General features: G+C 36.6%; 1 protein-coding gene and 1 pseudogene across 1 annotated transcript; one reads left to right on the top strand and one right to left on the bottom strand.

Moving 5' to 3' along the window:
- The first annotated feature begins 41,916 nt into the window (after positions 1–41,916).
- On the top strand, positions 41,917–45,152 carry LOC114353990 (uncharacterized). The gene is made up of 2 exons (XM_028306204.1): positions 41,917–42,354; positions 44,887–45,152. Exon 1 carries the CDS (start codon positions 41,921–41,923, stop codon positions 42,347–42,349), a length of 429 nt encoding a protein of 142 aa, XP_028162005.1. The 5' UTR covers positions 41,917–41,920; the 3' UTR covers positions 42,350–42,354; positions 44,887–45,152.
- Positions 45,153–64,149: 18,997 nt separating this feature from the next.
- Positions 64,150–64,887, bottom strand: LOC114353991 (piggyBac transposable element-derived protein 4-like; annotated as a pseudogene).
- Positions 64,888–72,089: the final 7,202 nt, after the last annotated feature.

Raw genomic sequence — 72,089 nt, 5'->3', positions numbered from 1 at the left:
ACCTAATTCTAGAGGAGATCGCGTTATAGCCACAATAAAGTGTGTACTATTTTGCCTCCTGAAACAAAACGAATATCCACATTTGAGAAATATTTGTCATGCAAGATTATCTACTCGTACGTATGTTTAGACTTTTATACGTGTTCTTTTTACATTCTCTAAATTCAAGTGTATGTGTACCTACCAAGTGTATCTACATTCAACGAACATGGTCACCCTGGTCGGTAACTTGTCACTTCATTATGGACCTGCAATTGCGTGATGAACCGATGATTGTTTTATAATGTACATTTTTGTGCAATTTGTAATGCGCAAGCTGACGTCTTGTTTTCGGTTATGAATATTATTATAAAGATATTCTCTTGTTTACCAAAAAGTCATCTAGGCTGAGTTGCACCATCTTACTTTAACTTTAACAAACGTCAGAAATCTGTCAAACTCCATACAAAAAACACCGTTTATCGTTATAATTTCGGTCAAAGTTACGAATAGATGGTGCAGTTAAGTAAGTGAACTAGATACTCTGACAAACAGTATAAATTTGGATCAGTCAACTATTTATTATAACAAAATTAAATAATGTAGGAATGTATAAAGAGATAATCACTTCCTTTCAACCTTTTTTATTTTAGATAATTACTAGTCGGCGTCTAATAAAGATTCCCATAAACCTCGCAGTTCAATGTCATCGGTTTCCTTGACCGTTTCCTGTCAATCCCCTTTTTTCGTCAAACCTGCAATAACTAGTTGATTTATTGCGACGTTTGTCCTCGGAAACTGTAAATTGGCCAATTTGTGAGAAAATTGCCCAATTTTTAAGGCAATAGACTAAACAAGCTGGCCATGTAATTTTAAATAGTTGTGGCGAATTTAAAAGACCATTTTTTAGGTTTCAGAAGGTCGATGTCTCGGGGTATTCTTGATTGAAACTTTTAAATATCGTATTATCAATATTAAAGTTTATAAAATGTTTTACACATTAATTTACAGAATTCTTAAACTGGATACAAACTCAAACATTGATTCTGTTGGTTGGAATTAATTTTCCTTTAACTTTTTGCCAATTCCTTCAAACCCATTTTGTAGTGAAGAATAATTCTTGAGTGTTTCTAATAATACGGGTCCAAACTCTAGCACATACATATCGCAATAAACCCGCATAACTACCACCCCAATTAAAAACGGACAGCTGAAAATAGAATTAAAAACATCACAATCAGCCGTTTCGTTGCGAAAATGCAAAAATACGTTAAAAGCCAGACGAATCAATCATGGAGATAGCTCTAAAAAATTAAAAAAACAATCGTTTTGAAATCCGATTAGCGTCTAGGACAAAGCTTTCATAAAAGCTTTTCGAAAAAGCTTCGCCCGCGGCGAGGCAGATGCACCATGATATATTGTCAGCTTTTTAATGGATTTTCAAAACATATTTCCGTATTTTTTCGTTAAAAATGACAAAACATGTGTGGGACGGGGATGCTCGTGTCAAACTGTCGCGTAACGCTATTAGTGAGTTAAGAGGAATAAATAGTTTTGATACTTGAGGACAATAAATACAATGAAAAAAAAAACATTCCTATTGTTCATGCAAAAGTTTTTGCTGTACGAGTTATCATACAATAATTAATCCTATTGATTGCTTACGTTGTGAAAACCTGGATCTTTATATTAATTTACATAATGTATAAAATGTATAAAAGGCAAATATCACAAAAAATACACATACCTACTTGATTAAATAAATCATATTCAAGTATCAGTTCAAGACGATCCAGCTATACAGAATGATATTAAGTTCCCAATTTTCGCTACTGTTTTAATTTATAGTGTTTATTAATAGATACGCACTGCGTTCTAATTGATTTATCACGCATTTTTCTAATTTGATTTTAATATTAACGCTTTTCACACATACGAATATAAGTTCTGAGCGCGACTAAACATATATTTGAATAAGTATCATACAAGCAAAGAAATAAACTATTGATGCCTACTACCTATAAAAGACGACCTTTGCAAATGATTTCTTTTTGATTTCACAAACGAAACAGCGTGAAAACAATCAAAACCGGACATACCTTTTAATTCAACATTCATTCATTCAAGATCCAATTATCCAGCATATCCTGGCCTGTCAGATCACATACAATTATGGCAAGTTGGTGTAATTTGAGTAAGAGGAAAGGGGTGGGAAAGCTCACAATAAGACGGTGGATAGCCAAGCGGAGGCGGGCTGTAGAGTGGATTCCATTGAGTTATATCCGATTCTTCCTTTTGAAAAGTAAAAAAGAGGTACTTTTTAATGCACATGTGCTACGGAACTGAGAACACGTGCTGACTGAATACTTGCCTTTTTCTAACTCAGATTTCTTTATGGGTTTTACTATTATTAATTTGATGATATTAAAGTGGATATGCTTGAAATTAAATGCGAAGAGACTATATTTTTTATGGCTCTGTAACAACTACGTGCAAGTTGTAAAGCAAAGAAATTATTATTCAGTAAAAGTAAAATTGTATCGGCGCTGTAGATAATTACGTTGTTCTTAAACCTATAAAATGGTGTCATCAATACGTAATAGCATGGAATGAAAATGCCGATAGACAGACGAAGCATTGAATAATTAATATATGCCTTCGTTTATGTAAGAACTAAGAAGTGTTGTTATGTTAAAACTTGAGATCAAAGAATTCGAAACTTGTTTTCACGAGTCATCAAAAACTTTGGTATTGTTAAACTGATTGACTTTGTTTTCTTTTGCCAATCATCTATCAACTTCATTCGAAATAAAATACAACTGTTCTTCAAATAAGTTTTCAATAGATTTTTGCGGATGGATAATCGCTGCATTACATGATGTTCTGTAATATCTTATAGGCTTCTAATATTTTTATAAAAAGGGTTCATGTCACGGCAGTCCATGATGTTCCATAATATTTGATGGATTTAAAAAGGAATATCCACGTTAGTCCCAACCACAGATCCAACTTGTTCTAATCACCGAATTACCGCTGCACTTTACAAAAACGTCGCAGCGCTTCCTCGTTTTTGTGAGCAGCTGCGCTCGCGCACGTGCTATGCTACGGGCTAGACCACACATATGCTGTTGGTAGTGATAACAGCTGATAAGAAGGAAAGAAATAGTGAAAGAAGGAAAGATGTTTATAACCAAATAACAAATTCCCATGAACACCTTAAGAGACTTAATGCGAGGTTTAGACTAGCAATAAAACTTGCAGAAGTTGACTTTCGCAAGCTGTTTACCACTGAAGAGCTGTGGCAAGCCAACTTCTGCAAGATTTACACAGTGGCGACAGCTTGCGGAAGTCATCTTCTGAAAATTGTATTGCTAATCTAAACCTCGCTTTACGGGGATGTTAGATTAGATTGTTTTTAACTGTGACGAAGACAATCCGTCTGGCCAGCGTGAGGAATGTAGGCTAAATCCTCCATTTGCCTTTGTTCTGGTGTGCCCTGCTCCCACAGAGGGTAATATTAATAATAATTAATTAATTTTTATTTCAGAAAAAATATTTTCCATAGTGGGTTAGTAGTTGTAAGCTAGTGTTAGTAATTAAAACAAAGAGAATGGATAAAGAAAACCTAACCTACTTTACATTTACCCGAGCAGGTCTCGAGCCGACATGGACGCTGTTCCAGTGTCTCAATATAGGACAGCAATAGCGACTCCCTATCGCCGCCAGGAGGCTGTTGGAGCTGTCTCGGACGCGGCGCCACGCGGAGGCAACCCGCTTGCGCATGACGACTGGGAAACTGTCTATGCGAGCCTCAGTGATATTGACTTGATGATGATGATAATACCTTGGCGTCAAGTTCGAATATAGGAATTCAAATCCAGCGCCACATTATTGCAATGAAAGTGGGACAAGATTATGTAACACGTACAAAAGTTTTAAAGATAGATTGATAGCTAGATAAATCGTTAATTTACAAACAGATTAACCATCACCTATATTTTTGTTAAACAATATTATTATGTTTATTACGTTTTGCATTGAATTAAAGAAAACAGTTTTTATTTGTAATAATAACGTCAATAAAGTGTACTTATTTGTTTCCAGGTCGCATCACATAGACAAGGAAGGTTCATGTAACTTCATCTGCGATTGAAGACAATAATACCATGCATTTAAATGACATTCAACATGACGTGACATTACAAATGAAATTCAAACAATTGACTCACATTTACATTACAAAACCCCGCAAATCATACAAAGGCAGAGATGCTATCGCGAGATCCTAATCAAACATCCCCAGAATAAGTCTCCTAATACAAAACAAATAGGAAGAGAAGGCTCACCTTTGTGTAAGGCCCAGAACAGACGGTGAAACGCAACTGCAACGAAACTGCAACTTTCTGATGATTCTTATGAATGAAACTGAAACTGAAAGTTTCAAACTGGTCGCGTCATGTGTGGTCTCTCAACGGACGCTATGGCAGAAACTTAGATGCAACTCAAAAGTAACTAGCAGTTGCAGTTTCGTTGCAGTTGCGTTTCACCGTCTGTTCTGGGCCTAAGTATTTATAGTCTTACAGTTACGACCTTCACCAGGGCCATTACTATGGGTTTTCATTAAACGTCATCGCTAGCGAGTGCGTCAAAAAATCTATGAAGATTTTAGTTCTTGACAGTAACCGCTAGGGGCGCTGTACAATCTGTCATACATTTCATGACGTTTTTAGTCACTAGCGAGCGCATCTAATGTAAGCGCACAGATCATAGGTCCACCTAGTGGGAGGCCTGTACACACTATGTCTTTTGGCTCGTGGTCGCCACTCGAGAACTTTTCCGCCCTAGCTCTAAGAAAAGTATCTAGATGCGGGCAGTGCAGGACCGATTGTTGTGCAAATCCTTGCAGTGAACGTTTGGCCTAAACGACAGGTACAGACGACTGCACATTAACTTAAACACTGCAGCATCTTATGTGGATCTAATAGGTGCGATTCTAACCACTTTTCAAAATAAGAATGTTGTACTAAAATAACTTCGAATCTCGTAAACATGTAAGGGCACTTAATAACAAACCACTATTTTACTGCGCCTACTGCACCTTCCCCCCAGTGTACCCAGACTGTGGGTCAGGTCAAAGTGCGAACCGAACACTTTCTCCCACTGGTCCATTAGGCCATCGGGCAGACAGCGCATCTCTCTTACTTAAATTAGCCGTAAACACGATTTTTTACTTTTAAACAACCTGTCCGACTGTAGATTTCTTTTATTAGACATGAATCATCCACAATGACTAAGATACCAATAAATACCAAACAAAAAATAAATCTATAAATCTTCCCAGAGCTATTCTCGAGTCTACGTAAATTGAAACGTCACGGTCTATAATTGGATCAAGCTGCTTCGACAGTTAGACAAAACATTACCCCTTTAATAATCAAAAATAAAGGAGTGACATCACCGTCTGTCGCAAATGGTGTTGAGCACATGCTAACCTAAAAATAACCAACAATCTGCCATATGCAAGCCAAAAAACGCTGAAACAGGCAAAAACCTAATGCAGATACCATCGCTGCACAAAGAAAACTTCGCGAAGACCTTCCAAATTCAAAAATAGAAGGGTTCGTAATTATTAAAACCTCTCCGCCCGAAACGGAGCGCACCAGAGCATAGACAAGGAATTAAAATGGCGGCTGCGATGTAAAAAAAAACAAATGAAAAGGGGTAAAAGAGCTCTTCCCTCGAATTGGAAGGGTTAATATGGAACAAAAAGTGGAGTCTTTTAAGTTGTTTTCGGCCAGGTGTTTTTGAATTCGGAACGTCTTACCGGAAATCTGTGGCGCATATGTCTGCAACCCGTCCAGCGGAAACAGCGTCGAACATCCCTCACCTTCGTGCTCCACATTATTAAAAAGCATCCCCCATGTATCTTTTTATCTGTGGTCTGATATTCCGACTTCCTTGGAGTCGCCTCTTTTTAGTGTACGTTTCTTTTCGGATGGCAAATGTTAACAAGTATATTTTTGTTTAGTTTTGAACTGTATTAAGTTAATGCTGCTCATAAGTTTAAAGTTAATAGTGCCATCCAGCAGGGATGTGACTTCAGCTATCATTACAAGCTACATTTCTACTACATGACCGATGAAGAAGACAAAGGTTCTTATTTATCTTGACACTGATAAAGAGAGAGAGAGAGAGAGATAATTAGTTCTATTCATTTAGTTATGTTCTAGTTATGATTTTATTGACTTTACTTACAATGTCTTTTGATAAAGTAGGTAGATTACATTCTTGAGAGATTCAATTTTATGCTACGTTTCATTCGATACAAATGAAATTTTACAACTCATTAATTGTCTTCACATGCACCGTTATGTATTCACTCTCTATAACTCCAAATGCTTATGAAACATTATCTAATAATATCCGAATTAATTTTAAATCAGAATAACTTTCGCTGGCACAAAAACAGGCACCATTTCAATCAATTATAACGAATCTAAATATTATCTTTAGCGAACCGATGATCCATCAATATTTTGAATTTGAACTTTTACTCAGTGAACGGAGCGGATGTAAAAATGTGTATGCAAATCGTGATGGACGAAGGCAGATCAAGCTAAATATTGTAGTATCTTAAATACTTCTGATAAGTGTGAATTTGCAACAAAAATTCGTAGGCTGTTGTGTCCACTGAGGTATGTAACACTCAGAGTTATCTGCTAGACACGCAATTACTCGTGATAAACAAAATCACTACTCAAACAATAAACACAAAACTACACTAATATTATAAAGAGGAAAGATTTTATTGTTTGCTGAAATTGAATAAACTCCGATACTACTGGACCGATTGAAAAATTATTTCACTCTTAGGCTGGCCATCTTACTTTGACAAACGTCAAAAATCTGTCAAACTCCATACAAAAAACACCGGTTATCGTTATAGTTACGGTCAAAGTTAGGTGGTGCAACTCAGCCTTAGAATTCTAATTTATCCCTATGAACATAGGTAAAGCATATGGTGACAGACAGAAATTAACACGAGTTGCGAACAAAACAAGTAAATGAAAAAAAATCTCGAGAAATGGGAGCCGAGATCAATCAGTTACTATTAAGTATACAATACTCCTAATCCATTGTTCAGTAACATATGTAGTAGGTACATTTACTATCTGAGCTACGAGTTTTTCACCAAAATGTTGCCTCCATACTAAAGAAAGAAGCTCCAACCATTCCTTCGTCCAAATCTGGTCAGCAACAGGTGGCGAGGGTAGCATTATTTACGCCAAATGCCGTGGGGGATCGCAAAAAGACCGGGTTAACACGTAATGTATGCGAGGGGATTGGGGATACTGGATTTGCATTTAGTGATTTGTTGATGATATCGTTGAAGGGTTGAGTTAAAGTGATTTAATTTTTTCAGCAGTTATGTCGTAAGAATTCAGCTGTTGATCTTTTACATAACTAGGTATCTGGATGCGGGTAGCGCTGGACCGGTCGTTATGGAGGCCTTTATCCAGCAGTGATTCGTTTCAGCTCAGTTTCAGACGTGATGAGGCGAGTCAACACAACGCAAACGGCGTGCACAGTGGGCGAGAAATCGACCTCCCCTTTCATAGGATTTAAAAAAAAATAGGTGGTCCCTGACAAGACAGAAATTTAGTAAAATGGTCCCTCGTGACTTAAAGGTTAAGAACCATTGTTCTAGAGGAATCTGAGCCCAATGCTCCCATGGTGATGTATTTCTATTTCTCAAACTTAGAAATCCTAAGTGAAGTCTAGGCTAGCTAATGTTGATTGCTAACTTGAAATTGTAGTGAACTTGAGATATAGTTTCGATTAATAAATTAAAGTGAACAGAAGTTAATTTAGAACCCCAGATTAAAAAATGGGAAGTCAGATGTTTCTTTAACTCTATTTTAAGCCGCTGACAAACTTATATCCCGATCTGTTCTTAAAGGCCCATACATCATCCAGTTAGTTATGGAACCCACCCCCTTTTTACACGTCTTTATGATTTACCCCTTTACTAATCATAGTTTCAATTTGCCATTGTATTTGGGTGTTAAGTCTAGGGCATAAGGTTGAAAATATGATTGTTACGAAGGGTTAGTCCCACCTTGGATATTTTTAATCTCCAGTTCATCTGGGCACGATAAACGTGTAGCTTGTTAGTATCATTGTCGTTAACTGTAAGTTGTTTATTTAGATATTGGCGTGTATGATAGCTATACAGGGTGTTTAAAAACAACACTGCAAAGCAAAGACAATTTACGTAGGTATCGACTTTGTTTCTATCAATTTACATTCTCTACGTGTTTCACATTGTGTAAAAAAATGACTCTCCGTCCCTGATTATTACGCAATAAAGTATATATTTTTTATAAAAAGTGCCATCATCATCATCATCTCAGCTATAGGACGTCCACTGCTGAACATAGCTCTCCCCCAATGCTTTCCATGCTGCCCGGTTGGTAGCAGCCTGCGTCCAGCGCCTTCCTGTTACCTTAATGATGTCGTCGGTCCACCTTGTGGGTGGACGTCTCATGCTGCGTTTTTCCAGTCCAGAACCTTGCTGCCCCAAACTAGAAAAAGCTAGAAAAAGTGTACAGACGTTTAATACTCCAGAAATAAAGACGAGCCTTTATTTCTTTCATTATTTCATTAAATAACATTTGCTTTGCCCTATGACATTTGAAACTGCATCTGGCATTGTAGTCCTCTGACCACAAGGTAGATGTACCAAGTTTCTCGATTTCATTAATTTAAAAGTCAATTTTAATCACCTAGGTGATCTTATCCATAGGTGATCAAAGGACACCAAAGTGTCGCCTGGAGTCCACTTTGATCACCTGGGCGATCAAATCCAGGTGATCAAAGTGGAATAGACTTAGTACACCCTTTATGTATATGTAGATATTCCTCTGACTAAATAAAAGTTCTAGCTCGACTAGATCTTATCCACTGATGTATCAATTTTAATAAACACATAAATCAATGGGCCTTGGACCTAACTTGCATTTCAATTTAACTTTTATGTATTCATTTCCTTTATTTCTCACACCTAGATAACTGAACGTTGGCAAATATTTTTTATTTATAGTCAATTAGTTTGAGGATATATAAAGTGGAAATTAGGAGATTAAGCAGTTATAAACAGGCTACATCTAGCACTTATTATTTTTTAATTAGGTACAAGTCGGACAACTCAATATTTTATTGAGAAAATGCTTCTATTCTAGAGCATTATAAGATGGCGCTGGATGCAGGCCGCTAGCAACAGATCATTATGGAAATCATTGGATGCCTATGTTCAACAGAGGACGTCCTACGGCTGATATGATGATGATGATGATGATGATGATGATGATGATGATGATGATGATGATGATATGCCTCAAATTAGTTTAGTTTAGTTTCGCTTAACTAACAAACTTTTAGCATGATGTTCTGCGGGCAATTGCTAATTGAAATTACTTAGGCTGAGTTGCACCACCTAACTTTAACGGGAACTAGTATAACGATAGTCGGTGATTTTTGTTTGGAGATTGACAGATTTTTGACAAGTAAGTAAGCTGGTGCAACTCAGCCTTAGTAGATGTTCTGCTGGCAATTGCTAATTGAAATTTGATTTTGAAGCAAACCCAAGCGTTTTGTACCTTCAGAGATTTATCCCATCAATTTCCCCCAGACTGCTGTTATCAAAGATCTATCAACATGACGTCACTGTCACGTGAGTTCATGGACCAATCTGCGGGTCGTCGACTTTAGGGTAATCTATCACAGATACGGTAAGACAACACGGCCGATCACCGAGTGTTTACCCTACACTCTCCCACGGGAGTCACACTTTTTGAACCTTCGGGGGCTTTGAAGATGTTGAGCTTACTTGAAGAAGATTGACAGCTGTCAAAATTATAGTCAATCATCTAGATTAACTTTCTCATCTAGATAACTTATTTAATTATTAAGAATAGAAGAGCTTTCAATGTATGCATCTAAAAAGTTAAGAGAATCTATCTATATATATAAAAATGAAACCCGTTTCGCGTTGTCACGGCATCACGTGTGAACGGCTGAACCGATTTCGATAATTCTTTTTTTTAAATGTTTGTGGAAGTCCAAGGATGGTTCTTACGGAAAAAAATATTAAGAAAATCTCTACGCTAAGGCGGTACGAAGTTCGCCGGGTCAGCTAGTTAATTATAAAAAATCAGAATACATATTTTTGAAGCGATAGAGTTCCAATCTAATTCTTATGTTATTACTCACATCCTACACTATTTCATTCATCCCTAAATATTGAGTTTGCGAATGCAAATTGGAATTCTAATCTTAAAAACAATATCCGTTTTTTCGCTCCCTCAAAATATTGTAATGCAATTAAGCTAACTAAAAAGGTTTACCTAACAATCAAACATATAATTATGAAGCACCTAAGAAGGTAAACTGCTCATAATCTAAAAATATCTGCTTAAAAGGTTTCAAACGCACCTAAGTCCAAAAACACCACAACCACTCAAGAGTCCAAACAAACCTGCACCATATGACCGTCAGTTGTTCCCAGCCTTTTTTACGGGACAGGTGGCAGACGTACAATCTGTGCCGCAGACCTGCGAATATAATGTACAACCTACTTCCCACAAAAAAACGAGCGATAGAACAAGACGGGACCATTTAGAGCGAGTCCGCGATAGTCCTCGCTTTCCGCATCCGTTTTATTGTAAAAAATGTTGTGAACATCTGGATTTGAGAGAAGGGAGATGTTTAGCCTAAATTATTATCTGTGGATATTGTTTCGAGATTTGTAAACAATACCTGAGAATTAACAGTAGGTATATAAATTTTGCGTGAGAACGTTGAAAATTTGTCACAGAAAACAATTTTTGCCTTAGTTACTTATTCAAGATTTTTTTGCAATTTCAGTTTGAATATCTACTGATATGGGACAAGAGCAACTAGTAAAGGCAGCAGCACGAGGAGTGCCTTTTCCAAAGGATTAATAAAACAACAATATTTAAAAAAATGTGAGATAGGCAGTTTTAATATTTCATATTTTTATCTTTTACAAAATAATCCACTTTTCAGATTGTCCTATTTTACTAAAGTCGGCAATTAATTAAGCTCATTGTCGCATCATGCAGTTAGGTACAACTAAATACTATTGGCAGACAAAAGTGCGATAAGCTGGTGGCTGTACTTAGTTAAAACATTTATGACGAGAATTTATTAAAGGCAGGTCTATGATATTTTTATTTACAATAGTTTGTGGTGATTTATCTCTTCATTACAGCATTCGCCCATAAAAATCATAAATTATAAACCTCCATTGACCAGAGTGGTACTAGCAAAAGTCTACGACCATAAATTTACATGTGCAGATGCTGACCGAGTTTTCAATTAAGGTGCTTAGCATATAACCATTAAATGAAAAAGATCAAAGCAAAAGTATTGATAAAATGCAACTGTGCGTTCAAAGGTGAGGACAATCAACGGGAGACTGGGCATTCTAGTTGCAAAATCGACTCTATTCCAAGTACATAAAGTGCTACAGTGTGTAGTAGCTTGATATGCAGTGGATATAGCTATAAATACAGCCCAGATGCACCGGACATGTTTTAGGCATAAATCATCTAACTACCGCGAACAAAACTTCAAAATAAGGGGCCTATTCTGGTGTTGTTTACTTTTCAGGTGATATTTTTCAGGAAAATAAGTTACAAGAAATGGACATCGTAAATTCATACAATATTACCTATTAAGATCAAACTTTACACATAATTAAAACTTGACGAAGAAGTATCTCAAAGATAAAACATGTTACGACAACTTTTTGTTATTAAAAAGCATTTGTCATCAATAAAAAAGTGTATTTGAAATTGATCTTTTAATTGCTCATGAAGTAACAATAATAACCACCTGTAATGTCATTAATAACAACTCATCTTTTTGAAACCGGGACCTTGACAAAGCATTTCTTTCAAAATCGTTTTCGAAACAGCGAAATAACGAGCGTGTTAGAATATATATATCTACATACCTGATTTATATTAATATTCCATGGTAAATAAGTATAATTGGTACACTTTTTAACTTGTTAAACACTACACACACAAAACATTGCACAGCCGCCATATTGAGTGACATTAAAATTTAGATTTATGTAATTCGTAAATTAGAATTTATTGTAAGGTTTCTGGTTTCTTAATAATTCAGAATTTAATTTAGATCTCGGATTCTAAATATGAAAAGTATTAAAATCCTGTTTATGATATATTGTAAAATGAGAAACTCCAACTTCCGCTTCCGAATAAAAATAGTTATAAAATCCTGTGCTCTGATTGGTCGACTGTTCTGATTGGTCGTTTTAAGCCGACCAATCGGAGTTGAGTAAAAAGAGGGAGAATGTGGGTATAAATAGATGGAATTTCTCATTGAGAGGCAGTCTCGACGGATCTTTGAGGTGATGCTGACCAAAGTTAAGTATACATTGTTTATTGGTACTATTATTATGCTTGTTGTGTAATTGTATTGTATTATTGTGATATTGTATTAACACCTGGCTATGTGGCTGCGCCAGGCCTATTATATTGACACCTGGCCAATTGATGGTGACATTCCACGGGGTCGGGTCGGTAGTTTGATGACCAGTATAAAGAAGGACAATGCTTATAGTTGCCGGTTATGTAATGGTACAAAACCTAAGTCGTAACCTAACCTAAACCTAACTCTTAACCTAACCTAAATCTAAGTCTTCTTAACGTAAACTAACTTAGAACTTGTGTTCTGTGTATTTGATTTATAAATACTGGTTATACAAAATACCGTCAAAATGTTAATAATAAATAAGACGTAATTACTGCTAGATTACTCATTTTTATATAAGTTATAACTGGTTGGAAAAGAGGCTGACAAAGGTGACTGAGTTTCTTCCGCCACTTCTTCTCAGCACCAGCCCAAGTTGTCCCGAAGTGGTGGTAGGGCAAGCTATATTTGGGACGTGTATAAGTGCCCTGGAAAAGGGCTGTATACTGAATAAACCATTTGAATTTATAATTGGATTTTTAATTTGGAAACTGCTTATTTATTAAACTACAGTATTATAGTCCTATATATTTCCACGGTATAATACGATATGATAGGAATATAACGTAAAGTATTTTATGCTAGATTTTGCTTATTATTATTCTTCTTTTTGTGGTAACTTTATTAATTAAAGAATCTGCTTTAATACATTAATATTTCCTCAATTTACAAATGACTAATGCCTAAAATCTAACATCAGAAGTGGGATTCGAGCGTTTTTGCTAATACTTCCTTGTCTAAGTTTCAGAATGGCACCAGCTCTCAGGATAGACCTCAAAACCGAATAAGATGCTGTTTTCCCGAATCGAAGACCTAATGAAAACGCGGCGCTGCAAGTCATCGAGTCAACAACGGTGCAGAAAGGTGATGAACATCGAAGAACGATCGACGGAGATTGGATGAAGCAGCTTGGCGACCATCGCGAAGGCCGGTAAGGCCCTTTAGGGCTTTTCTTTAGTATATTATGTATATAATTTAGTCGAGAACCTGTAACACCTCTCTGAATTGATATCATTGTAGTTCACAGCGAGTTATATCAAACCTAAGATACGTCTCTCAGAGCAAAATTATACTAGTAGTAAATCTTTTTAATAGAAGTCTAGTTAGCAGTGTAGAGTATGACAGTGTTGTTTAACTTGAATAGAAGGTCACCATGGTCCTAAATGGGAGGGCTATTTCGTCGGATTGAAAAGACAATGCATAAGACATTTATTCCAATAATCAAAATACATTGTGTAAGAAAACATAGTTTTCATATAAATTTTTCACATGGTTACTTAAATAAATACAATTTAAATTCTAATTCTATTGCAATATTACAACACATTTGAAAAAATATATATCTGATGAAATAGGCTAGTAAAGTTAAATTTCAAATTCAACTCGATAAAAATATTAGCATGATCCACTACGCTATATTTTTTTTTTCTTCTTTTTTTCCGTAAGAACATCTCACCCCCCCTAGGTATTCTTTCTCATTAGTTTTTCCTATTTTTGTATTCTATTCGATAAGTCTTTTTTTCTAGTCTCTTGGCGTTTTATCCTTTCTCTTCTGTAGTCTGCTGTGTTAACTTTTCATGCCGCTCAGACTCGTAAAATCCACGGAAGGTTGTAGACATAATCCTAATTTTGGTTAATGGTTTTTATTTTATTTATTTATTTATTTGAACACCAACAAGGTTACATTGAGGCTTCACAAAAGTAACTATAAAAAAAATGACACTTGTTAAATGTAATTTAAATGTAATTTAATTGTTTAATGTTGTTTTTCTAAAGAAGAACGGTCATTTGTGACCCAGGCCCGACAGAAACGAGACGTACCTCAGTTTTTTTGTCATGTCTTAATTAGTTAAATTATATATTTTTTATATTCGAAATCTATGTATAACACCAAAATATTACCCTTTGTTTTTGTTCAGGCGTTATACAAAAACTAATACAAAATGCCTATTTATCACCAAAATTGGTAAATGTATGTACCTAAATGTTTATTACAGCTGCTATGGAATGTATCTAGGTGACCTGGAGATACAGCCGGATTATACAGGGTGTTTAACCAACGAATTGAAATTGATAATTTAAAAATCTTGAAAAAAATATTCTGTCTTTGACCTTCAATATCTCCTAAATCACCACTTTTTCAAGTATGGTCCCAAAGAAAAAAATTATCCCCATGATGTGGAGAATAAGTAGTCTTCGGCTTCGGGATAGGTTTTTTTACACCCGTTATTTGATGTACTTAAATTTGACTATTCTTACCCAGTAGCGGCGTAAGGGGGGGGCGGTGGGGGCGGTCCGCCCCGGGTGCCAAGCATCAGGGGGTGACACAAGTCGCGCAGATTAGTACTCACTGGCGCATATGCATGGCATGGCAAGTCTGCAGTCTGTCATGTACACGAGGGGGAGGGGGGTGCGATTGTCTTAAGGTAGATAACCCCAAAATTCTGGGGGGTACCAGGGGGTGCCTTAGGACTTAAGACGGGGGGGGGGGGGGACCCCCCCGGGGGCTAACCCATGCAACCCCCCCCCTTTTTTACCGTTAGATATTCCTGGCAATAAGTGGTGACTGAGTTTGTTCCGGCGTTTCTTCTCAGCACTTGCCTTATGTTTGTCTCGAAGTGCTGGTAGGGCCCAAAAGATAAGGAGACATGTAAAGTGCCCCATAAGGGCTTGTGGTCTAAACTGAATAAATATTTTTGATTTTGATTTTGATTTTGATTGTGTTTAATTTTAAAAATTGATCAAGAAAGATATTTTCATGTAGAAATTAATAACTTATTATCAAATATGCCAATAAAGACAAATATTGCCAGTCTGAATCCATTTGTTGATGCTCAGGGTTTACTAAGAGTGGGAGGCAGATTGTAAAATGCTGTATTATCATTTACTAAAAAGCATCCAATTATTTTGTCTAAAGATTCAAATATTATTAAACTAATTATTTTACAAGAACATTTGAGGCTTTTGCATGCAGGACAGAAATTAATGTTAAGTAGTTTATCTGAAAACTATTGGATTGTTAATGCTAATAGGGTGATAAAATCTGTATTATACAGGGTGACTTTTGTATCAGTATCCAAATTTTTTCCTGACATTAGGTATCGTTTATAGATGACATTTTTAATAAAAAATAGGTAGGTCAAATTTTAACATCAACTATTTTTTTCCTAACCAATTAATCACGTAGTGTGGTTACCGCGCTTAGCGCGTAAACATTTTGCGGGAGAGCTGGTCGAGCGGAGAGCTGGCAACGTGTGGCAACGCTCGACCGGCCGGCCTGGCCGCGCGGCGCTTCAATCAGTCGCCCGCGCAACCCATTACGAGACGCGCGTATCGCTGCGCGCGCCGATCGTTCCGTCGTGCGGTCAACGTATCGCAGCGCGAGTGTTATGAAATGATTCGGTGCTACATTTTAAGTGGAGAGAGTTTGAACCGGGCCCAGAGGAATACCTCGACTTCGTAACCAAGGACTAAACCCAACAGTGCCAAACCGGTGAACGATTTTAGCGGCAAACTGAAGCGAGATCCGCGAGCAAGTAGGTAAGTACCTACACGAGACGCGAAGTGCGAAATGACACTGTAGTTTTAAATAAACTCAAAGACAATGTACAAAAGCGTGCAAGTCTGTCTGGAGAAAAATGGTATGCACTTTGGGCAATTATTAAAATAACTACTCATAATTTGTTAGTTTGTTGTTAGGTTAGGTAGGTTTGGTAAGCAATCTCAATTATTGCACATGAAAATAACGATAAATACCCCCGAATAGGTACACAAGAAAAGTAGTGTTACCGCTCTCGGTGATTTTATTTTCTTTTTGATAGCGTAATTATTGTCGTAGGTATTTAATTTTTCTACCATAAATTAGTAAGTCTGTTTAATTAAAACTAATTACCACTTTGAAATCTTTTGCATTTTGACGGTCCTAAGCCCGTGAAAGTATGAAGGGAAAATCGACAACTTATAAATCGTATCGCAATGAATGAAATGCGGCGCGGGCAGGCGCGTACGTGTGTGCGTGCGTAAGCGAGTGAGCCGTGACCCTATGTGGCTGCGCCAGGCCTATTATATTGACACCTGGCCAATTGATGGTGACATTCCACGGGGTCGGGTCGGTAGTTTGATGACCAGTATAAAGAAGGACAATGCTTATAGTTGCCGGTTATGTAATGGTACAAAACCTAAGTCGTAACCTAACCTAAACCTAACTCTTAACCTAACCTAAATCTAAGTCTTCTTAACGTAAACTAACTTAGAACTTGTGTTCTGTGTATTTGATTTATAAATACTGGTTATACAAAATACCGTCAAAATGTTAATAATAAATAAGACGTAATTACTGCTAGATTACTCATTTTTATATAAGTTATAACTGGTTGGAAAAGAGGCTGACAAAGGTGACTGAGTTTCTTCCGCCACTTCTTCTCAGCACCAGCCCAAGTTGTCCCGAAGTGTTGGTAGGGCAAGCTATATTTGGGACGTGTATAAGTGCCCTGGAAAAGGGCTGTATACTGAATAAACCATTTGAATTTATAATTGGATTTTTAATTTGGAAACTGCTTATTTATTAAACTACAGTATTATAGTCCTATATATTTCCACGGTATAATACGATATGATAGGAATATAACGTAAAGTATTTTATGCTAGATTTTGCTTATTATTATTCTTCTTTTTGTGGTAACTTTATTAATTAAAGAATCTGCTTTAATACATTAATATTTCCTCAATTTACAAATGACTAATGCCTAAAATCTAACAAGCGCATCCAAATTACAATCGACTCGTCCTGTTAAACGAATCGTAATCGAATGAATAATCGATCTGGCGCCACCGATGCGGACATGAGTCGATTACATTTGCTCTTGAATAAAAGCCTGATTGGGATTGTTGTTTGTGTGATATTGATTGATGGTCGTCTCTATTGACTTAACAGAACGAGCGGCGCAATTATAAAAAGTTGGTGTTATTGAAATAATGTATTGACTTTGTTTTCTGATGGAAGAAAAAATATAATACCTATTTTGTCTGGAGATTTAAACCTATTTTTATTTTTTATCAATGTAACACATTATACGCCTGACTATGGAAAATACTATTAATTCTTTCTTTCTTTCATTTGCTGAAAATCTTTTTTTTTATCATTTGTTGAATTAGAAATTTTTCTACCATGCGACTTTTGTTCCAAGTATCGCACGTGTCCAGAGTGAACCCCTACTCTATTTTTAAGTAACCCTTTTATACAGGAATTATGTTCATTAATGTTTTTATACGTTTCTATTTCTATAAAGAGCATATGGCGCTACCTTCATTGTTAATGGAAATACTTATAAGGAAGTACGGAAGACGGCACCTCAAGCTTGACACCGTAGCACCTTATTCAGTAAGGGACAATGTGGTTTAAATATATTGATTAATTTATGAAGCCGGTTAGTCTCATTTATTATTTGTATAGTTAAAACTATTCTACTCAGGATACTGTCAGATGGAAAAGGTCTATTATAGTAGACTTATCATATCGTTCGTTTCAGCAAAATGAAGTCCACTGCTGGACAAAGGTCTCTAAATTGAAAAGCGCAGGATATTTTGATAATGCCAAGGCTAAAGAAATAAAAAACAAGCATTTTTTTTTCATTCTGAACCACTTATCGCGGACCCTTAAGCGTGTTTTCCACTGCAAGCGAAGCGAGGCGAATAATGATTCTATTTAAAACACACAAAAAACATAAATCTGTTTCCACGAAGAGAGTCGAGCGAAAATGACAAAGAGGGCAAATGGAAAAATCTATGGAAAAGCAATCCTATTTTATGTACACGAATACCGCTCCATATCACATAGCTCGTAGAGACGATGGCCTTTGGGGCAGAAAAGTTCTTGAGTGGCGACCACGGGCTGAAAGACGTAGCGTGGGCAGGCCTCCTACTAGGTGGACCGACGATCTGGTAAAGGTCGCGGGAAGAGCCTGGATGCGGGAAGAGCCTGGATGCGGGAAGAGCCTGGATGCGGGTAGCGCAGGACCGTACATTGTGGAAAAACTTGGGGGAGGCCTTTGTCCAGCAGTGGACGTCATTTGGCTGAAACGAATACCGCTCCGTATACATTCCCAGTCCATTCCTCTATGGCAGTGGAAAAAGGGCTTTAGCGTTATCTCACCTCCGATGTTATCAAAATGTGAAAATTAAATAAAGATTACTCGACTATTATATTCAGCAAGCCTTTCAAATTAGTTATAATTTTCAATGAATTTTTAGTAGCATTCCTGATGCATATTAAACACGAATTATTGTATTATTAAAGATCCTTATCTTCTTATTATTATTCTTATCTATAAAAAAGAAACTGATAAAACTTTTCAACACAAAAATCATGACCACTACCAGTATTCATCGATTTAAAAGACTGGAGTTAAACATATTTTAATTAGTAACAAGGATTGCATATGATTTCCTTTGAAAGAATGTATTTACAATTACACATGTTTTGATTAAATTTTGTTTTGCATATTTTACCTATAGTCCCGGTAAACCCTAGGTAAGTAGTAGCCTAAGCTTAACACGTTGAGTGCGAAACCAGGTCTATAGACCTTGTGCACGTCTCGCTTACCGTGCGGCTAAGAAAATTATAGTCTTCCTTGTCGTGCGAAAGGCATAACTTCAATTGGGTCCGGTGTAGGAAAGTGATGAATATATTTCTATGATGTATTCTTAAAATAGAATCCAATGATGTACCTACCTTAATACCAGGTTTTTAGAACTGGTACCGCACGGAAGTAATAAAATGTCTTCACAATGCGAAACCAGGTCGAAGCACCTTGTACCCTGCGCACCTGGTACCGCACCCCACGCTAGCTTCGTGCAGCCAGTGTTGCCTCGCATTCGTAAGAAACGCACATGTCGACATGGCGTCAAGAGAAACAAACAAAATCAAAACTGCAAATTGATTATAATTTAATTTGCTACACGATTTATTGCTAATTTAAATAATGTTTTTCGTGACAAACATTTGAAGTTGTAACTCAATGTTATTAAATAATATGTTTTCTTTAAATAAAGCTTATTTAAGTATTTATGCACGTATATCTTATTTGTAAAATATTTAGACTAAATTATTAAAACATCTTTGTTTGTTACTTTTTTAAATTTTTATTATAACTTAATTTAAACTATCGATATTTGTATTTCACATCCCTAGAATACCCACCAGACTTCCCTAATTCAGTGCGGCACAGGGTGCATAAGCCTTGTATTTTGAATATAGCTATAATTTTTATACTAAACAAGTTATTCACGAACGGCTTCAGGTGTATGTCAATAAATGCATTATTATTAATATTCGAAGAAAAAAAACACAATATCTATTAACATGAAGCCAAAAATAAAATTAATATATCTTAAATATTACAAGGTCTTTAAGCCTTGTGCCGCCACAATGTAAGTTTTAATACCAGGTTTACTGACCTTGTACCGAAGGAATGGAAAGTATTAGAAAGTTACTGCCGCAGCAAAGGTGTTAAACAAACTTAATTAGTTTGTTTACGAGTGGGTTCACTACAATTAAATTGTACTTAAGTAACTTTTAGGCTACATCACAACAGGCTACTCAAAGGTATATTTTTATTGCAAAATATCACCTATTACAATCAAATAAGATGCTACAATGTTTAGTTTAATGTGCTGTCATCCGCACTGATTATTATCGACGCATGATAAATTAAATATGACGAAAGGAAATTCGAACGATTCACAACTAAAGTATCTTGTATCATTCAAAAAACTTTCATTTGGGTCACCGAATGGGTCTTATGAAACTTGAAACTTTCAAAGGTATTATTTCCACCGACTTCCGACCCGGGTATCCGGATCCGGTTCTACAGGTAGCATATCCGACAATTGTACAAATATTCGCGAAGGTTTAAGATATGTATCCTGGATGTGTCAGGTTACAAACTTTTTTTGTGTAACCTTNAAAAAAATTCTATAAAAAATTTAAAAAAAATCTCAAAAATTTTTTGACCTCTTTTTTGTCGATAAAAATAGGTCTAGTTTCATCTATTTTCATATGTACACTTTAACGTGACTCACACTGTATAGGCAACAAAAAAGGCTCATAACCATTGCTGTGCTGATACGGGGATCCGGTAGATTTAATTATGTAAAAGTAGAAATGTATTGAGTAATGTCAGATGTAAGGGATGTCATGGGAAAGTTATTTTTTGTAAACATACATTTTCTGATAATAAATAAATAAATAAATAAATTAGGTGATGTGTACACACACAAGCGGGGCCAATTTTTTTTATTTCTTGTCAAATTTGAAATTTTAAACGGTGAAACCAAATGACGTTTCTTCAGGAACTCATTGCAATGTTAACTATTTATTTATTTCAAGAATAGCTACAATCAAATTTTACAGCAAATACACACTCTGTTTTCAGGACCAAAATAAATATACCTACTATTTAAGAACTCGTCCTTGAAATACAAATTAAAAACATTTTAACCCTTGTTAAACAAACATAATTACTTACTGTTCATCAAACAGTTGCTTGATGTTTGTCATGTCATAACAATCTTGATAGCAAAGAAAAATTCCATCGAATTAAAACTAATTTTCCATGCAGTGCTACCTGCAGACATTTCCCAGAAGGTCTTTGCCCTGTAATTATAATTAGAGCGAAGTGATGAAAGCACGAAATGTAACGAGCACACAATCGGTTGAGCTAACACTAGTTTGAGCATTCATTAATATTGTACACACGCCCTTATAGACTAATTGGAGTACAGAAGAGACAATAATTTATGCCTATGCGCTTGAAATGGATTCGGATAAGATTTGTTTAAAGGAGATTTTTCAGCTTCAGTCTCGCCTGGCAAGCGAAAAGTCTTGGGTTCGAATTCTACCTCAGATAGGCAATTTTATTAGGTTAAAAAACATCATATGTAGGTCCAGACTCCAGATTCATTTTTGATGTAGAATTTTTAGTGATTGGTCCGACATAAGTACAGTCACGGAATGAAAAGGTTCGTCACTTTTCAAACTGATTCCTTCAACGAATCGCGAGCACATATTACCTTTTGAAACTATGTTACAGAATAATCTCGAGTTAGAGAAAATAATCTTTAACTGTTCGTCAGTAAAGTTCAAAATCATTCGGATCATAGTTATTTGACGATTTATCTTGTCAAGAAGATTATTATTATTGATAAACTAACCTTCTTGTTGGTTCAACCTGCCATTATTATTTCTATTAAATAANCAAATATCCTTATCTACGGCGTAGACACAACTAAACTTGAAGCTACTGAAGCGGTGAAACATTGGAAGTACGGGGAAGGGGGTGAAACGATGTTTCATTGACGCCGCCCGGCCTGTGAGACCGCTTGTCACCAGTTAAAGGTTAAAAGGTGAAGCTGAAAAATTAATTCAGCATTTGAATGTGAGCACTGAAAATTACCAAATTTCGTGGGACATTCTAAATCACCGTTTCAATAATAAAAAGTTGATATTCACTTCTTACATAAACACACTCCTAAACTTGCCAGCTATACAAACTCAAAGTTCTGCTTCTATTAAAAAACTCCATGACACCACCAATGANTCGATGGGTGCCTGGAATAAAGCCGCAATCGACAAAACACAATTTTACAGGAGAAGAGATTTAGTGAAATTTTTGAATAATAACTAAACTACGAGGCGTATCCAAATGGTTTGTATATCAAACGATGCGTTATTTTTTCTGGAGTAACATATAATGTGCATAAGGTTATAGTGCTTAGAATATACCTTAAAAAAGGTAGAAATACATATTGCCGCTTCATACATTGAAAGTCGGTTCCGTAAAAGTCCATTGCGGTTTTATTCCGGTAAAAAGTGCGAAATTAATCATACAGCAATAGTGTATTGCAGCGTTGTACGCTGATCTGAAGGATGTATGGCGAATACAGTAATAGCGGTTTGCTTGAATTTAATGATCGACTTGGAAAATGTACTGGTGAATGCTGTGTACATTGTATGTTCGTATGGTCCGTATCGAAATGAGTACAAAGTTGAATTTCTAGAGTGTTTCGTTAATATCTTTATGTAAAGTAGTGGAATTCATTAGTACATAATAATAATATTATAATATTACACGCTTTTGCCCGCGGCTTTTTCGTAGTTTAGAAGTTATCATTAATTTTGTAACTTTTTTCAATTTCATGACCTAGTAGCCTTTAAAAAATACTTATCTTTTTTTCGGATTGACTTATCTCAGATTTCATTTTTTTGACATAATCGCTATTAATTGCAGATGTTTGAAAATAATATTCAGCTTCCTATCTTTGATGCAAGATTCAAAATTTTTGTTAGAAACATAAAAAATATGCTTTTAGCAGAACATTGTCAAAATTTCAACTTAAATGTTTATCTAATAAAAAATAAGAACTATCATAGGTCCAAAATAATTTTAAAAACTACGCAGTTTCCTGGACATTCATAATAATACAAAAAAACATGTACTTAATAGGCCACTATTTTCTGTAATCGCTCCATTAAAGTGGTGTGTTTTTGACTTTTATAAAGTGAATTAATATGGACAATCCTCTAAGTTTACATTACGTAGAACAGATTTAGAGACAATAACTGAACAGAACATGTTTTAATTCTCAACAAGGAAGCTTTTGCCCTTCATCACACCTGGTGGAAACTGATGATCAGGCTGAAGGTAGAAGGAAACTTCAACTACAAAGGAACTATGGCTTCCTACCTCCAAATTCCGAAACATTATGTTATATCTAAGATTTAGGTAGATATATTATATCTAAGGATAATTATGTAAAAAAAAACAAAATCACTGCAATCAACAAGTCTTTTTATTAACGAAAAAAAAACAGTAATTATGACACATACAATGTTGGTTTTACTTAAAGTTTGCATAATTAAGTCATAAGAAAAACACTTAAAATTAATAATACACCTATTTATCAAAACAATAACAGTCTTCAGTTTATGAAAACGTTTCTACGTTCTTAAAATGTATGAAAATTGTCCGAATATCGACGGTCATTATTATCAAAGTTTATCGACATAAATAAAACTAGAAAAAATATTTAAGTGACCAAAAGAAATAAGTAAAAACATTAGTCATCAGGCAATATGTCTTGGGAATGTTCTGCTACTACATCCTCATCAGTTTCGCATATTAAAGCCTCGTAAAAACCATGGTAGTGGCGTGGAATGTCAAGACTTTTACAAAGACTTGACAAGTCTGAGTGCAAGCCCTTAGGTACAGGAAATGGTTTACTGTAAGCCTTTTGCAGCTCGGGAACGACTGCAATTTCAGCAGAGTGAGTAGCAGCAGCAGCAGCACGTGCTAGTGTTCGTGCACCTCGTGTACGTTCACTTGTGGAGTTTGTACTACCACGTGTGTGTCCACCTCGTACCCGGGCGCCTCGAGGCGGAAATCTGGTTGGAAGATCACGGGTGCGTAACTCCATATAATCATCTTCAAAACTGTATTTAATCTTCAGTATGCCCTCATGAGTATGACACGCGACCACTTCCTTAATATTGGACCACAATATTTTATTTCCCTCTGAGTCATGTGTCCAATTTTGGCCTTCAATAAGCATTTTGATATCAACAAAGTCAGATTGATCCATCTCTATGACATTATATTTCTCTCCACTAACTTTGGCATTCATTGCAACTGCGTACATTTGTTCTGGCGTGTATAGAAACTTATTTTTCTTTAGCTCACGCTCAATGCAAGCATGCATTGAGTCGCCCTCATTTTGTCCGTGTCCAGTTTCAAAAAATCGATGCGTGATTGTCATCCCAAACTTTGAGGCCGCATATAAATGCAAAGCAAATATAAATCGATTCTTATTTTGTCCGGGACATCCATCCGAGTACAATGAAATTTTAGACACTGCGCGCTTATGTTCATTTTCAAAAAACTTTATCAAGCAACTCCCGACTTCAATTGCCCCTCTCTTCGCTATTTTCAAATGCCACATAAAACAATATCCCAGTTTACGGCCTGCATCGAACACGGTAAAATTATAAATGGGATATTTCCGTTTGTAATAGAAAATTCCAACTTCTGACCTTGGAACATAAAGAACCTTCTGAAGATCGAATACTGCTATCGTCTCCAAGTCACTAGAATTTTCTTTTTCATTATCTTTTATCTCACGCACTCTCTCTTTATTTTTTATGTGTTTTTCATAGCGACTTTGCAGTGTAATTTTTGTTTCTTCGTCTGCTTGTGCATAACGAGTGCATATTGCGCATAAATCTTTCTTTGGTTTGAAGAAAGAATAATTAAACATGGTATTAAAAATTTTCCTATATTGGCGTGCCGTTGCCATTTGACAATCCAAAGTTTCATTAGCAAACCATTCCTTGTATAAGCGGTACATTTTTGAAATATTAAGACCCTCTTCCAAATATAGCTTTTGAGAATCTTTTCTCACATAATGTGCTTCTACTGTTGGGAATAATGCAATATGTTTGACAATGCTGTCTTCAGTCAATGAATTTGTTTTATGGGGTCTATTTGGGTGACTACCACGCTTATCAATCAGGCTTTCTTCATTGTGTACCTTTTCTAAAGCAGTAAATATAACTGTATCAGAGATATTCAAGGTGTTTATGAAAAATTTTTTGCAAACTTGAATTTTATCTTCTCCCACTTGAAAGTAATACTTCAATGTATTTTTCCGGTTACATTTCCTGTTTAATGTCGTTCTCTTAATATTTTCAACTATGACGTTTCTCACTATATATTGCCATTGATGTTCATGACTCCCTAATTTATAATATTTATCAAATATATTTTTTCTCTGTTCAGGTGAGATACGGTCACCACACTTCTTTTTGCAGCTGCAAACAGTTCCAATACTTTTCGCTGGATACGCTTTCTTAGATTTTTTTCCTTTATAAGATAAACCTGAATCTTTAAGAATTTTATTTTTGTTGCATTGCCAGGTTGATCCATTACATAGTCGTTTTCTTGATCGTTTCTTTGTAGTTTCAGTGTCCGATTCATTATTTTCAGTTTCAGCAGCGAGTACATCATCTATAGGTTCAACGGGAAACAATGGTTGCTCAGGTAAGTTATTTTCAGGTACAAGTACTGCTATGTGAGAAGCAATTATGTCAGGCTCAACAGATGAAGACGATACACGTGTAAGAAGCGATTCATTACATTCAGGTCCGTTATCTAGAGGTTGGTCATCTACAGCTTCAATAACAGTGCTCGGCTCAATAAGTGAAGAAGGCATAATATTATTATTTTCAGAAACTAGTGGGCAAGGAACATCAGAGGCATTGTCGAATGGCATAATATTATAAGTTTCAATATTATGTAAATTGATTATTGTGGTATTCCGTAGTTCAATTGCAGAGGACAGAATTTGTGATGAGATGTTATGGACCACGGGGCTCAAGATAGAACAAGAATCATTATCTTCTGAAACTCTACCTAAATTGCATAATAATGTTTGATTTGAATCCAAAACTGTCATATCGCCAGGTTTTAAAGTAGTATCTAATTCAGAGGTATTCACATCTATGGCGGAGACATTAAATCTAGAATTTGTATCTTCGGCATGTACTATAGCTTCTATTGTTACAGTGATTCCTCGTTGTTCTCCTGGTGAATTACTTACACTCGACTTTTGACTTGTAGTGTCAAAGTTAATTTGAAAGTTATGTTTTTGAGGGGTTATGTTTTCGGGTGTGCTCAAACTTGAAGTGTGGTTATCTACTTTAAATATTTCTGACGGAGATGCTACAAAATCGATTTGGTTTAAGATTGTTGATATATTGGAAATAGTAGAAGGAGTGCGTGATAATTTTAATTGAATATCCTCTAAACATTCAGAATCACCACCAAGGCTACATGATGGGGTACTAGCACTATGTTGAACCCGTGGGCTTGGGACGTATTCGAGGATCTCTTGACAATTTTTTTCGGCAAAACTATCTTCATCAGCATCTGTATGATCAAGTTGCTTTGGTAGATCTGAAAAAAGAAATAATGAAGAGTTTAAAATAAGTTATCTAACTGGAACTATTAAAATTTATATTAAATGTTTATTTTAGGGATACATAACAAGCAATTTTTTTATAACGAGATTTCTAAATCCAAGAGTCAATAACCTACATATTAATTGTATTTTGAAAACTCAGAATAAATAGTAAGAAGACTAGGGTATTGTATTCGGTCTAATAGTTTGAAGTTTATCTATTACAAACAAAAAAAGAAACAAACGTATCATTTCGCTTTATAAAATAATTATGAACGGGTCTCTCTTCTCATAAATATGTGCTTGTAATTTCTTTAATTAAGTATATAAAAGCGCTGCCCAAAATAATCATCATACTAATAGTCCTCTTAGCCGAGTTTTGGCCACAGCGGCCAGTCTCAACCGACCCGGGGATCGAACCCGGGACCTCTAGCACAGCCGTAGCTAGTGCGACCCTTTAACCGCTGCGTCACCGAGGCATCATAATACTATCAGCTACATACAAGACGACCACCACGGAGCAAAGGCATCCAACGACTTCCCATCAGTTTTATAAATTAGACTAACTAAATTTACCTTGAAGGTTATTGTTGCTTGATGCAGTTTCGTCGTCTGTTTCGTCCTTTTCTGTTGGTTCTGAAATAAATCAGGTATAAAATCAGAATTATGATTATAATTAACACTTACAGTACGCTGAGAGTAAGAAGCCTGGTAAGAAGTAGGGATTTAATTAATGTTTCGTTTCTTCTATTAATTAAAATAGCTAAATAAATAATAATAATTATGCATTAGTTATCACACCATTTTCATGGTCTTAAAGTAAGGAACTAACATCCTTGTGTTACGTACGACGATGTACTAGACAACGGAGGCGTCTCCCATAAATACTTAAATAAATGCATATTATTATTATTTTAACATCCATGACTCAGGTACAAAGGTACAAATTATTGTTAGTGCTCATCACACAAACATTTGCCCCTTGCGGGATTCGAACCCGCGATCGCTGGCTTTGTAGTTCGGAGCGTACCTATAACATTTATTTTCTAAGATCTCGTAAATCGTTGAACCGCGTAAAAGGTAACAAACACTGACAGACGGACACACAGACAGAGTACTCTCTAACTAACTGACAATACCTAAAAGAAATCTTATTCATCGATCAATCATAAAAAAAAACAAAGCTGTAGGTACCTATATTATTATTACAAACTCACATTGACACACTAACACATAGCGCCACCCGCAAAGATGAGTGGAAAGATTTAAAATAATTGTAAGTAGGTATTTACGTAAACTTTTTTAACAGATCATAGTAAAATACCTATGCACTATTTGGCCGCCTAACCAATTTTCTTATAGTACCGATATTTTTTAATGAGTAGGCTAAATATAGGCAAACTTACCATCGCCGAACACATTAGACAGCATTCTTCTTACACGAGGATTCTTAAAGCGTTTCTCCATTGTTCCACACTCACACAATAACAAAATACTATCAATAAAAATATCAAAGCAATTATTTTATTTACTTAAATTGAGCAGGTGTTATACGCAAACGCTTTGCTTACCGGCTTTCGCCATACTAATTGATGAGAGCGTGTGTCAACAATAGCACGTGCTGCTTACTCGTCGGCGAGAAAAGGACGGATAGAGAGCATTACCGCAAAATCAGCTAGTGCGATAGAGATGAATGTGTGAAAGGCGGAATGGCAACAACCATTGAACGCAGAATATTCGCGAACTATTTGTTGCATTAGACATTGCTGTAACGCACTCCACAAACTTTTTCCTGAAACAAAACGGCAATATCCAAAGTCATTTTAATTTATTGTAGACTAATGTGGTATTGAACAATGTTGTTTGATATTTTTATACTAATGTACAGCAACATACATTGTTTTCGAAAAGTTTTTAGTATATCACCGCAATGAATATTACCATTTAATTTTATTTCAAATCAAACAAGTGAAATACAATGCCGTAATTTGTAACAATAAATTTTCTGATGTAATTAACTGTAATTAGCAAAAAACTTTTTAATGATGAATTTAGGTAGGTACTTAATGATAATTTTTAATAAGGTTTACGACTTCTCTGATGAACATCTACCTACATACGCAGATGCAAAAATACTAATTACCATAATTTTATTATTTTTAAGATGTTCGTCTGTAATCTGTCATAAGTGATGATAAATAATACCTACATAACCAAAGTTATCTGTCAGGCATTTTCTACTGATAAACGCACATTTACTAATTATCAAATTCATGTGAAAAAAATTGTAGTCAGGTAGGTACACAGTATTGCTTATTGTAACTCAATCGAAATATTTTTATTGCATAGAAGAACACCATAATTAATATTACTTGATAAAGTTTAAAATAATTGAACAGTAATGTTTATTGTGAGTTGGTATACAAAGTTTATTTCGGGGATCAAAACCGTAATGGCCGTTACTTGTAGAAGATTGAATTAAAACTTTTAACATTGGACATGGCACGATTATTCCGGTAAACAAATTTTAAATGATGAGTAGGGAATAACGATTCAATATCCATAGTGCTTTTGGTAAATCAGGCAGTTTCAAAGATATAATTCTGAAAAAAATTCACAAGGTGTATAGGGACCCGCAGATTACGAAAATCACTTAATCGGAAAACTGCTGCAATGGCTATTGCGGCTTTATTCCAGGCACCCATCGATATTATTNTTCTTGCACTGTTATGTTGGCAGGTTTGACTCTTACAGTACCTAGTGCAAGCGAAAACCGACACTAAGGTGACGAACCTTTTCATTCCGCGACTGTACATAACTTGCTAACATATTCTATAAATATAGAGTCAAGTTACAGACAACTTCACTTGTAAACAATATTGACCCTTATCTGTTTCTAATTACGCTCAATAATGTCAAAAGTTTCTCAAAACATTTCTATGCAGTCAACTGTAGATTCTTAGCATTCATATCTACTTAAGCTACGAAATACTATTATCAAAATAACCATACGGAACGACTAAATGACATAATCACATTATTACGGCAGAAGTTTGGTACGTCAATGATAAGTTATTTGCATGACCAACTTAACAACATTAATGTTATTTCACATTAAATCAAACTGAGTAAGCATCTCATTTCAATTTCAAATTTCAAATATACGAGTAGTATTCAATTACAAATATTGTGCGGGATTTCTACTATTACAGTCTCTCTCTTGAAATTATGAAATGGTTTCGCGTACGGATTAGTAGTTCAGTAGTTAGAGAGATGGATTTCTCGACTTTCAGGTTCTGTGTTCGATTTTAAAAACAGTTTGACTACAATTTACTTTTTTGTGTATGTAACTAAAAATCAGTATTCAATCAATGTGGTTGTCCAATGAGTAATGACCAACGATCTGGTGAGGGTCGCGGGAGGTGCCTAGAATCCGAACGGTCGTTGTGGCTTTTGTCCAACAGTGGAAGTCATTTGGCTGAAACGAAGGAACGAACGATTGTCCAATAATTTAATATGACTCCTAACTTAGTGGGCATAATATTAACCCCTTATTATTAAACACCTTAGTTGTAACAACCCACGCTTAAGAAATTCGAATGATGTATTTTTATGGTAAAATAACTAGTAAATATTTTATAAATAACAATTACGCAAGATGTCGTCACAGTTTTCAGCTTGACGTATCTACTTTGCAAATCACTACTTTTCATAAAAGCACCGTTAACTAATTGCGTATATACGCAGCGTTCCTCTACCTATAGTTGTCTTGGGTAACATAAAGTAACACTGATCGATAGGCAGTAAACGTTACGGCGGAATTACATACTACTTAATCTTTGACCTTTCTAAGTTTAGTGTTAACCGATTGCTTATTGATGCCTAAGTTATGCGGAAGAGAATTTCCTCTGTTAATCATATTAAGTAAGAATTTTATCTATTCGATTGGCTTTTTAATTTGATTAGCGCTGATACGTTCGGTATTTAGATGATTGCTTCGAAAAATGTGGAATTGTATTGGAATTGGTATTCTAAATTAGGTAAAACGAGTTTGGGCCAATGTTACGACCAACCATTGGAATTTGGCTACAACTAAATATTAGTTCACGACATTGGTACAATTTTGATCGCATTTTGTGTCATAAATATTTGTTAATGGCAAATTAATGAGCACCTCTAATTTAAATGATTTCATTTTATCTTCTGATCTTAATAAGGTATGCAAGCAACTCTCTACTATGTTCGAGAAATCGCTTGGTATATTAGCTACCAGTTTGGTTAAGATACCTAAGACTGAGCAAGACATCTATATTCTATACTATAATAAAAGCGAAAGGTCACTGACTGACTCACTCATCGCGAAATCTCAGAAACTACAAGTGCTAAGTAAGAGTCTCAAATTTTGCATGGGGGTTTCTTTTAGAACGTAAAGACGCTCACTAAGACGGGATTTTGAAAAATTTAAACCCCTAAGGGGGTAAAAACGGGTACACGCGTACGAAGTCGCGGACCGCCCGCTAGTTTTATTATGATTTTATGCTTTGGAGGACCGTTGTCGGTCTGCTTCAGCCATCTTGACGCCTAATGGCTAGACTTACGAAACAACACTCAAAAATTGATGCTAACTCAAGAAAATCAGCTTATGAAGCCTATTATTAGTATTTAGGTTTTTACTGGCGGTCAACCTGTATGTAGATCCTGGCTACAATGGGGCTGAAACGAGTTATTGATTGGAACTAAAATCGACTTATTTTTAAAGAAAGAAGATATATTTCTTTAAAACCATGAAAAAACCATTCAAAGCTAATTATATTTTTTTTTGTGCAAACTATATCATTAATTGAATGCAGGTCATCCCAGCAGTGGGCTCAGGACTGTGCGGTCACCTGCCAGACTGGCAGTCGACATAACCCCAGCCGGTGAAAGTGGATATGATAATTGAACAGGCAGACGAGCGACCGGTCCCAGCGATGAGCCCGTGAGAATAGTATGGATATTACCGTAGCTAGGTTGAGAAGGATTTTATTGATTTGAGACGATAAACCCATACGTTTGTTACCAGATAGTAGAACGAAATACCCATTTGATGGACTGTCGACCTAAGGCTAATCAAAATCAAAAATCAAAATCATAAATCAAAATCATAAATATTTTATTCAATTTTGAACACTAGTGGCATTTATGAACGTCAAAATACAGTAAAAAAAGGTAGCCCTTATAAGGCACTTTACATGTATCCTTATCTATTGGACCTTGTTTATTAAGGTACAAGACACGACATTATAATTTTATCAATCTTTATATCTATTTTAGAAGATAAACCCATACATTTGTCGCCTAAAATCATCGATAAAATTATCGTGACACGCATCCTAGTCCGAAGGTGACCTGAACCTGAACGTGGACAGCGCATTACTATGATTGTGAAAATCCATGGCTTTTCTCCAGCAGTGGACATTTTATGGCTCGGCGGAGGTGGAGGAGGTGTGACTTAAATAGTTAAAATAAAAAACTAGTGTGACCAATAAGTTACGAAAACTTAGTTAACCATATAAAAATTCCACTTAAGGAAGCCGATGTTTTCAAGTAAAAAATCATGTTACACTTAGCATTAAAATACAAAAAACAACAACAATTGCTATAAACTGAACGTTATGTTGCGCTACCTGCTTCATTGCGTAAATGTGTCAATCATGTATGATTTTTATTTATTTTGTTTCCATTCCACTCAATCAACACGATGAGTGATGTTTTGAATTAGCAATTGATAACTATACAATTTCTTTAGCTGCAGCGTTTTTTACTAATTCAAATTTTTTTTAAAGAATATTAGTGTGTTGTATTGCATAAAGCATTTATTTGATTAGTTTGTAACTTAAAGACAAGTACGTCCACATTATTATTTGGTTATTTTGTACGATAAAAATACGTATGTCTACGACAACTACACAGCAACATTATAAGCTTAGTGATTTATTTTCATTTAATTTCACAAGACAAAAATTTCACTTTTAATGTACTTTAAATGACACATTTCCTGACCAAGTAAACTTAGTTACAGAGGAACTGTACGAACTTATGAATATTCATAAAAACGCTAACTTTATAGCAGTTTGAACTAAACTGTGTTTTCTTTTCACGTTTTTTTACGAATAATTAAATTAATTATATTTCGTGGCATATCCACACTACGACATCGAGCACGCGACGTCTCTACCGCGTTATCAATCAAACATTTTTACTAGCAGTGCTTTGCGGTTTATGCAACCTTTGTACACACGACAGCACATCAACATATACATTTTTGTTGCAAATTCGCCCCTATTAGAAGTGAATAAGAGCCCACAGTGGTTACCTTGACGTGCCGTCTAAAGTCTGCGAATCGCCCGGCAAAATAAGGAAGCGCTTGAAAAACTGTGAGAAACATTTTTGATTGCATTTTTATTGTTGCTGGAAGAGTTTATAGTTTTCTGCAGGCTTCAATTTGTTTGAATGCGAAAGGAATGCATTGAGAGGACAATAATATTATATGTATTATGTTGGCTAGCTCTAATTTTGCTGACTCCTGAATCATAATCTCCTCCATAAAAACCATGGAATTATGACAACTACAAATTAAGCCACAATAATTAGATACTATTTTTAAATTATAGCTAGATTGATGAATTTTATTACTTAAACTTACCAATATAAAACCAAATTCAATCTCAAATACATATATGATTGAATTTCAATTGTAAAGAATCATGATTGAACGTCAAACAACTGCAGTTCTCAAGTCCCAAAGGATGCGCAATATTGCCTTCCGCAACGAGCGATATTGCATGCTGGGAAGTCGCAATATCGCGATGTATTCACTATCGTCCATCCCGCGTGCAATAAAGTCACTTATTATGGATCCGGCCGACGCAGTTCCCAGAGAAAGTCTCATTCAAATCCGGTGATTTTCTCTGGCGAAGAAACATTTTAATGAAACTTTGTTATTATGTTGTGTTAGGTATATGATTTCTTTGAATCTTAAGTAATATTGAAGGAGCGAAAGTATTATGTCTTCTCACACTTTTTTTTGCGTCGAGAAATGCTTTACGCATACCCACTGGCTGATGGGGACAGTCAGTCAGTGGGTTATGTGGGACTCTCCCCGCCGGGAGGGCGGGGCCTACCCACTAAAACCCGCGGTTTCCTCCGGGCCATTGAAACGAATCCGCGAGTTATTGTCCTAATATTGGACATTCGTCCGTGGCTCGTGTCTTCTCACATCTACACCACGCAGTCAGTTTGATGAATTTTGGGTATTTAATGAGAGCGTATCATAGTCAATTGGTAAATATAAATTGGTGGTTTTGTTACGCAGTCGACGAAGCAAGCACATGATGCGTGCAGTTATTTGGGCACGCAGGAAAATTTAATGAAGGCTACTGACAACGCCACTCTTGTGGCGGAGTTTTGGGCTGACACTGTGTAGGCACGACAAGAAGAAGAATTAGTAAAACGTCAATACACTATTTGCACGGTCTGTCTGTGCGTTTATCTGTTAACCGTTTCATCTTGTACTAATCCAATTGAGAAGCTGATCTCATTTCTGTATACCAAAAAAATAATAATATCAACAATAAATCATACACACTCATCGCATTGAGTTTTTATTTGAAAATAACTCAATTAACTAATCAGATATGAATTATTATTGGTGGATACTGATGTGTTAATTGTTAGATTTAATTGTTTTAATTAATAATTACTGTTTCGTTTGTTTTTATAATTAAGACATTTTTATTTTTCTTCAAAACTATAGAATAGAAATTGCTAAAATATGTAGGAATTTAATTTTATTTCATTGAATACTGAATGTACACATGTACCTACTTAGAATGTAAAAACTGTTACTTACCTACTTATGTTTTTAATACTAATTTTTATAGAATTTCAAGGTAGACCGACGGACGACATCATCATAAAGGTAGCAAGAAGGCGCTGGACGGACGCAGGCCGCTACCAACCGAGGAACATGGAAAGCCCATGTTCAGCATTGGACGTCGTATGGCTGAGATGATGATGATGTATTTTGTGAGAAAAGAGAAGATCCTTAATTTCGAACTACTCCTTTTTTCTTTTGGTCCCAATGTCAGCTTTTCTACGGGACTAACTTTCTTAGCCTTTCATAGGCGGTTAAGTTGTAAATCCTTGCCCCACAAAAGTAGAAACGGCAGTTTTCAATATTCTTATATTAAGCTAATTACAGTGCAATTTGAGATTTGCAATCCTTAATGCGAATAAATAATCTTCAGAAATTCATTGAATGGGAGGTGCCAATAAATTGTTACATAAAACTGCAAACATGTTATTTAGGAATTCAAATTGAAGATGTCTCAAATATTGAAATATTAGCGCATTCCGCGTAATTAACATGAGAACTCTCGGACCTATGGAATTAAACCAGGTTATTGCAAAATTGTCTAAAATACTTTCGAAAAGCGTTCAACAGACGATGTGAAAGCCTAAATTGATCAGCCGAATCTATGCTCCTTTTTATGACTCTGGGTCCAATGTATCTTTCTTCTGTGATTTGCCAAACAACGTTCCAAGCTATCCCAAATACAATGATAGTGTTCTTTACAGTATTACTTCACGAAAATATAATTTTGCGTAGTCCTCTTGCTTGCAATGGCTTTATGAGCTATCTGACCATAATATCAAGTTTAAGACAATACTTGATATTATGGTCCAATCGGAATGATGACAATAAAACTCTTTCTGATCCTGACCAAGTCAGAGTTGATTTAATACGAGATCTACTTCTGAAGATACCAAAAATACCATTGCGCATAGCTCTTATAGAACAGCACAATATGACTGCTAACCAACAACGCGTGCAGCCGATAGCGATGGCAATCAGACTTAAAAACATTGATCGCCATCGCCATCGCGCACGCAGTCTAATCATGCTGATTTGGCCGAACCTTGAAATTGATTTACGCCCGATTCCCATAATCAATCCTTGTCCAAATCCGGATTACAACTGTCAAATTGAATTCAGTTTTAGATTATATTTCCAAAATTTTCGATGCATTTACACTTTAATATTGTTTAAATAGTCTTATATACAATATAAAAATGTAAAAACATCAAAAACCGCAGTTATTTTGGCCAAAAACATATTAAAATTTGACAGTTGACAATCCAAATCCGTATAATTTGGATTAGGACTGAATATAGAAAGCCAGCATTAATAGTTGACCTCTTCTATTCGACCTCTGGCTCTTCGATCTTCAATTTGAGGACTAAGGAGTTCGTATACAAAATGGCCGTTTTGCATATGCTTTGGCACACTTGGCTGCATCGCTAGTTATGCCATGATGCAACTATACCAGCCCGACCGGTTGCTTCTTCAGCACTAGATTAATCTGTATTTTTATTACCTAATGCACACTTGATTTACACCACTACTTCAGGCCACTTATTGATATTGTTTATGCTTAATTATCGATGAAGTTTTACAAGCAACGAACGGGTGCAATGATGCGTTTGGAGTCTCTAATCGTCATGCTGGCTGCATGAACTGACTTCAAAGACGATAATAAAACTGCTAATTCGAAAGTTTTCTTAAACTTTCTGTGATCAGCAAGTAGGTACTAAAAAGTAATAAACCAAAAATGTATGATTTAATTCAAAACGTTTACTACTTCATTAAGCTCTCTTACTAAGAAGTGTCTTATGTCCGTTTTCACCATCAGTCCTTAATTTTTAAGTGATCCCTTTATGGTCACACATACCAGGAATTCTGTTTTCAAAGGTACACTTAAAAATTAGGGATTGATGGTGAAAACGGGCATTAGATCCTGTATAGACTCAATGTAATTTATGACCAATTATAATCATCTTCATCATTAAAACGTACCTACTTATCTTACGGACGGAAGGTAATGTTCTAAACAATTAGTAATGAAGTAGTTATTAAATCTTCTACATATTAATTGTTTAAGCTTTCGAAAATATTTTTAATATAGAAAAAAAACATTATTAGCACTTAGGTATGTCATCTACCAGGAAAACCATGACTGGCACTGCGATTTGATGTCATTGGCCCCAGTCTACAGCTATTTAAACTTTATACAGGGTGTATTTTCCACTTCTTGACTATTAAAAATAGCGAAAATTTCTAAAAGGAACGTTTGGGGTCTAAATCTGGATAGCTTCCAAGTCATGTATTGAACGTTTTTATTTTGCAAAATCGCACAGTATAGGCATGTACACATAATACATTATAGTTCTTGTAACTCACGAAGGCGAGTGAGCTTTACTTGTGTGTGTACGTGCACATGCACATAACGATAGTGTAATTGCAACAATTACACCTATAAGTAAAAATCTTACTAACGCACTAGCTAAAAGGCACATTATAAGATTAAATTCAAAGAAATAACGTTAGAGTTACGGGAGACTACATCCTGTATGCGTGCAACTATGATATACTTTTCGATAATTAAATACTTATCGTGTTCTCGAACTTGAACTCGATAAAACAGGTAGGTAATAAAGATAATTAGCTGGAGAAATAAATACTTTCCTGTATCGCCGGGTACCGTTCTGTTCGACGCAGATTGAATACTACACAAAGAATCTGTTAGAAATGATTTCCTGTTCATTGTTTTTGTTTAAAATAAAAATAATGATAGGATAAGTCTTATTTATGAGCATTAAAGTCAAAGAAATTGGTTTGATTGACATAAAATTAAAATGGCAGTATTTGGATCAATTCAACTAATTTATTACAGGTAACAATACCTTTGTGCCAAATCTTTGCCACTCTTTTTATCTTCTGTTTTTTTTAATTAGGTCCCCAAACTCTACTTTATGTTTAAAAAGTTGTTATCAAGACTTATTTTCAGATTTTTTTTATATCTATTACATCGATAATGTCTGTGTTTTTTTGTTAGGTTTTGAGCTTAAACCGTCAAATCTAATGTGACACATTTTGCTTTTGATCTCGAAACATGATTTTTATAAAATAATTACTGTATACTTGCCTGATACGATTATAAAAATGTGTAGGTACGAATAATTCAATAAAAATTAAAGACCTCATCAAAATTAGTCCAATCGGTTTTCTCTTGCTTTGAAACCCATTTTATTGTTATATAACATCTATATTTCACTTTTCTCAATGAATTATAGAGAAACATGGACCAAATAAGTTTCGCATCACTTCATACGATGTTAGCGAGAGGCGCCAGAAAATGTGCACGTCCAATTAAGATTTTCAATGCTTCTCTCGATAATTGCGTTACGTTGTGGAATCATTAAAACAATGATATAAATGCATCTTACAAGATAACTTTAAAATGTATTAGTACCAAAAATGCTAATTTGATAAGACATAATAAAGTGCATGAACAAAGGGTAACGAGACCTATCAATATCCTACTAATATTATAAATGCGAAAGTTTCGATGTCTGGATGTCGGGATGTCTGAAATTACTGATCGGATTTTGACGAAACTTTACAGTATTAATGTTTGTAACCCCGAATAACATAAATAGGCTATAATTTATGACGATCTGTGACAGACTAAATTTCACGCGGGTCAAGCCGCGGGCAAAAGCTAGTACTTAATAAGGCTGGAATGCACCATCTTACTTCCAGCGGTGGTGACGGAGCGCAAAGCATTTCCTCCTCGTCAAAAAAAAAAGAAAAAAAACTATAATAAACGTCAAAAGTTCGCCAAACTCCATACAAAAACTTAACTTTAACGGTAACTATAACCGGTGGGTTATTGACGGTTAAATTTAAGGTGGTGCAAGTTTATTAAACTACATTTTTAAAAACCTAAATAACCAAGCAGTGACTGAGTAATTAATTAATGTTAAAAATCAAATGTTAGGACGTGTATTCTTGTACTATTTAAAGGTCAAGTTTACTAAGATTAATGATTTTTAGGATTTTGTTTATGAAATAATATGTTAAAAAAGGTTAGGCTGATGATCTTATTCTATTTTTGTATCTTAAACTTTTTATTTTTGTTAGCCCCTATTCTTATTGACTGCACAGGAAACGTTTACTCCATATCTAATAAAATATCAAGATATGATGCGATCACATTATTCACGCTACATTGATTCGAAACTTGGCCAGAGTCAATGGAAGTCCCTAATGAGTGTAGTGTGGTACATGACATGAGAAAAGCATGGTTAAAATGATAAAAGTAAGTAGTTTTTTTTCCAAAGTTTCCATATGGGTCCCCCAAAAATAACAATAAATTCGCCAATATTTTTGCAGTAGGTAAACTGTTGGCAACCCTGAAAAAAGAACATTTTGACAGCTTTTGTTTGTTACATACAAACAAACAAAAACAGACAGTATTTTGGGTTAGTATAAATGGAATAATTAATAATACAATAACGTGTTTTCATTGTTAAAAAATAATTCAAAAATAAGAACAGATGTCTTAAAAATAGTAAGTACGACGAGTCATACACAATGGTTTTTCTCCTGACCTTCAAAATAGAAAATCCTGAGCGTATTGTAGTGACTGAGTTTCTTGCGTTGCTTCTTCTCAGTTCTTCTCAGCACACATTATTATCCTAGCCGAGAAGCACTGGAGCAGTGGTAGGGTTAATACAAAAAAAGGGGCGTGTGAAATTAATTTTGAATTTGTTTAAAGGTGCAAGCCAGGGTCAAAAAGCAAACAAACAAGGCGTTGTTAGCAGATTGTATAGATAGGAAGATAAAAGGAGCATAATATGAAAAAGCATAAAAATTCACACTTGCAAGATAATATCTTTTGCAAGGCGAAGATCTTTATCCCTGAATATCAAGGATAGTACGGATTCCAAAAAGGGAATATGCATCTGTTAACAACAATAAATGTAGGCAAATGAGTAGGAATGTTTAAAAACCCAGTCAAAAAAAGAAATCTTCGGTAGGTGTTAAGTTTTTTTCAATATCAATTTTCTTCTATACCTCACAATGTTCTATAATGATTTCTCTATTTGAGGTCTCGTCTACTGTCGTCACTTTTGCTTCGTCAACAAGTCAAGTAACATACTTAATTGCTGTGTGAGAACGGTCTTATTTCGTGTAGAATATTTTGCAGTTCCAAGGTCAAAATGGCCCTTTCCGTTCCACCAAAAATTCGTACAAAACCGTCAATAGCCAAAATGCATCCTCTAATGTTTTATGCAAAATGAAAACGTTTCTAGAACCTTCTTTCCTTTAGTTTTTTTTCACCAATCGCTGCTCAACTTGACCGTTACTATAACTTCAAACGGTGTTTTGTATGGAGTTTGACAGACTTGATATTTATTATAGTTAACGTATGATGGTGCAACTCAGGCTTAGTTTATCGTCCATCTTGTAATTTAGACCACAATCCAAACTCGAAGGGGCATTCGAAATTTGAATATTTCACGCATAGAGCGCCCGCGCATGTTGCAGACAGGAAGTTGAGTCCTTATTCAAATCAGAACTCCTCGGTCAAGGTCTGTGGTTCGAAGGATATGGTGCGAAGGTTAAAGACCAGTTTGGATTATACCAGTGGTATTGTATGTGGAACACTATTAAATTTTTTTGGCGGTTCTTGTGGACGTTTTGATATGAATCCTTATTTTAAGGGATGGACGTACTCAATACCTTAGTGGTATAGGTATTGCTTAACCCTATTCCTACCGTAACTAGTGATAGTAGCCTAATGCCCGTTTTCACCATCAATCCCTAATTTTTAAGTGACCCCTATGGTAACAAATAACAGCAATTTTGTTTACATAGGGGTCACTTTAAAATTAGGGATTGATGGTAAAAACGGGCAAAAGATTCTATTCTTGATCGGTTTACAAAATTTTTGGGTGTGGTGGTAGAGCGCACCTAGTACCCCACAGATAATATTAGATTTTAAATTCGCGGTCATTTCGCTTGTGCCCAATTTACGTGCAAAACTCAATTAAGTAATAAGTAAAATGTTTTGTTTAGATCGAAATCTTAAACATTAAATATGTACTATAGCAAAGATAAAGAATATTATACTTCGCGCCTCGTCCTCGAGATTAGTAGTTAGGTACATGTAGTATCGCATAAGTCACACCACTCCTGCACTAGTTGAGAATATTCCTTTTTCTGATTTTTATTTTTTAAAAGTGGGTAGTATTTTTTCTCCGCGGTGGCCGCCTGTCGGCCTGCGTCTCATTCGCAGTTTAGTGCTCGACCACTCAAGACACTTCTCTCCGCAATAGTACTTGCCGTTATTTCGAGCAAAAAATGCCGAAACGCAAAGTATCTAGAACGTGCGAAGAAGAACTGGAACATTTAATGCGTAAAATGCGGAAATTGGAAAAGAAAATCCAAGCCAATAATTTAGTGGAACCGACTCCAGTGGATTTACCAACAGTGGAAAATATAATCGAAGCAGGTATGTACAAAAGTGAAAGTGATAATTACAATAGTGTGTTATATATTATGGGTGCTACAATGCAATCTGAATCAGCCGTTGGGGCTTTTTCGAAGCATTTGAAATGTGACGGTTAGCGTTCAATTCATTGGGGATTGTTACCTAACCTACACAAAAAACAAAAAAAGATTTACTTACCTTATTTATTTCCTAAATATTAAATGTGTAATAAAATAATAAAAAAGGCACCCTACTTATTTAATATAAACGTATTTACGTTTCGATGATAATAAGTATACATCCTGAATAGTCATTGGGGCTATTTCACTGATACTTACCAATATAATTTACCTATTATAAAACCGATTATCTTACCTGATATTCGTGTTTTTTCAGACACACCGTGTGAGCTGGAACAATCCGATTGGCTAAATGAAGAATCTGAACAGGATTCATTCGAAAACACCGAAAAAGTTGCTAATGAGCACACTGTATCGGGCGATGTGCCCCAAAACGACGAATTAACCCCTCATGAACAACCTGGCGCGTCTGCGTCGCCCTTGCAGGACGAGGAGGCCACAGCTGCGACGCAGTTAGCTAACACGGAATTAGACACAGAAGTCCTGGCAATCCTGGGTGAAGACCCCTCGGTCTCTGAGAGACGGGGAAAGGATATTCGAGAAGAAATAGCATCTCGATTCAGCCATATAGCAACGGAAGGGTTAAACAAAGATACTCGAAAAGAGTTGATATCAAAGTACCCTATCCCCGCAAACTGCTCGCGTATTGACTCGCCTAAAATTAACCCAGAGGTAAAGATCGCAATGAACGAAAGTTACTTAAAACGCGATAAGGGTATCGAAGCCAAACAAAAGCAGATGGCAAGCGCCATCTCGTGCTTGGGTGATATAATCACAATGCAACTGAACTCCGAAAGTAAAGACAAAGATTTACTGCAAAAATTAATGGATCTCGGTCGATTGATTTGTGACGTGCAACACGCAGACTCAGTCACGAGAAAGAATTTTATTTTGTTCTCACTAAAAAAGGACATGTCGGAACACCTGTCAAATACAAAGATTGACGGTTTTCTATTCGGGGAGACTTTAGCTGACACACTAAAGACTGCCAAGTCAATTAACAAGTCAGGAGTCGAACTAAAGGCTGACCAAAATACCAACAATTCAGCTAAACGATCCAAATTACCTAACCAGAAGAATTTAAACCGGAAGGCTCCCGGGACGGCGTACAGGCAGCCGGGCCCGCAGCAGAGGAGCCGCGAGCCTGCAGCGCGAGCCCGCGCAGCCCCGCCGCCGCCCGCGCACTCATCGAGGACGTGGCCGCGTCAGCAGCTGCCGCCGCCGGGCCCAGCTCCAGCTCGGCGCCGCCTTTAGATACAGTTAAGTATGCCGGCCGCTTACATCTTTTTCGAGATCAATGGTCCCTTATAACAGACGACCGAACGGTCCTCTCTTGGATTGATGGGTACAAAATCCCCATATCAAGCCCGGTATATCAAAATCACATTCCATCGATTTCCATCCAATCCGGCGATGAAAAAATTCAATATAACGAAGCAATAGGAGATTTGTTACGTATTGGTGCTATATCCTTATGCGAACCGTGTGAAGGGCAATTTATATCGAGTATATTTCTTACCCCTAAACCTAATGGCAAATCAAGATTTATTTTAAATCTTAAAAAACTGAATTTTTTCATAAACACCGATCATTTTAAACTGGAAGACCTTCGAACAGCCATTAAACTTGTATCCCAAGATTGTTGGATGGCTACGTTGGACCTAAAAGACGCATATCTCTTGGTGAAAATCCATGAAGACTCCAGAAAATACCTCCGATTTATATATGACCAAAAATTATACCAATTTAATGTCCTACCTTTTGGCCTTAATACAGCCCCGTTTGTCTTTACAAAAATAACTAAACCTATAGTTAAATTACTCCGAACCGCTGGTCTAACATCGGCCCTCTATTTAGACGACTGGCTTCTCTATGGGCGCACCTACTCAGATTGTATCCTAAACCTTAACCTCACCAAAAAACTACTCACCTCATTGGGATTTATCATAAACGAAGAAAAAAGCATTTTTGTTCCCTCGACGACATGTAAATTCCTAGGAATGGTCATTAACTCTCACGATCTAACCATTAGCTTACCACAAGAAAAAAGGACACGCATCAGGTCTGAATTACAGAAATTTCAGAAGTTACGTCGTTGTTCAGTCCGGAAATTAGCCCAAATAACTGGCTTACTTGTGTCTGCTTGTCCTGGAATAGAATACGGGCTCCTTCATACAAAGGAGCTAGAGCGATGCAAATTTCTGAATCTGAAAAACGACGACGACTATGAAAAAATCATAAATATCCCTGATTCACTGACGACGGACATAAACTGGTGGCTTTCCCATATCTCACATTCAGTGCGCCGCATAAGAAACGACGACTATTGCACCGAAATATTCTCTGACGCCTCAACGACGGGGTGGGGAGCAGCCTGTCTACAAAGCACAGCTAATGGAATGTGGTCAAAACATGAGCGCGAAAAGCACATCAACTACCTCGAACTGTTGTCTGCTTTTATCGCCCTTAAAACCTTTGCAAAAGACCTGTTTGACTGCCAAATTCTCTTGCGCATAGATAACACGACCGCGGTCGCTTATATAAATCGAATGGGCGGTGTTCAGTATCCACACCTAACACAAATTACAAGAGAAATTTGGGATTGGTGCGAGGAAAGAAAGTTGTATATTTACGCGTCTTACATAAAATCAAGCGATAACGTGGTGGCAGATGCAGAATCACGGAAAAATCACCCAGATATCGAATGGGAGTTAGCCGACTGGACCTTCGACTACCTATGTCTCCGCTTTAACAAACCTCAAATAGATTTATTTGCCAGCCGCATCAATAAAAAATGCGAAGTTTACATCTCATGGCAAAGAGATCCCGACGCAATGGCCATCGACGCGTTTACTGTATCTTGGGCTAATACGCACTTTTATGCTTTTCCCCCTTTCTCAGTGATTCTGAAAGTCTTGAGAAAAATAATTTCCGAAAAGTCTATGGGTATCGTAGTTGTCCCCTTGTGGCCTACCCAACCTTGGTACCCGGTCTTTCAAGCTCTTACAGTATCTAGGGTTGTGACATTTCCACCTCATAAACGTGCTTTAATCTCGCATTCCAGCTCCAGTCGAATACACGAGACGATTACCCTGGTGGCTGCCATCTTATCCGGGAAGCATTATCAAGAAGAAGCTTACCATCATCTTCTTTGAATATTATGATGGCATCTTTATCGGCTAGCTCCGTCAAACAATATGACTCTTGTCTAAGAAAATGGTGGAACTACTGTAAAAATACGGACACAGAAGTTTTCATTGCGTCCGTCCCCACAGTAATTCATTTTTTGACGGAACTATTTAATAAAGGTGCCCAATACGGTACCCTAAACTCTTGTCGATCGGCCTTAGCAATTTTATTAGGCCCTAATATATCTAAAGACGACAGAATACAGAGATTCTTTAAAGGTGTATTTCGCCTTCGACCATGTCTACCAAAGTATAACTACACGTGGGATACAAATGGTGTCTTAGATTGTATAACTAAATGGTATCCTAATGAAGATTTACCGTTGGAAAAATTGACTAGAAAAACTATTACATTACTGGCACTCGTAACCGCTCATAGACTGCAAACTTTATCAAAAATAAACATAAAGAACATCAAGGTCTTATCAACCCACATTAGTATACAAATCCCGGACTTAATCAAAACATCCAAAGCTGGTTCTAACCAACCAATACTTTACCTACCATTTTTTCATCAAAAGCCTGCAATATGCCCTGCTAAAACTCTGCTCTGCTATATTAAAAAACTGGCACCTTTAAGGAAATCTGATCTATTGTTCGTAGGTATTAAAAAGCCTCATAAATCAGTCGGTACTCAGACTCTCAGCCGATGGGTTAAAACGGCACTGAGTGAGTGTGGGATCGACACGTCTGTCTTCTCGGCGCACAGTACAAGGCATGCCAGCACGTCGCGCGCGCACTCACTCGGCGTAAATGTTGATGCCATCCGGAACACAGCTGGCTGGAGCGGCAATTCGACGGTATTCGCTAGGTTCTACAATAGAACTATTATAAACAATGATTGTACATTATTAGCTCAGTCAATTATTGGTAATGAACAAATTTAAATCAAATACAGAAAATGTTATGTTTCGTTTAATTACATAATATCTATCATGTTTTATGTTACATACATAACTGTTAAAATTATTATGATAATAATTGTATTCATGTTATGACAAGAAAAATCTTTCTTTTCTATTTACTTAAATAATCATGTATTAACGTTAATTATATACTGGAATAAACACTTATTTTTTTTCAATTAAAAAGTGTTATCATTGACGATATTTCTACAATACACTTACTCTCAAAGTCTACATGTACCTAACTACTAATCTCGAGGACGAGGCGCGAAGTATAATTGATGATTAAACGAACTTACCTGTAAGTGAAGTTCTATCATAATTATACGAAGCGCCTCGTCCGAAGAGATTAGTAACCTCCCGCCCGCCCTATAAACCCGTTACTAATCACCTTAGAAATACGTCAATGACTTGAAAGTTATTACTCTAAACTAAATGAGACGCAGGCCGACGGGCGGCCACCGCGGAGAAAAAAAAATACTACCCACTTTTAAAAAATAAAAATCATAAAAAGGAATATTCTCAACTAGTGCAGGAGTGGTGTGACTTATGCGATACTACATGTACCTAACTACTAATCTCTTCGGACGAGGCGCTTCGTATAATTATGATAGAACTTCACTTACAGGTAAGTTCGTTTAATCATCAAAAATAATTAGGTTTTAAAGCAAGTTTCATCGTATTTTTATCAATCATTATTTCAGTCTTTATAATTTAGTAATCAATATTTACCAAGTATTATCTTCTGACGAGTACTCAGACTCTGACTCCAAGCAAGCTGCAGCAGCGCTACGATTCTTGTACTCGGATTCCGACCTGTAAGTAAATTATTTGAAAAATAACAAAGACTAGTGTATGTCTGAACGGACTGTGAAATAAACAATGATAGTACTGGGGATTGAGTATTTTAGTAGTCTCAACGACCTGAAACCCTAAATTCAGATACCAAAACAAAACAGTTGCACTGAATCTACTATGTCTAAACCTTGAGAACCAAAAATATTATTTATTATAATAAAATAACTCACGAACATTTTCCCAGAAGTGAAGCTGAAGCGCAGAGTTACGGCACGAAGAATCGAAGATGATCAGATATGAATCGCAGAAAATAATGATAAATACTTCACTTACCGCTTATTTTATATCCAAATTTTCACTCACACAAACACTGTAAAACAGTCAAAATAACGCACACACCAAATAATGCTNGCAGAAAACTTTACTCCACCCGGTGCCAGAAATGTAAAACTTACGCCAAATTTGTACAATAAATATAACTATATTATCCACTACGTTCATTTAAAGACATGTATTCAACATGGATTACGCCTAAAAAAAATTCATAAAGGAATATCGTTTAGACAAAGCCCATACTTAAAGGAATATATAGATTTAAATACTCAGTTGCGACAAAATTCAAATTCGTTATTTGAGCAAGACTTTTTCAAATTGCTTAACAACAGCATTTTTGGAAAAACATTAGAAGACACTGAACGAAGAGTAGATGTAAAACTTGTTAGCACGTGGCAGGACGAGCGGAACAAAACCAAGAAATGTTTTACCGCTGAACAATTGATATCACGTCCTAATTTTCATAGTGAATAGAATAGAATAGAATAGAATACCTTTATTCAGCATTAACATTTATGTGCATACATATACAGAGGTTAAATATTACTGAGCCATGCTGAAAAGGCGCCCGCTCAGCGAAAATCGTGACATGACACACACAAGTCGTCAAGTCACGAAGCTGGTTTTCAGCGGGTACCAACATGGGGGTTATTACGCCAATTATGCGTCCTTTTGACAGTGACGAAGTTTATCAATAAAATTTGTGTCGGTTCGTAACACTTCCTGGCAAAAAGACGCGCAACAGAGGGCGCTGCTGTTAAAATAAAAACAATTTATTTACAAAAATACAAAAAAAAAAATAAAAAAAAAAGGTAGACCTAAAATATTACATTTACAGAATATTTATAAAAATAAACTCCACAATTGTTCCAAGACGTACACTAAACAAAATAACGAGACTAGAACACAATCAGTTAACGGTATTTATTAATTAAAAAAAATAAAAAAATAAAAAAACGGTATAACGTATAACGTTTTCACTATAAAAATAACTTTAATACTTATGTGATCTGTGAGGCGGCTTCGGACTGCTGGCCTGTCGTTGTGTTGATTCGGACCGTAAAAAAGAGAAAAGAACAATAAAAAAAGAAAAAGTCAATAGCGAAAGGACGCTGTGTTCAGCTGTGTTTTTCTGATTTGATACGAAATACGTGCTTTAATGTTGATGCGAAAATTTTCGCTGTGCGAAGCGTCTCAAAACAAAACAAAACCCGGCGGAAACCGGAAAGGTGTGAGGTGCATAATGTGACACACGTCCTGCAGGGCAGATGCTATTAAATGGAGTAAGAGGAGCGAGCAACTACGGCGAGCACGACGCGCAAAGTCCCCAGGCGAGTCCAAAGTAATTTGTGCCAGTAAAGCACGTGTAACATGTATAACACAACAAAGATCAACCATAACTGTGATCATACTCCACAGGGCGCGCCCAGCTCGGCTTCGGCTGAGAAGGATAAAGCGACCATGCTGAAGCTGTCCCAAAAGCCATCTGACTGTTAATTACGGCGGGATCGACCCGCCAACCCCTGCAAGCGCGACGACGACATATAGGTATGCGATACAATGCCATCTGCCCTCTGTGACGTGAGCAAGTGTTTCTTGACATGTGATCTAAAAGTGTGTTTTGTTTGCAGGTTGCGCAAAGGAGGTGGCAGGTCGTTCCAACACCGTGTGGCAGCAAATCTGAAAGATCCCCTGAACGCCACGGTGCGATGCTTTGGGGTGGCAAAGATGTGTGCGCAGACCCTTCTGGAGTGACCCTCCCTGCTCCCGGCCCAGTCAAGCTTATCGTACAAATACCTTGGTCTATGTGTGGCAATGATACCAAACATCATGGTAGCAAGATGTAATTTTCTACGAGCAGCCATTTTCAATTTATTGGCAGCGTTGAGAAATGGGGTGACATGCGCTCGAGGTGGCACTGTGAAGCAGAAGCGGGCACAAGCATTTTGCACTCTTTGGACCAGCCTAGCAGACCTGGCCATGAGACAGGGTCCATACACAGTGTCACAGTAGTTGAGCTTACTGAGAACAAGGGACTCACATAGTGCAATTCGTATACTAGTGTGTCAATATTTGATGAAGATTTAGTAGCTATACAATTAAAACGTGATAAAGTTATTCTTGACAAGCCCATATANCCATTTTCAGTATATTGGCAGCGTTGAGGAATGGGGTGACATGCGCTCGAGGTGGCACTGTGAAGCAGAAGCGGGCACAAGCATTTTGCACTCTTTGCACCAGCTTGGCAGACCTGGCCATGAGACAGGGTCCATACACAGTGTCACAGTAGTTGAGCTTACTGAGGACAAGGGACTCACATAGTGCAATTCGTATACTCTCGCATAGATATGGCCTTAGCTTGTATAATATTTTGAGTCTGTAGAAGCAGTTTCTTGCGCATTCAGTAATGTGGGTTTCAAATCTTAGCTGGCTCTCGAAAATGAGTCCCAGATTTCTAACCTTATCCACTTTCTCGATCCGTTCTCCATTAATCTGGATATCGAGAGACTTATTCGCTAGTTTGATAGTGTTTTTAGGGGTTCCTATCAGTATTAACTGAGATTTTTTAGGGTTCAGGGTAAGACCGTTCGAGACGCACCAAGCAGAAACCCTCCCCAAGTCATCATTTACCTTGATCACAGCTGCGTCACACTTATCAGGCTCAAATGGAAGGTACAATTGCAAGTCATCTGCATAAATGTGATAGTTGCAATATTTGATGCTATTTATGATGTCAGCACTGTACAAGATGTATAAAATTGGCCCTAATATCGAGCCCTGGGGGACCCCGCGAGTCACCTGGTGGACCTGCGAACGCAATATTTCTTTGCGTCCATCCTCCCGCCTCAGTTCCACGTACTGCTTTCTTCCTGACAAGTAACTATGGAACCATTTTACAGAACTACTATCAAGACCATAATAATGCAGTTTAGACAGCAAGAGCGAGGTGTTGATAGAATCGAAGGCACGCGAGAAGTCGAGCAACAGCATGACTGCAACGGTACCCCGATCCTGAGCAGCCAATAAGTTGTCGACCACATCAGCAAGAGTCGACAGGACACACAACCGCCTCATACAACTCGACTTTCCAAAGTGTTGCCAACTGCTCGAAAAATGAATTCCAAAATTTCGAAATTTTCAACTTTTCACAAAATGGCCGCCCACGCCGCCGCCATCTTGATTTTCTGACATTTCGGATTTTTCCCATAATCTGGGTCGTATATGCGACCAAACGTCATTTAAATTTTTTTTCTGCCATAATTCTTTCTGTCTGTCACTAACTTTAAAGACACCCATGTCGCAAAAAAAACTTTTCCCCATAACTTTCAGTGTTGCCAGACTTTTTTGATAAAAATGGTGAAATGTCATTCGGGTCCCCAAACGTCACCAAACTGCATACCAAGTTTTTGGAATTTCTGGAAATTTCCATTTTCTACTATCCGGGGCCGTGGTGGAAAATTTTCTTCCAAAATGGTAGTTTTTTCCGACTCATGGCAATACTCGAATAACAGACCAACAATCGCCCGGAACATTGTACCCAGTGTTGGAATTGCGCTCTTCGAAAATTATTGTCTATGGAAGATAAAAAGATAGTATTTCTTGAAAAATATAGTACGTTAGGTAAATAGGGATTTGAATGAAAAAATAAAGTTTAATTAAATAAGGAAACCTTTAATTAAAATGTTATTGGTCCAGGTCGCATTATTGTCTATGGAATGTTGATCACCATTTCAGCAATTTCCTCATAATGAAGCTGTGTTTCATCGTCTTTGTCCTTGGCCTTAACCCTTTGCAACATATCCGCTGTTGGTTTAAACTCTATACAATTTTTGGATTTGCTTTCTTTGACAGCATCACTTGTAAGCAAAAGTGCGTCGACGGATCGGGTTGCTAATTTGTTCCGCGTTTTTGTTTTAGTTAGATTCACCTTGCTGAATACCCTTTCGCAATCAGCGTTAGCGTGCGGCAAGATAAGGCAGTCAAGTGCAAATGTACTAAGGTCTTTGAATGGCTTGTTTCCACACATATCACACCACTTCCTAAGTTTGGCCCAAAAGACATCTACCCTTTTTTCAGTTTTAATGTCATCTTCAAACTGGGCAAGTGGCAGCGTTCGCCACTGGTCGTCAAGGATTTGTAACATTCGTACGTTTTGTACATCAACCACTCTTGGAAAGGCCAAGGTGATTGGTAATATACTTGGATTTTGTTCTCGCACGGTTTGACTCAAAGCATTTTTTGGGCTTAGTAAAGCAATTTTTATCAAAGCATCGTTATCAAAATCCCACCTTTTTTTTATTTGCAATGCAGATTCCACCAAAAAGTCTTTAGTCCTATCCATAAACTCCTTTCGTCGGTTCAGATCGGCCTTAATTTCAGGCGAGTTAATTTTTGTTGCTACAGCAATCCCGAGGTACATCTGTTCGTTATTTAATTGTTTTGAATGGTCATTTGGATTGATAGCATTTAAATCTGTTTGGTTGACATAACTGCGGTCCATGAAACAAAATAGGAATTCTCTGTACATGTCCTTAACTTTGACATCCAACTCTGTGACGACCACTTCCACGGATTGAAAATATTTGTTAAAGTTTGTGAATTTTGGTAGCACCCAACTCAGGAATTCAAAATAGAGCTTGATGTATGGATCCATAAGTAAATCCAATATAGCTTGTCCCGATACTGATCGTTCTGACAGGGCCATGTCAGTAAAATATAACTTCAAAGCATCCCAATTATTCAATATGCGTGTGACCACTTGCTGCAGTGAAAGCCATCTTGTCTGTGATGGATGTAGCATTTTTTGTGGCTTCAGCTCTAGAAATTCTTGAAATTGTTTCAACTGTGCCGATCGTTTTGAGCTGTTGTGTATAAAACTGAATATATTTCTTGCCAACTGTTCACACCTGCTTGGGAGTTTTTGACACGCTGCACTCGCGCAAAGATGCGCAGAATGGCATGTGCATTTCAGTATAATAATTCCTGGACAGTCTTCGTGAAATCTACTGGCAACAGAGTTTTCACGACCCATCATCACATTACAGCCATCAGAACCAAAACCAACAACATTATCTAATGGTATATCATAGTCTGTAATAGATTTCTTTAGTTTACTATAAATGTTCTTCGCTGTTGCTCCCTCATTTGCAGAATTTGGATCGTCAGCACTGAAGATTTCATGTAAGTTCCAAAATTTACTTTCAATTCGATCAGAAGTTTCGTTAAAAAATCGTACTACTACACATGACGATTTGGTGGTAGATATATCCGTTGATTCGTCTGTCATAATGCTAAATTTAGTGCTTTTCAACTTACTGGCCAAATCTGCTTTATACCCTGGACCAATTCCTTTGCATATAATTTTCGCAGTCTTTTTGCGATTAATATTGCACTCTCTCAATATTTTGGAATCTGGAAAACATTCCTTTAAAACTTTACCTAGATGATCAGAAGCATTAAATGCTATATTGTGTTCGGCGAAATAGGCAGCAAGTTTCACTTCGGCAGTTCTCGCTGACTGCATAGTGTTTGGTTCTTGTTGAGATGTTGAGGGAGACTGGAAAAAAGACGTGACTGGTTTTGACGCACGAACCGTAGATAAATTTTTTATATGTTTCTGTCCTTCACCATGTTTACTCAAAACATGCTTTTCGGCCACCATGCACACATTGCAAACTTTGCATCGTGCCTTGAAATTATCCTGAGGATCGTGAGTGAGCCACTTACTAAATTTAGCATCGTTTTCCCATTCGGCTCTGTACTTCTGCTGTCTGTGTTTTTCCTTGCCTTTTTTCAAATCACCTTTTTCCAAACGTTTCTTCTTTGGTGTACTAGCACCAGAGCACCCGGCACCGCCATCACAATTATCACTATCGCTCATAGTCACTATCGCCAATTAATTATGGAATAAAATAAAAAAGCGAATATTGTCCTATTCCAATAGTGTCCTACTCAACTATGATAGTTTCGTCCCGTTCCTGTCGCACTTACTGATTTATAAGGTTAAAATTGTTTAAAGAAGAACTACCTACACTGAACTTTATTTGACACTGACAGGGGGGGCCACCGTCAATAGCGGATCGCTGGTTCCGACTTTTGCCACGGTGGAATCCATGTATTGAACGAAGATGGTGGCGCCCTTCTGTCAATGTCGTCGGTAGGACATATTTTCAGTGTATTTCATCTTTATAGATGACCCACGCTGAACTGTCCCACCAAACTCAATGACAGGGGGCGCTACCATCGTTCAACTATATGGTTTCCAACATGGCAAAAATCTGAACCAGCGATCCGGTATTGACGGTGGCGCCCCACTGTCAATGTCATCGACAGGACAGTCCAGTATTTTGGAACTATACCTATCTTGGTCATCATACCACAAGTCATACTCTATCTTGAGTGCGTGATTATGCGTGTGGAATCCCCGCATAGTGGAAGCTTTTATTATGTTGCCAACTGTAAAATTTTAGCTTAAAATAAGGGTAAATGGAACGGAATGAAAAAAATATAGTATTTTCTCATACTATCTCGTAATTAGGATAGTATATAGTATTTACTTTGAAATAATAGTACAAATACTATAATTATAGTACGAATTCCAACACTGATTGTACCCCACTCCGGTGTCGCCATCTACCGGAAAATTGCTACCAAAGTTTGGGAATTTTTTGATCGCAACAAAATGGCCGACGGCTCAGCCGCCATCTTGTTTTTTGATAATCTGTGAATAAGACTCTAAAGAAGACTATACATGTCACAAACACCCAAAAGAAATTTTCAAAAACAATTGCACATCTCGGAGTGACACCTCACTAAAAACACCCCGAAATCGCATTTTCAATCCAAGATGGCGGCGCGGCAATTTTGTTTTTCCATTTTTTTCTCACATTTTTGAACACACCTTGGCAACCCCAACCAACCACCAAAAAATAAAAAATTCAGGACCAAAGACAGAAAAGTTCGTGTCTCAAAAAGTGCCGCCATTTTGTTTTTTGGTTCAAAAAATGTAAAAAACCTGGGTGTCAAAAAATCTAGTAAAAAACAAACACGAACAATTTTACCCCTCTCCCCTCTAAATACCCCAAAAATACCCCTGATCAGTCAGTGAGTCAGTGGTAATCGAGCTTTATATATTATAGAAAAGCAAAAAGTTGTGTGTGCAGGAAGCCGCACTGGTCAAAATTTTTGTAACCAATGCTTTTGTTTGTTACGACTATTCCAGATACACATGAAACGGGAATTTTGTGTGGTCCCTTTGTTGGCCTAAATTAAGTTACCTATTCTCAGAACACAAATAACCCATTTGTGGTCTTAATTAATTAATTTCAAATATTTATTTTAAAGTGTCGATGTTACGCAGTTTTCATGAAATCCGATAGAGGTTTTCGACATTTTTCAAATATTATATTTACCACAAACATAGCAGAAGCAATCTGGATTAAGCACACAACATCTTCATAACGAAGCAATATCGAAAACACCAACAAAATGTATTTTTTGTCCAATTAAATCAAAAATCTAAGTAAAAATATTAAATGAAGGTAGATAGCTATAACTTAAAAACAAAAGCTGTTAGAGAAAAACTGTTGCCATATTTAAAAAATATGCGTCAATTTGAGATAGAAACAGAAAAAAAAATCACAGGAAACAAACAATTTTATTTTTTTTGTTGACCAGTGCTATCGAAAACAGCTTGTAGATATGGCTCAGAAGCGAAATGGGTCTATAATTCTTCAACAAGGTTTTGTCACCTTTTTTGAAGTGGAGTATTACCATTCTTCTTTGCCATGCCGTATGCGTTATTCCGTCGAGAAGGACGGAATCAAATAGTTTCTGAAAATCCTTTAGTACCGGCGTTCCGCCTGCTTTAAGAAGCTCAGACGTGATTACGGTGCCTTGTTGTTTTTCAGCTGTTTGAGAACCATTCCAATCTCGTACAGACTTATGTATGGGATATATTCGTTAAGTGTCGGATCGTGCGTGAATGTGCTAGGTAGGCACGTATTTTCTATAAAAATGTATCAAATGATCAGTCAGACAGGCTATCCACAACTTATCCAGAAGTGGCGAAACAGGCCCTTACTAAGCGATTGTAAAAAAAATATGCCCTTAATGTCAAATAAGAATAGTTTAAAAAACTAAAAACACTCTTTTAATTACTAACAGCACTAAAAAGCCAAAAATCATCAAGACCTTGGACATCATCTAGCATTAAAGTGTTCGAAAAGACAAATCCAATGAACCCAAACTCGATGTGATTTCGCCGTTTCGTTTAGGAGTTCTTTTGGCCACCTTCCAGTCCCATCATCAGACCAGCTGGTACCACAATATTGTATTGCCATTTCTAATCTACATATAATTGCCAAGTTTCATGATGATACAAGACTTAGAAGTGCGTTTAATTCAGATTCTAAGATTCCATTACATAGTTACATACACGACGACCTAATAAGAGCGTGTTAAAAACGAAAAAATTGACAGTTACGTTATTTAATTATGTGTAAAAAGAAATTTCTGTCATCTTACATTATCATTAAAACTACATTTCACGACGAAAAAAATAAAATATAATAAAGGTGCAGTTGCCGAGAATATTGCCGAGAAAGTTCCCGAGAATATTCTCAGGAACACTGAGAATATAGCCTTTCACTGCAAATAGAGTGTATTGTTTAATATACACTTATCTGTTGACTTAATTTAATACTAATTTACTTAAGAAAGTTTGTTTATTTCCATTCTATAAACATGATTCTCAACCTTTCTCACTTAGGAGAACGCTCCCGAGAATATTCTCGAGCGTTCTCGGGAACGGCACATCAATAGTCACAACAAATGAATGTACCTAGATAAAAGTTTAATTTTTTCTTCCCTTACCCTCCATTCCGGGAACTTTTTGACCTACCCTCGTATATGCGAAATCACTTATCAAGTGTGCCCTTTAATTATGGTTACCATCCATCCGAGTTTCTCCGGATTTGTCCTAGTTTCGAGGGTATCCGGGGAGTGTCCGGGTGGGGTTTTATTTGTTGTCCGGGTATTAAAAAATGAAGTCTTAGGCCAATGCCGGGCGACATGAAAAATTGTATACAGTGTGAGTCACGTTAAAGTGTACATATGAAAATAGATGAAACTAGACCTATTTTTATCGACAAAAAAGAGGTCAAAAATTTTTTGAGATTTTTTTTAAATTTTTTATAGAATTTTTTTTCTTCCAATTACTTATTGTAAAGAAAACGTAATAACTTTTAAACTAAGCTGTATATCCTGATAAAATAAAAACAGAAATAATGTTAAATAACAGGCGATACTAAAAAAATACATAAAGTATACAAAAAAGGCCAACAAATAATAAAAAATGACACTTTTTGAAAAAAAAACTGCTTTTAAATTCGTGTTTTTTTGGTTATTTGATAAATTTCTCCAAAAAATGCCCCTATAACAGGTGGTTTTTATTACTTTGTATTATTCTCTATCGTATTACCTTCGTAAAATCAAAAATCGCATGTCTCTATCCCTATCACAACGTTTGCAATGATCGTTTGAACTAAGCCTCTCCGGGTGCGCCATTCAACGCTTCGTTAACAACGAAACTGAAAATGGCTCTAGATTTGTAATTTAGATAAAGACAAGTTAGATTTCAAATAAAAACAAAAGATTTAGAAGTAAAATAATCATTTTAGTTAAAATTAAAATTGTCTCTACCTGTAGCGGAGAATAATGTTGTGGCAGGCCTTTGTTCAAACGATCATAGCAAATGTTGTGATAGAGATAGAGACATGCGATTTTTGGTTTTACGAAGGTAATACGATAGAGAATAATACAAAGTAATAAAAACCACCTGTTATGGGGGCATTTTTTGGAGAAATTTATCAAATAACCAAAAAAATACGAATTTAAAAGCAGATTTTTTTCAAAAAGTGTCATTTTTTATTATTTGTTGGCCTTTTTTGTATATTTTATGTATTTTTTTAGTATTGCCTGTTATTTAGCATTATTTCTGTTTTTATTTAATCAGGATATACCGCTTAGTTTAAAAGTTATTACGTTTTCTTTACAATAAGTAATTGGAAGCAAAAAAATTCTATAAAAAATTAAAAAAAAATCTCAAAAATTTTTTGACCTCTTTTTTGTCGATAAAAATAGGTCTAGTTTCATCTATTTTCATATGTACACTTTAACGTGACTCACACTGTATAAACTTTTTATAAAAACCTGTTGACATTCCGGGTTCTGGGCTTCAAAATCGGAGTTTTTACGCGTCTTGTCTTGGTTGCCAAAATTTAGAGATGGCAACCCTATCTTAAATCCGCCTGCGTATTGGGGAATAATGATTCCGCACTTACTCGCCCCCGATGATGGGATGTTACGAGGGCGGCACTGAAAATTTCGGGAATCAAGGAAGTGAAACAACATTACTATTTAAAAATGTATTTATTGCTTTTTAAAGTATTCTCCGCGAAATTTGACACATTTTTCCATACACGAAACCAATCATTGAAGCAACCATTGCATTCGGAAGTTTGGGTCTCCAAAATGGCCGTTTTGTAGGCTTCCACAGCTTCTTCAGGTGATGAAAATCTCTGACCACGCAATTTATTCTTTATTTTNAAATAGATTTTAATATGACTGGAACAGTGGAAATATTCCATTCCCGATACTTTTAGTGCAGCCCTCGTATGATGTCCATCATTATCACTGTTATGATTTATTTCTGAGTCATAAAATGTGAAATAAATTTTTTGTATAATATTATTTCATCCACTATCAAGTATTTTAGTTAAGCTTGGATTATTGATATTTACATAGACTTCATAAAATATTAACATTAAAACATAAAACCATAACCCTCCTTCTGGTGCAATCGGATAAAAACTACCTTACCTTACCTTATAGTTTATAATTAAAAAAGTCGACTAAAAATAATTAAAGTTACAATAATTTATAATTCTTTTTAAAATCGAATTATTTGCTATATCTGTGCCTGTAACCTTTCCTCGCGAATACTACTGAACCGGCTTATTATATGAAACTTAAAGTTAACTACTGCAGAGTCTATATCACTCTTAATATGTAGATAACTCTTTGAGAACCAGAGCAACCAGAGGGGACAAGGATGGTTTTATCTCGCTTTTAGAAAAGGGACAGTTACTCAATAAAGCCCTTCCGTGGCAGACAGAAATTCACGATATCTATATTCTTAGGCTAGCTTAGGTCGAGTATTTAATACTCGTGCTAGCCTCCCAAAAATATATCCAAAAGTAGTATTACAGACATTTCACGCCATAAATTGTGCAGCGAGCGATGATTCTAAGTGAAGACGGTAGCGAGAGCAGAGTATAAATAATATTGGAAAAAATAAAATGATATCGCGAGTTAAATTAGCACAGTGCCATCTAGCGGATGCAAAGTTTCAGTCCGCCGCGCCGTTGTATAGAGGGCGATCGAGACATTGCAGTTGGGGGAACTAAAGCATCAATGGGTTGGGCGTGTGCGTTATCGTATTGAATGAAAAAGTAATTTTAGCTTCTACGTTGCAGTGTGCAAGTTTTGGTTCGTTCTGAATAATGTAGAGTCGTTAAAATATTACTCATGATCTTGGCCTCTTTTCTTTTATAAGGATTTAGTCCGGTCAAATTAGACATGAACCCTGCAATAATTCGCATACAGCTGAAAATTGGTACGAATGTTTGGAGCACCATTATGAATGAAATGTGAAAAATTCCCATCGATCCAACATGTGGTAAAAACAAAATTCAAGGACAAAGTTAAAAATACGTGTTTTTGTCATTTTCAGCCAAACTGTAAGATTTATCACAAAAATACGTATGACAAGGTTTAAGACCATGCAATTATCTACACTTTCTCCTAAGAGTCAGCATTTCTGAGATTCGATGATCCGAAGAGTCAGAAAGGTGTTTTCTTCATAACGGTCTTACACATAAATCCAATGTGATATCGCCTCGTGTCTCGACTCATCATTGTAATATCATGATGTGTTGTCAACGTCGAATATAAAATGATCAACTTCAATGTCGTTTGTCAGCTTTATCAGCAAATGGTTTGTGATTTATGGCACCTTTGAGAGATCGCCGCAGGCGCAGTATGTTTTGTCCGAGTAATTTTCGCCATTTTAATTGGTAACCTGCGTTCTTTGATAAATTTATTCATCCAGTTTAGTACAAAAGTTTCTGAGGAGATTAAAAAAAAGAGGATAAAGCGGTCTATTTTTTCAACAATAATAGCGCTATTATAGTTTGACATCCAAGATTTTTGTAGGTACTGGAATCACTATCGGCTATGAGTTTGGAATAGATGAAGCATTGAGATTCTAATGAATTTTTGAAAACTTCTAATATTATGGCAATTGATTCCATACTGCTAGATGATCCTGCGTAATTTTAATAGCACATGCTCAGGAACGTCAAGATTGTGATTTTGTGCTTTAGCACAGATGATACAGTATTTATTTTTAACGGCCATGTAAGGAACTTTTTTAGTTCTGTATCCAATTATAATGCAGCTCCTGACAAAGTAATTTTTTTTTCTGTATGACTCTTACTCCAATATCCATCAGCTAACATTGTTATCATAGGAACACCATCTACTTGAACGTCGCCATTTTTACAGCCAGTTGAAATTCTTCTTTGGCGGCTTCCTCTATGCTTCATTCTTGGGGTAGTTCCCAGAATTCACATTTTTTAGCATGACATTTAACATTTTATTTAACTTAGACAAACATGAAAAAAAGAGCTCGAAAAATATCTTTCAAAACCTTACTGGAAGAAGGTGGCCAATTTTGAATATTTGCGAATTCTTCTTTATATTTTGAGGAACTCTCTCAGCATGTTTTGACTACATTGTAATCGTCTCTCAATTTTTGCACCAACCGACTATCACGATAACATTTATACTTGTAAATTTCAGCACTTTAAGTACACGAGTGTGGGTTGTTCCAAGTACTTCGGCAGCATCTCAGCTCTCTGCTTCAAAGTATGTTAAAACATTTAGATCAAAATCGAGAAACTCCTGCTGAAGCTTAAATTAATTAAGCTTTTCTTTATACAGGCGCTTCGTCTAAAGTGAGGCAAAAATTATCTCAATAGCTGTTTTGTTATTTTTTTGTTTTTAAAAATGGACCGAATACTTGTCATTTATTATATTCTTTATGACGTTTCCAATGTATAGGTATAATAATGTAATTTTCCCAATTGGTGTTGATTTCATAATTTCGAGGTTGAGTTAATGTTTTTGAATGTGGCGGGGTATTTCATTATCTTCTGTATCTGATTGTAGGTAATTTAGTTCAGTTACTAAAATTAGTTTTTCTAGAAAAAAAAATAGCATGCACTGCTGTTAATGATATTCATGTGATGTTAGTGGGAAGAAGATCTGGTGACCAATTCGAGAATTGTTTAAAATTACAAAATCTTCGGATGTCTTTGTAACACCAGATCTTCATTGGTATTTTCTTTTGAATCCCTCTGAACACATCTTTCAATAGTTTTTCCATAGTTTTTTTTTTCAGTAGCATTTCATAATAGAGTAAAAGGGAACGTGAAAGGACCTTAAAATATTCAGCGTGGTCATCACGAGGTTTTGAGTTGTCCGAGGTCATCAATGTCTAAATCGAGAGACTAAAATTACGCAAACGTAGTCGGCTGAACCATTTAAGAACCTAGTATGAGCAACGGAATAAATTTTACAGGAGCGCGAAAAAACACATTTTCGTTTACCCTACTGGTATACTCAAACTTTTGAAAACTTATTGATGTTTATTTTGAAGCTTGATAATTTAACTATATATTTTACAATGAATTAATTAATTAACTTTTAAATAGCAAGTTTTATGGCCCTTACTAACACTCAAGTAGTTTTATTTTTTTTACTTCGTAAAAACCAGAATCCAAACCTAGTATGAGCGTACTTCCTAGGTTTTAAAATGGTTATTGGGGTCAGGGTCCATTTCAAACTTACCATAAGTTTGGTGTAAAGGAAATAATGATAATTTTATTAAAAAAGGTAACTTTTAATCATAAGAAATAGGTACATAATTATTACGAATTAGTTCTCAGAAGTAACTTGCTGACCTAAAAGATCTAATGATCTATCATTGATAGGCAAATTTACCAAAAACTTCTTGATTCTGGCATCAAAGGAACAAGTTTTTTAACTATCTCATCCTTTTTTGGGTTGATACACCTCGTGGATCCGGAGTCAGTTTAGGTTAGCGTCCAAAACAGCGTAAGTAGACATGGCTGCATCCCAATGGCGCTATAAAAAATGAGATCGACTTCATCTTGTCGACGAAGAAGCACATAATATGTATTGATGTATCTGTGATCAACTCGGTCAAAACAGGAAGTGATCACCGAATGGTAAGAGACACATTGAATATCAGACCCAAGCTGGAGAGGCGTCGACTGATGAAGTCTACGCTCCATCCAGCGCCCATCCAACTCCAAAACCCCGAAACCTTTCAGCTCGAGTTAAAAAATCGCTCTAAAGTGTTCGCAAGGGATCTGTCTGTTGGCCAAAGCCAACTGACCAAGCTGAAGACCGAGGATGGTAGAGACATCTCGTTGGGGCCTGAGTTATTGGAAGAGGTTGAGAAGTTCTACGGACAACTATACACGAGTGTATGTACACCAGTCACAAGTCTAGCCTGAGAGCCAAGAGCTAGATTGACCCGACACTACACCGAAGATATCTCGGACGTCAGTCTGTACGAGATTAGAATGGCTCTCAAACAGCTGAAAAACAACAAGGCACCTGTTGATGATGGAATCACGGCTGAGCTTCTGAAAGCAGGCGGAATGTCGGTAAAAGGATCTTCAGAGGCTGTTCGATTCCGTCATACTCGAGGGAAGTGTGGTGATACTCTTCTTCAAAAAAGATGACAAAATCTTGTTGAAAAATTATAGACCCATCTCACTTCTGAGCCATGTCTACGTCCGAAACTATTCAAGCCCTGGAAGATGTTTTCAAGCTTCTGGACTGGAGCGGATTCGGCATAAATATCAACGGCGAGTATATCACCCACCTTCGTTTCGCGGACGATATCGTAGTCATGGCTGAGACCGTGGAGGATCTAAGCACAATGCTCGATGGCCTCAGTAGAGCCTCTCAACAAGTTGGTCTTAAAACGAACATGGACAAGACAAAAATCATGTCAAATGCCCATAGCTGGGCATTAACTCGTTAATCCGTTAATCGTTAATTAACGAAGTTAACATTTCTATTAACGGATTAACTTTTAAGTTAACTTTAAAAAATGTTAACGGACTGGTTAACTTCCTTTAAATTATCTTAAGTCTGTTAATCGTTAATCCAATACCTACTATTTACCAAAAAGATATAGCAGCCACGCTGAAAAACACTAGAAAAACGCGTTCTGACAAGTACGTTCGGGCTTTCAGAACTTCCAGAACCCAAAACAACAGTTTTTGTAACCAGAACGAAACGATATAAAATAATGTATTTTTTATTTATTTGATTTACAAGCTTTATATTGACTTCACTTGTTAGTATGTGTGGGACAAATCTTGCAACTGAATTTAAGACCAGTTCTCAACCGATTGAGCTGAAATTTGGTATACTTATGTAAGTACGATGAAAATGCAATGTTATGGTACCATTCAGCTGGTCTGATGATGGAGTCAGGAGGTGGCGCATCGAATTTGGATTCGTTGGATTTGTCTTTTCGAGCACTTTAGTACTAGATCATGTTACCACAGCTCGGATGTGTCATACTGTGATTATTTAAAAACACGCAAGTTACTTACCCTACAGAACCGTCGAAAACAATTTGATCTAGTATTTCTTTTTAAATTATTGAACTCCCATGTAGACTCCCCGAACTTATTATCGAAAATAAATTTTGTTGTTATGTACAACACTGAATTTTCCAACATAGATTTATTTAATAATTCCATAAACACAATTAAGTCCAAGCTCACCAAACAACTTTTGTAATTTAATGATTAAGAAAGAGTCGATTTATTTAGTTTTTCTTGAATATGCACTTGCACACCTTTAGTTTAAATTCCATTGTAAACTTATAAACCTATCATGGATGTACTTAAACTTTAGAAATATTATTGTCTTGTAACTATCTGTTCATTTAATTGTTACTTTTGGGCACTCGTTGTCTTTTTTCTTAGTTACTATTTTTGTTTAGAAGTGATATTTGTAATGACTGTTTTTGTGCCAAATAAATAGAAAAAAAAAATGTCCAGGGTCCTTATGATGGATTCAGGAGGTGGCCATAGGAATTTCTAAACGAAACGGTGGAAACTTATCGAGTTTGGGTTTGTTGGATTTGTCTTTTCGAGCACTTTGGTGCTAAATTGTGTTTTAATTTGTGCTTCATTGTAGAGATTTATCTCCTTTCTCGCTAGGATCAGCACTGTCACCCAAGCGGTGACCATCTATCTCATTATCATCCAAGCGGGCTCGCAGGAATGAGATAAAGATACACAGTGCTGAGTAACTTAACATTTTAGGAAGTTTGATAGTTATAGAACCAAATGGCGAGCTATGTTGTTGGCGAGTTACCTATATTAGTTTATACAGAATTTATCTGTAAGAGTAGGCACACACCGTTGATTTTTCGTCGTCGGCGATCGTTTAGTCGGGCAGTTGATCAGTATGGGCATGTATGGGAGTGCGCACACTACGCCGATTCGATTTGGCCGATACTTCATACAAATTAAAATCGGGCACAACTATCGGTCAACTAAAAATCAACGGTGTGCGCCTACTCTAAATGCGATTTTCAAAACCGCACTTTTTTATTTCTTTCGCAAACTTTTCGAAAGTCGTTCTTTGATTAGCAATAATTATACTGTGGTTATGTTCGGCGTGAATTTTGGCAAAAGGGCTTAAAGTTAATGAATAATTATTTTGCTCTTCATCTTCACTATCACTATCCTCATCACTTGCCTCTGAATCTGATGATAATAAACGGTTCTTCTAAATACTCGTCCTTTTCCATATGCTTTTTCTTATCATGAGAGGAATATTTGCTCCATTAGTTAGCAGTGATTTCGTTAAAAGCATTTTCCACTAATAATTGAGGTATTTCGTTGGGTGCATGTCCAATATAAGCATCTGCTACTTTCTGTTTCATTGCAGCCCAGACCATTTCGATGGAATTTAGATCACAATGATAAGGCGGTGAACGCAATATCTGCAAAGGAAGTGTTATTGAATTTACTTTGTAATAATAATAATACAGTGTGAGTCACGTTAAAGTGTACATATGAAAATAGATGAAACTAGACCTATTTTTATCGACAAAAAAGAGGTCAAAAAATTTTTAAGATTTTTTTTTAATTTTTTATAGAATTTTTTTTCTTCAAATTACTTATTGTAAAGAAAACGTAATAACTTTTAAACTAAGCGGTATATCCTGATAAAATAAAAACAGTAATAATGCTTAATAACAGGCAATACTNGAACGTCAATAGAAAATAATAAAAAAAGAAAAAGGTAGCCCTTATGGGGCACTTTACATGTCTCCTTATCTTTTGGGCCCTACCAGCGCTTCGAGACAAACATATGGCAAGTGCTGAGAAGAAACGCCGGAACAAACTCAGTCACCACTTATTGCCAGGAATTATCTAACGGTAAGAATAGTCAAATTTAAGTACATCAAATATGTGCAGACTGAACTGACCACGCATCCTTGTCATCAATATAGTCTCGAACCTTGTAGTACCCTTTGGACATAAGGGTATTTTTTATATGTATCTTAAATTTGTTTATTGGCAATTCGACAAGGTTGTGTGGTACCATGGTGGTGAATACCATGTCTGTAAAAAATAAAGTGTTACTGTGTAGTGTTTCTGAACAGTTTTGTGTGGTAAGGCCCAAAGCATGAAAAAGCGCAAAGCGCTTTGTCGCACCCGTTACAGTACGATGTGACGCGCTTGCTACACTCCGCACAGTTCCGCCGGTGTCGGTGGCTGGAGGTCTGCAACGCAGTGTACTGCTTCGGGTAGTGCTTGAAGCGTTGTCTGTTTCTGACTGTTTCAGTGTGGCGTGTAATAGTGGGCGTAGGCCTTGGTTGTGGAGAGTACCGTGACAACAACTCCTTCACCAAAGTTTTGCGAAAACTTCGGTGAGTAGTTGAATGCTGAGATTTGTATAGTATGTAGGCATTTAATGTGCTCACATTCAGCAACCGCCGGAACAACTTCTTGTACCACACGGAAGTACGCTTCCTTTCAACGGGATAAATCGCCAGCATTTGATCTTTACGATCAACGCCCCCCATACACAGATTATAATCTACGATGACGGTCGGTTTCAGGGTGGCGCCACACTTCGCGGTAGCTAACCCATGTTTTTCGAGGTAAGAGCCACGCGGTTCTTATCTCGCCATACAATGAGATCAACGTCCCCTGAAGTACAGCCACACACCTGACCGACAGCCATGTTGCTCTTTGAAAGGTGCATCAGTTCCGTGGGAACGAACTGGCGGATCGTGCGTAGCATCCCCCACGCAGTCGAAACCACGGCACTTTAACTCCCGGGATAGTGCAGGGGAATTATAATAATTATCCATCCATACCGTATAGCCTCGGTGCTCTAGACCCTTCAGTAGCCTCAAGACTATTGAGGGTATGATCCCAGATACTGGGGACGCTTGAGCATTTGAGGCTTCTTCGTGACCCGAATAGACCTCAAAACGCCACAAGTATCCGGTCATTGACTCACACAGCTCAAAAGTGTTGATATGCCGACTGCTGCTGCTTTATTTTTAATAAACTGGTTGATCATCCAGTGCCACATTTCGATCCAATGTATACAAATGGGAGAATTTAAGATTTAAATGGTCTACGATAGGCTGGATTTTAAATAATTCAGCTTGAGCTCTCGTTAGCTCACCAGGATTGCAAATCGCGTTACCTTGGAAGTGGAGACACCTACTCCACAACAAGAAGCGATCATAACTCATCGCTGTCGGGAACTCAGGAGTACAGAAAATGTCACGAGAACAATTTCAGCACTCCTCAATACGTGATTTCACCACAATACCCATTGCTAGGGTTATGACGAAATACACGAACAGTTCGTCGACAGTCGTGTCCACCCACTTTGTTATCCTACTGCTAGGACACATAGTGTTGGACTGAATCATAATCGCCGCTAGCTGTCGCCAATAATTTGACTAAGTCAAGATTAGTCAATTTTAATGTTTCTGCCACTCACTGACCAACTCTGGTCCAAAAGAAATTGACTATTTTTCATGTCGAAGCCCGAAATGACATCTCCCAGGAGAATGGGTCAATTTCTCTTGAGGCAAAGCAGCGCCATGGGCTTTATCGAATTCATGACTCCTCACTCCCGCTTCTCTAGATATTCAGTTCTGATATTGGGTTTTAGCGTAAGCTTACAAGGTCAGACCCTTTTCTAATACCACAATAATACCCAGTAACATAAAACGACATGATGTGGGAACATCAACCTAACGTACCTACAATACAACTACACCCAATGTATTGCCGGTCTGCCCTTTATTTCTTTGTACTTAAATGTACGTACGAGGGCGGCACTGAAAATTTCGGGAATCAAGGAAGTGAAACAACATTACTATTTAAAAATGTATTTATTGCTTTTTAAAGTATTCTCCGCGAAATTTGACACATTTTTCCATACACGAAACCAATCATTGAAGCAACCATTGCATTCGGAAGTTTGGGTCTCCAAAATGGCCGTTTTGTAGGCTTCCACAGCTTCTTCAGGTGATGAAAATCTCTGACCACGCAATTTATTCTTTATTTTAGGGAAAGTATAGAAATCATTAGGGCTTAGGTCGGGGCTGTACGGCGGATGGACTAATAATTCTATGTTTTCTTGCTCTAAAAACTCTTTTGTTCAGTGCGCGGTGTGAGAACTCGCATTGTCGTGATGGAGGATGATGCGGCGGTTGCAGTTCTCTTTACGGAGTTCAGAAACGACCTGTGGCAAACAAATGCTAGCATACTAATCTGCATTAACCGTTCTTTGTCCCCCAAGAGGAATAGTCGCAACATGGCCGGTTTTGGAGACAAACGTGGCCACCATTTTTTTTGCAACACTCCGTGAACGAACAATTTTTGTTGGCTTTAATTCATTTTCGAACACCCAAACTCGTGACTGGTTTTTTGTTTCGGGTTCGTACGCGTATATCCATGATTCGTCACCTGATACGATGTTGTATACAGCATTTGAGGATCCTGCATGTAATCTCCCGAGAGTTCTGACGCACCAAGTAACGCGAGCCGCTTTTTGCTCTTCACAGAGCGAATGCGGTATCCATCGGGAAAACAACTTTTTTACACCTAATTGTTCATGCAAGATTATTTGTATTTGACTCATGCCAATGTCTAAAGTTGCCTGAATTTCGCGGTATATCACATGTCGATCTTCTTCAATCAGCTTACGCACAGCATCAACGTTTTCTTAGGTGACTGCAGTTTTTGGACGACCTTGACGGGGATCATCACTGAGCTTGACACGTCCACGTTGAAATTCAGGAAACCAGCGATAAATTGTGGTTTTGGATGGGGCTTCATTACCAAATGCAGAAATCATCCGGTCAACACACTGTTTTTGTGTTAAACCACTTCAAAAGTCATAATAAATCATCGCTCTTGAATTTTCTCGAGTCAATTCCATTTTCTCAACGACTAAACAAGTTTGACAAGACCTTGTGATACGACCGAGAATCTTTTTTTAAATAAATAAATGGTATACGATTTTTAAAACCCTGGAGTTTGCAATTATATAGATTTTAATATGACTGGAACAGTGGAAATATTCCATTCCCGATACTTTTAGTGCAGCCCTCGTATAATATTCAGGATTGTCTGTATCGCGATTGTAGGTATGCGGCCTCTTAATAAACACGGATTAGTGGCTGTATATTATTACCATCTAAGGTCTTGTAAGGTTTTGTAAGGCTATAATTATACGTTCTGTATGCGCCATCTGCTTTTATGTGTTCTCTGTAGCAGCTGCTGGTTTGTTTAAGCTTATGATTTTTTAATGGCATTTATACTGGCATTGCTATTTCTGTAGCTTTTCTTGTTTTTATTACGACTCATTCTTTGGAATAAATCCACTGCTTCTGCTTTTATAGACTTTTGAAATACGTGTCTTTTTTGATGTAACCACTTTATTCTTTCCCTTTCTTGTGTTCTGAATGATCTATTTGTAACTTTCTCATAAGTGAATAAAAATTATAATAAAAATAAACTTTTTTAAAAACAAGCTTTTATTCTGAATTTCGAAAGTTTGTATCGCGCATGGAATTTATTCCTCTTTTTCTCTGTTTGCGCTACAAGCTTTCGAAATTCAGAATAAAAGCTTGTTTTTAAAAAAGTTTATTTTTATTATAATTTTATTTTACACTTTTTAGTTATATCTTAATCTCAGGACCCTGGACGTTATCTAACACTAAAGTGCTCGAAAAGACAAATCCAACGAACCCAAACTCGATGAGTTTCCGCCGTTTTGTTTAGGAGTTCCTATGGCCACCTCCCGACTCCATCATCAGACCAGCTCAATGGTACCATAATATTGCATTGTCATCGGACTTACACATGTATGCAAAATTTCAGCTCAATAGGAAACCGGGAAGTGGGTCAATTTTAAGTTGCAAGATTTGACGACAGACACCAGACATGTGAAAGTAATAAAAAGCTTGTAATTAGCTGAAAGAGATGAAGAAGTCTCAAAGAGTGTTATTCGCATACTCATGAATATGAAGAAACATAGTAAGTGTAGCTAAATTTGCACTTTTAGATATTTGCAGACGAATATTATTTCTACAAACAAATTCGAAACAAGAATTCGAAGTGTTTTTGGTGACCGATACCTGCGTTTTGTGCTTCATTTGACTGAGGGTGGTCGTCATCTTGTTTCAACTCTGCGAATATTTATTTCCTCTGCAAGAATTTCATCTGCGGGCAAAGCTGTATTTTTATTTTTACATTCATTTCAGACAAAGAAATCTCAAAGTCAAATTGTTACCTCAATCTAAGAAGATTGCCAGGCTGACATCTGTCTGTGTCTTGAACTTGATTAAGTTAAATAATGTCGTGTACGCCTCCTTCGTCTAATGCGTCATGAATACAATAACTAAGGGTAGTAATATTAGTGTTTTCTGCATCACTGCCGATATCAGTATGGATGGTATAAATTGCCTAGCCTCCTTCCTTCATTGTAGTTTAATAAATGTCTGAATCGTTTTTTGGGATGATGTTCATATCTATTTTTTCATTGCTGAACTGAATTTTAATTTGTGATAAGTAACAATAAATTGTTACCTATTCATTTTATTTTGTCTTTTATTTGTCTTACCGTAAAAAAATATTGTTCTAACAATAACCGACGATTGTGTTAAATGTGTGGTAAATGTATAATTATTTTGTGAAATATCCTCATTTTCTTCAGATTCAATAACTAGGTACAGAGTCATTTTGCTGGAGAACTATAATAATATGTAACATAGCTGTAGCGACAAATTACAGATACTTGTCTTATATTTAATTTCAATCTTAACTTCGGCGAACGACATGGAAATCTTCTTTTCCACACACCAAAATGTCCTTTCAACTGTGTGTTTTAATTTGTGCTTCATTGTAGAGATTATCTCCTTTCTTCTCGCTAGGATCAGCACTGTCACCCAAGCGGTGACCATCTATCTCATTATCATCCAAGCGGGCTCGCAGGAATGAGATAATGATACACAGTGCTGAGTAACTTAACATTTTAAGAATTTTGATAGTTTCAAAACGTCAATAATTATAAAGTTATAGAACCAAATGGCGTGCTATGTTGTTGGCGAGTTATATTAGTTTATACAGAATTTATCTGTAAATGCGATTTTCAAAACCGCACTTTTTTATTTCTTTCGCAAACTTTTCGAAAGTCGTTCTTTGATTAGCAATAATTATACTGTGGTTATGTTCGGCGTGAATTTTGACAAAAGGGCTTAAAGTGAATGAATAATTATTTTGCTCTTCACCTTCACTATCACTATCCTCATCACTTGCCTCTGAATCTGATGATAATAAACGGTTCTTCTAAATACTCGTCCTTTTCCATATGCTTTTTCTTATCATGAGAGGAATATTTGCTCCATTAGTTAGCAGTGATTTCGTTAAAAGCATTTTCCACTAATAATTGTGGTATTTCGTTGGGTGCATGTCCAATATTAGCATCTGCTACTTTCTGTTTCATTGCAGCCCAGACCATTTCGATGGAATTTAGATCACAATGATAAGGCGGTGAACGCAATATCTGCAAAGGAAGTGTTATTGAATTTACTTTGTAATAATAATAATATAATTATACAGGTTGTTTCGTGTAAAAAATATATCAATACGCAACACAATTAATTTAAGATAAGAGGGTTTGACTTCCAGTTTGTACCGACTTAAAAAAAAAGAAAATAAAAAAAACGTGCACTAAAAACCAGAAAAACAATACAGTTTTTCAACAAACATGTGCACAGGGTAATACAAGGTATCGTGAAAAGTACATCTTACATCTCCAAGTAAACAATGAAAACGATAGGCAGTTCGAGTTTTTCAAGTTTTTCAATTTTCAAAGTAAATATAATTTGTAAGGGACCAAGGTTCACGGTTCAGAAATCTTGATCCGTGTACAAACATATAGCCTGACCAGGAACATAAAAACCCTGGCATAGAGGCGCTTCAATTGCATTTGATAGTGCAACACCGAGTACAGTCGTACATGTGTTAAATTAATAGGCTAAATTTATGTATCAGGATTACGGGCTAATTTGATATTTTCATAAATTAACGAAAAATATTATTAAAGGTAACCTGGTTTAAATAAATTAAATGAAACCATCAATCGAGCTAGTAGGATTTATTTTATTATTCATCAATAATCAAATTCAGAACATGAATATTCAACTGCAATGTCTGCTCATGAACGCTTCAAACTCGGTACTTCTTTCCCAATTCCATAAAATTCAAAACTTAGAAAGTGACAAAAAACTTTAAAATAGGTACTAGTTGAAACAGACTACAGCTAATTTTCATAGTGGACTGTACTATACGATAAACATGTCAGTCAAATTGACAACCTTTGTCGGAAACATTATTCAATTAAAATATTGTCCGAACCCTTAGTATTTCTCTTCGACAAATACATTAACACATCGTGAACCACTTTTCTTTCACGACTATAAAAATATTTTAGCAATTTAATTCACAAAATCAATTGCACACGTTTAAAATAAAGTTTGTTTACACTTTGACAACAATAGACTGACATGCAAGGTGACATGTCAATGAAGTTTTCAGTTACTGTTGCCATTAAAAGAAATTAGTACCATTAGTTTTCCGCAACATGGCGAGGGTTTTTATGTTCCTGGTCAGGCTATACATAGAAAAACAGTGCATACACCAATCGGTGTACATACATACAAAAAATAGTACATAGTAAAAAAAAACAAGACAACGTGATCTGCAAACCTTAAAACAAAAAGAAAAAAAAACGCGATAATTATACCTACAACAAAAAACTGTTACGATGGTTACTGAACATACGCACACAAATACCATGTCTGTAAAGAATAAAGTGTTACTATGTAGTGTTTCTGAACAGTTTTGTGTGGTAAGGCCCAAAGCATGAAAAAGCGCAAAGCGCTTTGTCGCACCCGTTACAGTACGATGTGACGCGCTTGCCACACTCCGCGCAGTTCCGCCGGTGTCGGTGGCTGGAGGTCTGCAACGCAGTGTACTGCTTCGGGTAGTGCTTGAAGCGTTGTCTGTTTCTGACAGTTTCGGTGTAGCGTGTAATAGTGGGCGTTGGCCTGGGTTGTAGAGAGTGCCGTGACAACAACTCCTTCACCAAAGTTTTGCGAAAACTTCGGTGAGTAGTTGAATGCTGGGATTTGTATAGTATGTAGGCATTTAATGTGCTCACATTCAGCAACCGCCGGAACAATTTCTTGTACCACACGGAAGTACGCTTCTTTTCAACGGGATACAACGCCAGCATTTGATCTTTACAATCAACGCCCCCCATACACAGATTATAATCTGCGATGACGGTCGGTTTCAGGGTGGCGCCACACTTCACAGTAGCTAACCCATGTTTGTCGAGGTAAGAGCCACGCGGTTCTTATCTCGCCATACAATGAAATCAACGTCCCCTGAGGTACAGCCACACACCTGACCGACAGCCATGTTGCTCTTTGAAAGGTGCACCAGTTCCGTGGGAACGAACTGGCGAATCGTGCGTAGTATCCCCACGCAGCCGAAACCACGGCACTTAACTTCATGCATAGTGTAGGGAAATTATAATAATTATCCATCCATACCGTATAGCCTCGGTGCTCGAGACCCTTCAGTAGCCTCAAGACTATTGAGGGTATGATCCTAGAGACTGGGGACGCTTGAGCATTTGAGGCTTCTTCGTGACCCGAATAGACCTCAAAACGCCACAAGTATCCGGTCATTGACTCACACAGCTCAAACGTGTTGATGCCGACTGCTGCTGCTTTATTTTTAATAAACTGGTTGATGTCCAACCACCCCTTCCACATCGTCAGACTCTCATCCAGTGCCACATTTCGATTCAATGTATATAAATGGGAGAATTTAATATTCAAATGGTCAATGATAGGCTGGATTTTAAACAATTTAGCTTGAGCTCCAGTAAGCTCACCAGGATTGCAAATCGCGTTGTCTTGGAAGTGGAGACACCTACTCAACAACAAGAAGCGATCACAATTCATCGCTG

This window comes from Ostrinia furnacalis, unplaced genomic scaffold, assembly GCF_004193835.3.
Source record: "Ostrinia furnacalis isolate ACB-3 unplaced genomic scaffold, ASM419383v2 OfSCF1898, whole genome shotgun sequence".
Lineage (NCBI taxonomy): Eukaryota > Metazoa > Arthropoda > Insecta > Lepidoptera > Crambidae > Ostrinia > Ostrinia furnacalis.
The sequence above is the reverse complement of the archived record's forward strand: the minus strand, read 5'-3'. Positions and strand labels throughout refer to the sequence as shown.

Bases quoted from the DNA above. Each gene is read 5' to 3' on its own strand.
- LOC114353990 (XM_028306204.1), top strand. From the start codon at position 41,921: ATGGATCTCGGTCGATTGATTTGTGACGTGCAACACGCAGACTCAGTC.